Source organism: Myxine glutinosa, unplaced genomic scaffold (assembly GCF_964187855.1).
Source record: "Myxine glutinosa unplaced genomic scaffold, kmMyxGlut1.1 SCAFFOLD_2292, whole genome shotgun sequence".
Lineage (NCBI taxonomy): Eukaryota > Metazoa > Chordata > Myxini > Myxiniformes > Myxinidae > Myxine > Myxine glutinosa.
Window position 1 is genome coordinate 12,501 of NW_027618387.1, and position 62,187 is coordinate 74,687.

At 47.8% G+C, this 62,187-nt stretch overlaps 1 protein-coding gene across 1 annotated transcript; it reads left to right on the top strand.

Moving 5' to 3' along the window:
• The first annotated feature begins 20,498 nt into the window (after positions 1 to 20,498).
• On the top strand, positions 20,499 to 48,327 carry LOC137434035 (copine-3). Its single transcript, XM_078769370.1, has 8 exons — positions 20,499 to 20,598; positions 29,780 to 29,878; positions 30,341 to 30,415; positions 35,809 to 35,880; positions 42,142 to 42,225; positions 43,494 to 43,583; positions 47,257 to 47,352; positions 48,086 to 48,327. The coding sequence occupies exons 2-8, from the start codon at positions 29,858 to 29,860 to the stop codon at positions 48,200 to 48,202; spliced, it is 555 nt and encodes a 184-aa protein (XP_078625496.1). The 5' UTR covers positions 20,499 to 20,598; positions 29,780 to 29,857; the 3' UTR covers positions 48,203 to 48,327.
• Positions 48,328 to 62,187: the final 13,860 nt, after the last annotated feature.

Here is a 62,187-nt window from a genome sequence, read left to right on the forward strand (position 1 = left end):
AGATGCTTTACCTCGTGGTCAATGGAGGCAATTGCAGCAAACCTGGCAAACCTGGCACTTTGAAGATGCTTGACCTCGTGGTCAATGGAGGCAATTGCAGCAAACCTGGCAAACCTGGCACTTTGAAGATGCCATGGGGCGTCGGAGGGACCTGTCTTATTTAATTGATGCAACGTAATGAACTAGTGGATCACAGAACCTTATACTGACATTCATTAAGGACATAACTAGAGGGGAACTTAGGATTGGCTACGTGTGTGCAATGGCTTAACTAAGGACGACCTTTGATCTTTCTTTACACTACGGAGGGTGATATTTACACAACAAAACAACCACAATTCTCAAATCCGTTACACTGCACCCTCCTTCCTTCAGGCACGTCCTGGGCTTATAAAAATTTAGCTTAGTGTGGCACGTAGGTGTAATTCCCTCTACAATTAACCTGACCCTGAGTGCGACAGTTTTAAAACATAAATAAAGATGTCCCGCTAATTGCGTTGCACCCTGCCTAACAGTTTCACACCCACAGCTAACCGAATTGAGGAATTATTTTCAAAACTAAACATTTACGGTGGGGGAGCATTATTTACATTGGCATTATTTGACTATTTACAAAACGCAACCCAGGACCTGTGATTTTTCTTTTGGGGAGACAAAAAAAAATAGAAATTCCTGTTGGGAGGGAGGACACAGCATGCATTGCATCGACGCACCAGCACCAAAGCACCCAAAGCACCAATCACCAAAAGCACCATTCGGTGCAACAGTCACCAGTTCATAATAAGCACACACAAAAAAACAACTGGTGGTGGTCTTCCTCTTCTCTGCTGGACCGATGTTCTTCCTGATGTTTTCTTGCTTCATGCGGCCTACTTGGAAATAAAAAGCAGAAAACGTGTCCATTTTTATTTAGGGCCACAGGGGCCAACTAAGGGTGGTCCACCTGTTTGGCATAGGTGCCACCTTACCGAGGTCCGCAAGCAAGACCCTGGGCCATCGTGGCCGGCTCCAGCAGAAGTGCCAGGCCCCACAACGTGGGGTCCATAAAGTGGTGCTTGGCCGCAAGACGGCGGTCCATAAGTGGTGCATCAATACAATGCATGCTGGTTGTGGGAGTCCTGGTACACCATGGCGGACTCCCGCACGCTCCCCTCAGTGCCCAGCGAGCACAGTCCTCGGTTGGCAGACAGGGAGACAGAAGACAGGTGAGTGAGGGGTAAGGTCACAAGGGTACACATCAATACAAGGCAATGCAGGACGAGGTGCGTACGGAGAGCGAAGTGAGAAAGCTCGTCCCTACCGTACGTCACCCCCCCTGTTACCTACTCTACCCTTGCCCTTACCCCATATGTACAAAAATCTACACATTTACAAATTCGTCACTACTGTCACGTCTTCCCCATATTTCCCCTAATGCCAAATTCGTCCCCACAATCCCTCTAACCAAAATTTGCCATCATTCAAATTCATCATCAATCCTCATAAGGAGGGAGAGATGGAACACAAAGCACAATGTCACACCCACGTCATGATGCATCTCACATTCCAAACATTTGCGCCAAAATAATAAAAACAAACCATGGCATGGTGTGGAGCACCGTCTTTACCTCAGGTGAGTGGATGCAGATGGTGCGAGGAGATTCTTAATCCTAACTATCTTCTAAATGACATTAACTCACTTTACACTACCCAGGGTCTTTCCCTGCCAATCCATTGGCCAACTTACTCTATGCGGTTTTAAGAACCAAATTCCCATTGACCAAACTGTGGTGCTTCATCAATTTGCGGTCTCACTCCCCCGGTTCAACTCCCTGTGCCCTTGCACAATTTCCGGGCTGAGTCGTGTAGCTCTCCCAGCAGGTCTACCCACCTGCACACCTCCACCACTGCAGTTGCCTCCGAGCTTACCTGCTCCTTGACCTAACCTATCTAACTGAGGAAGGCCCTCCTTGGCGCTTACCCCACTCGGTGCCCTCTCTGGCACTGGGCTACCCGGGTCCGTCCTCCGGATCCTCGGGCCCCATCCACAAATCTAATGGCTCCCAGAGCCCACCTGCGGCCTCACCTGGCCGACATCCTCACAGTGGTGGAGTGCCCATCCAACTACACACACTAACAGGCCACGCCCAGCCATTTCCACGTCACTAATGCACCCATCCAAACTCCATTCTTCCACCACGCACCACAGATGCCAATATCCAGCCACAATTTACCTGTACCCTCTACCTAACACTTACACTACCCTCCCCGGGTATTCGTGATGGGGGTCCATCCTCCTTTCCCCCATCCACACCTTCGCACCATCCACTCCACTCCACAGTTTCCACCATACTCACTCCACCCCATCCATTCCATACTCCATATATTCCACACAACCATTCTCCATACACCTGTAGTTGCACACCTGTGCAATAACTCCTACTGGTGCTTCCTGCACCCTCCTTCCTCCAGGACAATTTGGTCAACACAACACACAATTACTATTACTCACTCATACACTGCTCCATACTCCTGTTCAGTTGCACACCTGTGCAATCACAATTGTTCCTCACTCACTGCTCCATACACTTTCGATTCTCAAAACCATTGCCTCAGGCACCCAGATTTTCCCACGCTCACACACACATCTCCCGAGCATTGCCCCGCAATTCCTCATTTGCTCGATATCAATACTCACACATACACGGCATCATCTGATCTACCTGGTGCCCTGATAAAACTCGCGCTTCCCCGTCGCCCCTTACATTATTGCGCTCCCTCGTCATTATCATCCAATCTAACCTTTTGCGAGGTCACGTCTTTTCGAAGCTGTTCCATGCGCTCACGCTTTCGAAGCTAAGTGATATTTCTCAATTGTGTTTTTGTCGAGACTGTATCTATCTTTCGGTGTCTGTACCTAGAGCGTATCTTTTTGGAAAATTTTCGGTGATAATTTTTCGTACATGTATCACAATCGTCGGTTAATGCGTATCGAGTATTCTGCGGCCTAGTACTCGTAGGCTTCGGTTCGGCTACCGTACCATCTCCGACCTTGTGGTTTTGTTTTTCTCTCAGCGATTCGTCGAATGCGCTGAAATTATTTTCGTTCACTGTTTCGTCCCAGTCGTTCACCACATACCTCCTTGTTTAATATCTCTACTCACAAACAAAAAAAAAAAACCCAAAAAATATTTCCTTCCCAGGTCTTATTCGTTTATTTGTTGTTCTTTTTGTTCGTTCGTTCTTCGTTCGCGATCAAGCGATCACGTGATTAGAAATGTACAATCTCTCCCCTGAACAACTATTTTCTCTCATATATTATAACACCCTTTTCTTCTTTTCCTACAAAAGGATGCTTTCGTCTTGCTCACCAAATCTATTCATTCCAAAAAATATATATAATACCATCTCTTACAGTTCCTCCTTTCTACATTCCCTAAACTATCCAGAACTCCACCCCTCCTCCAGTGTCCTCAAACGTATTTTTGACTCGAAGGTCTCAAACTCATTTTGCAAAAAATGTTCGTTTCCCATGAATCGTACACTTTTCAAAATCCAATCTCACCCCTCCCCTCCAAATCCTCCCCCATCACCCATCCCTTTCAAATCTCCCCCCTTGCCCCTTCCCTCCCCTCCCTCCTAAACGCCCCCCACACCCCTCCCCTCCGAGACTCTCCCTCGCTCCTCCCCTCCTAGACTCCCCTCTCACCCCTCCTCCTCAAAGCATCCTCCCTGCTTCTTCCCCCTTCCAACTTTCACCTTCATCTCCCCCAACCTTCTGCCTCGCTCTTCCCCTCCTCAAATAACACCTCACTGTGCCTCACCCAATCTCCATCAAACCTTTTGTCCGCCCCATTCTTCCCTTTCTCCAAGCTATTCTGAAATCTCTGTAATCTCTGACACACCTTCAACAGCTCTCCCTACCTCTTCCTCCTCTTCCACATCTTACCCTACCCCTCCCCCCCCTGTTCTGGACCCGATGCTCCCCCTTCCTCTTCATTAACGGTATGGACTTCAAACATCCGGGGCCTTCGCTCAAACCTGACTGACCTCTCCATACAGGTTGCTTCTGACAAACCAGATGTGATCTGCTTAACAGAAACTTTCCTCCTTCATGATGTCTCTGATGCCTTGGTATCTCTCCCAGGTTACTCCCTCCTCCGGTATGATAGACCTGAGCCTCGTCCTGGAGGTGGGGTTGCTATCTTTATAAAAAACTCTCTTCCTCACTCGCCCTCCACTGCCCTCTCTCCACCTCACCCCCAGGAATACCTTTGGCTACGGCTTCCCCTTCGCTCCCACCTTTTGTTCATATGTGTGTTGTACCGTCCACCAAACAGCGATGACTCCATCTACATCTCACTGTCTGATAATATGGACCAACTTCTATCTACCCATCCCAACTCTCTCTTCCTCATATGTGGTGATTTCAATTGTCACCATGCCAGTTGGCTGGGTGTGGGTACCTCTCTCACCAGCCATGGCTCTTCAGCAAAGGACTTCTGCGACTCACTCGGACTGACACAATCTGTCAATTTCCCGACCCGGATCTCAGTCAACGGAGCATCTTCTCTTCTGGATTTGGTTATGACAAACTTCCCTAAAAATGTCTGCTGCTCTTCTTCTGCTCCAATCGGCTCATCTGATCATGTGCTTGTCAAAGTGGACATCTCTCTGACCATTCTCAGAGAGCCTCCTCAGCGGCGACGAGTCTGGCATTTCACTCAGGCCAACTGGCACGGTCTTCAAGCAGCCATCAATCATCTGGACTGGTCTCCCATCTCTACCGCCTCTGACATCAACTCATCCTGGGAATTCTTTCAAAGTAAATTGCTCTCTCTCATGCACAGATTTATCCCATCTCGTCTTCAGTTGTCATACCCTTCCTCCCGTCCATGGTACACGGAATCTTGTGGTGAGGCTGTTGCCCTGAAACAACTTGCTTTCGTCTCCTGGAAAGCAAATCCAACGGAAGGAAATCTCATTTCCTTTCACAAAGCCCGAAACAAGTGTGTGTCCACCCTCAGGAGAGCCAGGAAACAATATCTCACCGTTCTCAAGACCGAACTCTCTTATCTGTCTCCCTCTTCCAAATCCTGGTGGCGTCTGGTCAAATCTGTTTCTGGTGTTTGTTCCCCCTCCATCCCCTCCCTCACCTCAAACGGCTTAACGGCTGACTCCGCACGTGAAAAAGCTGAATGCCTCAACTCTGTGTTTGCCTCTAAATCTTGTGTCCCAAACCCATCCCTCTCTGTACCCACCGTACCCAGTCGTACCCAGCTGCTCCTGGACTCTGTGTCCTTTCCTCCTGACAAGGTGGAAAAGTTTCTGTCAACCCTCGACTCTGATTCTGCAACTGGTCCTGACGGCATCAGCCCACGGGTCCTAAAATCATGTTCTTCTGCTCTTTCACTCCCTCTTTCTGTTCTCTTCACCCTCTCTTTTGCTCAAGGTCATCTGCCATCTGCTTGGAAATCAGCCAACATCACCGCTTTGCACAAAAAAGGTGCAAAAACAGATCCCAGCAACTACAGACCAATCAGCCTTCTCCCAATTATCAGCAAAGTCATGGAATCCATCATTGCTTCAGATATGAAATCTTTCCTCTTCTCCAATGGCTTGATCTCTGATCATCAATTTGGTTTCAGACCTGGTCACTCTACTCTGGACATGCTGCTTCTGCTTTCTCAACAATGGATGGAGGTCCTCAACGCCAAACAGGAAATTAGAGCTGTCTCCCTTGACATTTCACGTGCCTTCGATACGGTCTGGCACCCTGCTCTGCTCACCAAACTCTCCTCCTTTGGTATCCATGGAAATCTCCACGCATGGCTGGCGGACTTCCTCTCTGGTCGTAGTCAACGTGTGGCCCTGAATGGGTTTCTCTCATCTCCTCTTCCTGTTCAGGCTGGAGTTCCCCAAGGAAGTGTTCTGGGCCCTGTGCTTTTTCTGGTCTTCATCAATGATCTCTCTGACTCTCTTGAAAATCCTCTCCATCTCTTTGCTGACGACTCTACGCTCTGTCGCTCCATTCCTCATCCCTCAGTTCGGCAGTCTGCAGCCTCCTCACTCTCTGCAGACCTGGACAAAATCACAGACTGGGCAAACAAATGGAACTTGTCTTTCAATCCTGATAAATCTCACACTCTTACGATGTCTCTCCGAAAAGACCGACTGGAAAACCCTCCCATCCACTTTCTGAATAATCCTCTCCAACAAGTTCTGTCACTCAAGCTTTTGGGTCTCACTATTTGCCATGATCTTTCCTGGGAAAACCACATTTCAAATCTGGCCTCCAAAGCCAGTCGCCGACTGGGCATCCTCCGTCGTGCGAAGTCCTTCCTTGGCACACCTGAGCTCCTCACCACATACAAGGCTTTCATCCGCAGCTCTATGGAATACTGCTCTCCCCTCTGGTCTGGTGCTCCTGCCTCACACCTAGCCCGTCTTCACGCTGTTGAAACCAAAGCGTTCAGAATCATTGGAATCTCCCGCGATGAAGCTAACTCCAAGGGCCTTTCACTCACTCACCGCAGGCAGGTTGGTGGTCTTTCCGTCTTCTACCGACTCCTCTCTGGCCTTGCCCCCCCCAGCCCTCTCTGGGCTCTGTCCCCCAAATATTCCTACAGGTCGCACAAGATCTGCCTGCAACCTTCTTATGGTTAAACTGCCAAAATCAAGACTTTCTGCTCACCTTCACTCCTTCATTCCTCTTTTCTCCCGCCTCTAGAACAAACTCCCTCACTCTCTTCAATCCCACTGCACCCTCCAGGTCTTTAATACAGCTGTTCACCACCATCTCCTATCCTCCCCCATCCAAAACCTTGATATTTTCTACCCCCGCTAATTTCGGTCCCCTTGTGTTTTATACCTCTCCCCCCCCGCCCTCCCCCTCCCACGCCTCCTGCCCCCAAGCCCTCTCCCTCCCACACTTCTCCCTGCTCTCAAATGTTGTGGTTGTGTGCTTCCCCTTCTCTCCCCATCTTGTCTTCCGCTCCCTCTTTTTGTGTGTTTTGTTTGTCTGGTTGATTTGTTTGTGAAATAAATGTTAGCTCTTTCACGAGCCTCGATTCAGTCTCCAAAAAAAAAAAAAAAAACCCTTTCTATGTCCCCGACTACCTGTCCAATGTTGCTACCTAACCTTACCGTTACCTATGGTCCTTCTTCTCTAGATCCCTATACATTATCCAAACCCTCCCTCGGCGAGCTTACACTGCCAACCCCATAAAACTATTGCTCCTTTGCCCCCACTGTGAGAGATGGCAGAGTTGCCAACCCACCACAACGGGTATCTTCCACTACCAATTTGGCCCATCCAATTTCAGCCAATCAAAAAATTGCCAATCATTCTACCAATCATCAAATGTTTTCCAATCACAAATTTTGCTGTTCAAATTCACTACGGCTATCTCCCTCACCCGTCTACTCACTTGAGCCTCTCGGTGCGCCAATTCATGCTCAGAACCTGGCTTCGCCAAGTCGAGCCATGAATGCGGGTGGTTCGTTGCCGGCGGTTGGATTCGTCCGGCATTCGGTGCAGGGAAGGGGGCTTACCCGGGCCGAGATTCCACGCACCATCTCGGCACGGAGCCGTCCGATGGCCCGATCTCGCCCTGCCGGAACGCCTCAACCACAAAGGGTTGCCGTGACGACCCTTCCTCGGAGTCCTTGAACCGGGCCGCCCGCTCCGCTTAGTGGAGCACGGACGCGGTCGTTCAGAGCGAGGCCCGGCCTGGATCGTGTACGGCGGTTCTTTCCAAACCGCCGTGGTTACGATCCCCGCTGGTTCCTGCGGCGCACAACGCCCGGCAAGAACCGAGGGCTCGCTTCGGCTACAAGTCGATCTAACCGCTAACCCGGTTACCGTCGATGCTTCACTTGCAGGCTCACACGTATACGCGACCCCTTTCATCCTCACCGAGCTCGGTGCTCCAACGCCGCCCGTACACCCCGCGTACTTTGTCACAGCACTCGTTCTTGTTTCGCTCACAGACTTCGTTACACACCCGACCACCGCACCCCTTAGCACACACGTCATTCGCACACCTCACCAACACACCTCTTCGCGCCCCCTCCTCGGTCACATCCCCGGTGACAACCACGGGTGTGCACTCACTTGCACACCCAATCACGTGCTTTACTACCAGCTCCAGTGTGCATTCCCACACGCGCTCGACCATCTCAGGTGTGCATCCTTCCATTCCAGGTGTACATCCTCTCTCACCTGCTACAACCAACTCGTGCTCCATGTCACTCTCACTACTTTCACCACCACACTCGGTCGCGCATTCACCCCCAGTCTCGACCGCACACTCTTTTATCATGCACCCCTCCGTTACACACCTTTTTCATGCATCCTCTTGCGCACACTCTCCCGTCACACCCTCCGTAACACTCACCACAGGTGTGCACTCTTTCGTTACATCCCCTGTAACACTCCCCATCCCGCGCTTCCATGTGCCCCCCCCCGCACACGCGCTACGACCAACTCACTCTCGACAGCACACTCACTCCTCGGCGTGCACTTTTTCCTCACACACCCCATCGTCGGACATCCTCGCACACCTCCTCCTTCACACTCTGTACCTGTCGCACACTTCACCAGTGGCCTCTCACGAACACCCGAGTCCAAACCAACCCCCAAGCCGACTGAATCTCCCCTCACACCATATACATTTCCGAGTATATCGCCACTCACCTTGGCACCTCGTCTCCGCACCTCCTCCGCCACCTGCAAACTCTATATTTGGTTAGCAAGCACACCATCACGATTTGAGCACCGACCTTGTACATATTTCATCACCTCCTCCTTTATCTCCCTCTTAGTTTCCCTCCATCTCTTCTTAATTTCACTCACCCCCTCTTCCACTTCCTCTAACTTTTGCTTCACCTCTTTTATTTCCCGGTGCGTCTCCTCAATTTCGTCCTCTAAGGCCACCTTGACCGTTTCTATATGCGTCCTCACCTCCCGGTCCTTCGTCTCCATTGCCTCTGTCACCTCGTCCAAACGCTTTGTCAACCCCTCACGTACCATCCGACATTCCCTCTTTGTCGCTATAAGTCCCTCTTTTATCTCCTTCTGCGTCGCCTTTAACCCCCCGATTACCGCAGTGTTCCTTTCCACTTGTTCCACTAGTTCCTTTTGTCCCACCGTCAGCTGTTCTACTTCCCTCGTTAGGTCCTCTATGCCCCCTTGTAACTTTGCCGTCCCCCTTCTCACCTCTTTCTCCATACGCTTCTCACCTCGCTTTACCTCCTCACGTACCCCCAATACCTCCTCGCTTACACCTCGTCTTATCTCCTCCCCCATCTCCTCCATCTCTTTAGTAGATGCCGCCCTTATCTGTTCCAATTCATTACTTTGAGCATCCAATTTAGTTTCCAACCCGATTTTCACCTCCTCTATCTGGTTCCCCATTTGTTTGATTTCCCGGGCGGATTGCTCCCCTATTTCCCGCAATTTGCCGTCCATTGTGTTTTCTAACCCCCCTAACCCATTCTTCATCCCTTCCATCTGGTTCTCCTGGGTAGCCATTCTATTTTCCAACCCCATTAACCCATTCTTTACCTCTTTTATCCCGTTGTCTAACCCCTCAAATTTATTGTCCAACCCCTTAAATTTATTTCCCATCATTTGTTCCATTTCCCTGCTGGATTTTTCAGCCATTTTTTTCATATACCCCATCATCTGCGCTGCGAAGAGGTCCAATTTACCCAGCGCTGCAGACTCGGCTGCCGCAGCGCCGCCATTTTGTGCCTCCGCAACCACGTGCGCGAGGGTGCCATCTTGTGCACCTGACCCCCCCCCCCCCCCCACAACCACGTTACCATTGCTCTCCTCCTCCATTTCCCCCATACACATTTCCCCGAGGTCCTGGGTCGACTCGCGGTATATATATATATATATACCCAAGAAGGGCGCAGTATATATATATATATATATATATATATATATATATATATATATATATATATATATATATATATATATATATATATATATATATAATATATACACATACATAATATATATATATATATATATATATATATATATACGTATATACATACAGTCATGTGAAAAAGTAAGTACACCCCATGTAGAGTTTTGACTTTTTCAACATATTTCAACATACAGCTATTTGATCTTTATTTCAACAATATTGATAGATAAAGGTGATATAATATAACAAATATCATGAAACATTTACATTTTGTAGTCCATTGTATAATTTAAATAAACATAAATGCAAATTTCGCATGTGGAAAAAGTAAGTTCACCCCTCCATTTATCACTAGTTAAAATACCTAAAATTAGAATCAGGTGCACCAGCTCGGGTGCAAATGATTAGAACATCTTAGAGAGGATCTTGGAGGAACCTGTCTTATTTAAACCTCAAACATTTAGTTTGGTTTGCTCTTTGTTGTTGAAGTGTGTGGCATCACCATGCCTAGATCAAAAGAGCTCTCTGAGGCCTTCAGAAAGAAGGTTATAGATGCCTACGAATCTGGGAAGGGATTTAAAAAGATCTCCAAACAATTTGAAATCAATCATTCGACTGTGCGGAAGATCATCTACAAGTGGAGAACATTCCAAACGACTGCCAACTTGTTCAGGCCAGGCCGCCCCAGCAAGTTCAGCCCGAGAGCAGAGCGCAAGATGCTGAAAGAAGTCTCGAAGAACCCCAGAATGTCATCACGGGACCTACAGGTAGCTCTTGCCACTGCTGATGTCAAAGTGCACGAGTCTACCATTAGAAAGAGGCTGCACAATTTGATCTACACGGGAGGTGTGCCAAGAGGAAACCTTTGCTGTCCAGAAAGAACATTAGGGCAAGACGAAAGTTTGCGAATGAACACCTATGCAAAGACCAGCACTTCTGGAACAATGTGCTCTGGACAGATGAGTCAAAGGCAGAGCTAGTTGGCCACAGTACCAGAAGACATGTTTGGCGAAAACCAAAGACAGCATTTGACCACAAGAACCTGATACCAACTGTAAAGCATGGTGGTGGAAATATTATGGTTTGGGGCAGGTTTGCTGCATCAGGGTCTGGGCAGCTCACCATCATAGAATCCACTGTGAATTGTTCATTGTTCCAGAGGTTGCTTGAGGATAATGTGAGGCCATCTGTCGGGAAGTTGAATATGCACCGAAGGTGCACCTTGCAACATGACAATGACCCTAAACATACCAGTAAATCCACCAAGAAATGGCTGAAAAGAAAGAAATGGAGGGTTCTGGAATGGCCAAGTCAAAGCCCGGATCTAAATCCCATCGAGATGTTGTGGGGGGATTTGAAACGAGCTGTGCATGCAAGAAACCCCTCAAACATTGCACAGCTGAAAGAATTCTGCATGGAGGAGTGGGCAAAAATTTCTCCCAGTCGATGTCAGAGACTGGTAGACAGTTATATGATACGCCTACTTGAGGTTATTTCTGCCAAAGGGGGCAATACCACTGAATCGAGCCAAGGGTGTACTTACTTTTTCCACTTGCGAAATTTGCTTTTATGTTTATTTAAATTATACAATGGACTACAAAATGTAAATGTTTCATGATATTTGTTATATTATATCACCTTTATCTATCAATATTGTTGAAATGAAGATCAAAAGGCTGTATGTTGAAATATGTTGAAAAAGTGAAAACTTTACATGCGGTGTACTTACTTTTTCACGTGACTGTATATATATATATATTGTTGTGGTTTTGGAATAAAGGATAATCCCCCTCGTAGGTAGACGCACCACAACATGTAGCCTCGCGATAGTTCAGTTATTTATTCGTGAATGTAAGCGTAGTCCTTTCCTGTGTTAGTTTTGGGTTGAGCAGGCCCGTGAGTAGGGCGGTCTTTTGGCGCTAGCATGCCACGTGGCAGGCCTGAACAAATCTAGCGAGGCCGAAGGCAGGAGCTGCAGGAGGGATTGGCCGGTAAGCAATGAGCTGCCAATCAGGGCTCGAGGGGAGTGGCTAACCACGACGATGAGAGGTGGGGTTTGGAACATTTGAGTAAGGCCGGGCGGAGCCATAAACCCCTCCACCAGAGATGAGTTCAAGTTCTCAGTTCAGTTGAGTCGGAGCCCCGGAGAGTTCAGTTGAGAGTTCGGAGTTCGCCTGAGTCAAAGTTGAGTTGAGCTTGAGAACACACAAGAACGCGCCGCAGAACGAGTGCATTGAATTGCCGGTTATCGTGATTGTACACGATCTTGCCCCGTGCCCCATGCCCTGTGCTCTGGGCTGTATTAATCGCGCGCTCGAGAAGACGACCCGTGCCGGGCCACAGACGCGCGATCTCTTCCTGCCTGCCTTCTCCTGCATACGTGCCGTGACGGCCAGAAAGCCACGCCAGGCGAGCTGCCCCGGAGCGACCGACGGCAAAGCGCGTTTGGCGCCCGAACTTCTTCTCTTCTTCTCCCCGTGTGCGTGAGTGGGCCCTGTGTCTGGGTTTAAATTAAGATTGATTAAGCTTCTGCTCTGTGTCCCCTTTCCTTCTGTGAATCATTGTACATAAATAATAAATCGTGTTATTCCTCTTATTTGACCGTTCCCGTCCCTTCCATCAATTGGCCTCGCATGGTACGACTAGAACCGATCGAATCAGGTTCCATAAAAGTAACGGCACGAGTCACTGATACGCATTCCGCTCGGGCGTACTCGATTAAGCGTGGCTTGTGCGAGGTTCGGTCCCCGCTTTCGTGGCAGTGTGGTTTAAAGGTACGTGCGACGTTGACCCGATACCCTTTTTCACGCTTGCTCCGGAAGTGGCGATTTGGCCTCGTGGACACGAAGACCCAGGGGGGAAAAAAGGGGTTTAATCCCCCCTTTGTAATGGGAACGGGCTTCGGGAGATCCGCAACAAGATATATATACAATATTGTTATAGATCGCGGTTAGGATGTTATAGACCGAGCGGTGGTTTAAAACCGCGACCTAACAAAACTCACCCGATTCACCCAGACTTTGGCCGTATCGCACCCTAGCTGCTCAATGAGGGAAAAGACGAAAACGACGCAATGCAAAGAGGAAAACGAAGGCAAAGAAAGGTTTGGAAATACGACTGAATTTATTGACTATTTACACACAAGCAAAAAGAAAGCAGTCACGTTTATTTACAAGCACATAAGACGCAGGTGACACAGGGAAAATACTAGCTTATACAGACTTAATTAACCCAGGACAGAACAAACAAAAGACGACTCACACGGGGAATTGCAGGAGGTGGATGGCTGGAGGTGAACGCTTGGTGGAGCCAACGCGGAGCTTGGTGGAGCCAACGCGGAGCTTGGTGGAGCCAACGCGGAGCTTGGTGGAGCTGAACGCTTGGTGGAGCCAACGCGGAGCTTGGTGGAGCCAACGCGGAGCTTGGGGGATTGGTGTGACGGGTTCTCTCTCCTTCCTTAGTCCCACCCAGTCCAACAACTTCCTCTCTTGCTTCAGGACTCTTTCTCTCTCTTTCTTGGTCCCTCACTCTTTACCACCGACTCCTCACCGCAACCAACGCAACCACTTGACCACCACCTCTACTGACTGACTCTTCACCACTCTGCACTTGACGACCGACTCCCAACCAACTCAGACCAACTCAAAGTCCAACTCCAGGCCTTTCTGTCTTCTGCTCAGTGCTCTCCTCTGTAAAAACGCATCTCTCTTTTGGACACGCCCTGCCTTGGGTTATATAGGCCCCCGCCCCTCAACCTTTGCGACCCTCCCCGATCGCTCTTCCTCCGCCCTCTCTAGCCGAACCCCTGGCTCATGGTTGGTCGAGTGGGGCGGGCTCACTCCTCCCCTCTATGACGAGGTGGAGACACGCCTTCCTTCCCCGACTCGAGCCTCGTGGTCAATGGCGGTTATTGGAGGGAAAAACCGACCAAAATGCGGAAGGCACTTCGAATTGCAATTGACGGAAAGGGGGGAATGGAAGGGAATCTATCTCTTTCACTGGTGCAATGGAGTATTTCAATTAATGGAAGACACAGCCTTACGCTAATACACATAATAAGGATATAACTGTCAAAAGAAAGGATATATCGTGTCCTGCATGTATGTTTTATGGACTAACTATGGAAACGCCCTTTGACCTTTATACAACCACAAACGGAGGGAGGAGGGGTGATATTTTACAACCTTTTACAACAACATTTTACCACAACAACAAAATAAAAAAACATTCTCATATCCACAACACTGCACCCTCCTCCCCTTAGGCACGTCCCGGGCCTATTACTTTTACCTTAGTGTGGCACGGAGGTGTAGTTCCCTCTACTTTTAACCTGACCCTGAGTGCGACAGTTTTAAAACATAAATAAATGTGTCCCGCTGCTCCATTGCACCCTGCCTAACAGACTTACGCCCACAGTTAACCGAATTGCGGAATGGTCTTCAAACTATACACTGACGGTGGGAAGCATTATTTACACTGACGCTAATTTTATTTACAAAACTAACCCAGGACCTGTAATTGTTCTTTCTGGGGGGGAGACAGTCTGCTCTGCATCGACGCACCATGAACGCACCCAAAAACGCACCAATACACACCCAAGCACCAATCGGTGCAGTCACCATTGTTCAATGAATGTTCAATAAAAATAAAATCAACAACCCCTAACCCTGCAGGTGTCTCTTGCTCTTCGGCTCCCCCTGCTGGTGATTATTATTTGTCTTCCAGATGTTGTCATTTTCATTTTGCTTTGCTTACTGGCGGCCTATTTTCAATAAAGTGTGCCCAATGTGTCCCTTTTTTATTTTCTTTTATTTATGGCCCACAGGGCCGACTATGTGTGGTTCACCTGTGGGGCATCGGTGCCCTGTGGCCAAGGTCCGCCAGCAAGATTTCGGGCCCTCTTGGCCGGTTCCAGCAGAGGGGCCATGCCCCAACCCATGGGGTCCATAAGTGGTGCTCGGCCACAGGCATGTGGTCCATAATGTGGTGCATCGATGCAGACAGCTGGTTCTGGGAATTTCGGGCGCACAATGGCCGACCCACGCACGCTCCCCTCGGCGCCCAACGGCGCACAGGTCATGTGGGAGACAAAAGGGGAAAGACAATTGAGCGAGGGGTAAGGTCACAAGGGTACACATCAATAAGGCAATGCAAGGCGAAATGCGTACGGAGGGCGAAGTGAGAAAGCTCGTCCCTACCGTACGTCACCCCCCTGTTACCTAGCCCACCCTTGCCCTTACCCCATATGTACAAAACCTACACATTACCAATTCGTCACTACTGTCACGTCTTCCCCATATTTCCCCTATACCAAATTCGTCACCACAATCCCTCTACTTCAAAAATTTGCCATCATCAATTCATCATCAATCCTCATAAGGAGGAAGAGATGGAATTACGCACAATGTCACACCCACGTCATGATGCGTCTCACATTCCAAACATTTGCACAGTAAAAATAATTAAACATGGCATGGTGTGGAGTACCTGTCACCTCAGGTGAGTGGATGCAGATGGTGCGAGGAGATCCTTCATCCTAACTATCCTCTAAATGATTTTAACACACTTTACACTACCCGGGGTCTTTCTCTGGCCAACCCATTGGCCCTCTTACACTATGGGTTCTAAAAACCAATTCCCATTGGCCAAACTGTGGTGCTTTTCAATTTGGGGTCTCACTCCCCCGATTCATCTCCCGATGCCCTCGCACAATTTCTGGGCTGTGGCGTGTACCTCTCCCAGCGGGTCTACCCACCTGCACACCTCCACCACTGCAGTTGCCACCCGAGCTTACCTAGCTCCTCACCCTAACCTATCTAACTGGGGCAGGCCCCTCCTGGCTCTGTCACCCCATGGTGCCCTCTGGCACTGGGCTACCCGGGTCCGTCCTCCGGATCCTCGGGCCCCATCCACAACAACTACTACCGGCTCCCAGAGCCCACCTGCGGCCTCACCTGGCCGACATCCTTACAGTGGTGGAGTGCCCAAACCAACTACACACACTAACAGGCTACACGCCCAGCCATTTCCACAACACCAACGCACCCATCCACATACCATTCTGTCACCCGCACCACAGATGCCAATATCCAACTACAATTTACCTATACCCTCTACCTAACACTTACACTACCCGCCCCGGGTACTCGTGAAAGGGGTCCACTCTTCCCCCATCCACACCTTCGCACCATCCACTCCACTCCACAATTTCCACCATACTCACTCCACGACCATCCATTCCAATACTCCATACCATTTATTCCATACACCTGTCTTTCATTCACCTGTCGTTGCACACCTGTGCAATCCTACCTGGTGCCACCTGCACCCTCCTCCTCTCCCTGGACCAGTTGGTCAACACAACACACAATCACCACTACTCCCTCATACACTGCTCCACACACCTGTCCAGTTGCACACCTGTGCAATCACACCTGTTCAATTCTCACACACACGGCATCATCTCAGCTAACTACTCCCTTCTAAAACTTGCGCTTCCCAGTCGTCCCTTTAAACTATTGCGCTCCCACGTCATTATCATCCACACTAATCTACCTGCGTCCCCACTACAGGTATCAGTCACTAACTAAACTTAACGTTACCTAATGTCATCTTCTAGGGCCCTATCCATATAACCTAACCCACCCGGGCTAGTTTTCACTGCCATACACCCCATAAACTATAGCTCCTTTGCCCCCACCTGGGAAGGGTGGCAGGGATGCCAGCCTTACCCACCGGGCCCATCGCTCACTACCAATTTTGCACATCAAATTTCAACAAATCAAAAATTTGCCAATCACTACTCATCATCTGCCAATCATTACTGCCAATCCTTTGCCAATCATCAAATTTTGTTTTTCTCTAATTTTGGGTCCAAAACACTATCACTATCACGATCACCATCATCACAGTCCGCTATATCCTAGCCTCGGTGCGTCATGACATCATTAAACTCGGCTTCGTAAAGCCGAGCAATGAATTTGGGTGGTTTGGTTGCCTGCAGGTTGAATCCGTCCGGCTTTCGGTTCAAGGGAGGTGGTTTGGTTGGACCGAGATTCCACGCACCATCTCGGCGCGGCACCTTGCGGTCCCGGGCCCGATGGCTCCATCTCCCCTGGTCGGAACCCCGTCCCCACGAGGGGGCACCGTTCCGCTTCCTCCCACTCGCCCTCGAACCGGACCGGTCGCCTCGCCCGACAAAGCCCGGACTCGACCGTGCGGGGCGGGGCCAAGCCCGAATCGGCAACGACGCTTCGAAGAGAAACGACGCAGCTTCGATCGACGCCGGGCCTCGCACCCAACCAAGCACCCCTCGCACCGAGTGCTCGCATCGGCTATCCGTCGCTCTAACCACTAAACCGGTTACCATCGATGCTTCACTTGCATGCTTACAAGCATACGCTACCCCTTTCACCCTCACAAAACCTGGCGTTCCAACGCCGTCCGTACATTCCACCAACGCTCTCTCTGTTACACACCACACCTCTTGCGCACACTCTCCCGTTACACCCTCTGTAACACTCACCACAGGTGTACACTCTCTCGTTACTTCCTCCGTAACACTCACCACAGACATACACTTTCTCGTTACATCCTCTGTAACACTCACCACAGGTGTACACTCTCTCGTTACTTCCTCCGTAACACTCACCACAGGTGTACACTCTCTCGTTACTTCCTCCGTAACACTCACCACAGACGTACACTTTCTCGTTACATCCTCTGTAACACTCACCACAGGTGTACACTCTCTCGTTACTTCCTCCGTAACACTCACCACAGGTGTACACTCTCTCGTTACTTCCTCCGTAACACTCACCACAGGTGTACACTCTCTCGTTACTTCCTCCGTAACACTCACCACAGGTGTACACTCTCGTTACTTCCTCCGTAACACTCACCACAGACGTACACTTTCTCGTTACATCCTCTGTAACACTCACCACAGGTGTACACTCTCTCGTTACTTCCTCCGTAACACTCACCACAGGTGTACACTCTCTCGTTACTTCCTCCGTAACACTCACCACACCGCGCTTCCATGTACCCCCTCGCACACGCGCTTCGACCGGCTCACTCCTGACGGCACACTCACTCCTCGGCGTGCACTTTTTCCTCACACACCCCATGGTCGGACATTCTCGCACACCTCTTTTTTCGCACACCTGACCTGTCACACACTTCACCAACGGCCTTTCACGAACACCCGGATCCAAACCAATCCCCAAGCCGACTGAATCTTTCCTCACATCATATACATTGCCACTCACCTCCGTACCTTGTCTCCGCACCTCCTTTGCCACCTGCAAACTTTTTATTTGGTTAGTGAGCATCTCATCATGATTTGAACACAGACTTTGTACATTATCCATTTCTCCCTGCAATTCCCTGGCTACCTCCGTCATCTCTTCAATTTCAATGCCCACTTCCGCTTTTTCTGTACTCACCTCGACGACCGTTGGCTTTAATAAAATTCCCTCTACCTCATCGGTCGCCGGCTTTTCCAAGCCCCGGGTCGCGATTTCTACCCCCGTCATTGTACCCGTGCTTTCCTCCGCTTCGCTCAACCAGCGCTTTTCGACTCGCGTTACCTCCTCGTGCACCCCTGGGACCTTCTCGCCCACCATGCGATCCATGGTCTCCCCACATTTTTGCATGCGGTCACCCATTCTGTTGGTTATTGCTTCCATTTTATTACTCAATTTCTCCCCGTTTATTCTCAGCATCTCGGCGAATTGCGCCATGAAGGCTTGCATTTGGACCACCGTTGGTAGTACAAAGGGTGCGGCCGCAGCTGCCCCCTCAACCACGTGCGCGAGGCCGCCATTTTGTGCACCTGATACACCCTCAACCACACCTTCTTTACTCTCCTCCACCATTTTTTTTCCGAAGTCCTGGGTCGATTCTAACCCCTCTATCTCTCCCACCGGCATCCCGTCGCCTTGGACAGCCATGGCGCGATTTCAAAATTCGGGCTTTTCCTTTAAAACAAAACAAATTTCGGTATTTTATAATTTTGAGCGCGTGAAGCGCGCTCCGGGTCGATCTCACTCCCCGACACCAATTGTTATTCTAATAGTACAATTGGTGTTCCAAAATTTGGGCTAAATAAATTTAGTCCCAGGTTCGAATCCAACTCCTGACAACCAATTGTTATAGATCGCGGTTAGGATGTTATAGACCGAGCGGTGGTTTAAAACCGCGACCTAACAAAACTCACCCGATTCACCCAGACTTTGGCCGTATCGCACCCTAGCTGCTCAATGAGGGAAAAGACGAAAACGACGCAATGCAAAGAGGAAAACGAAGGCAAAGAAAGGTTTGGAAATACGACTGAATTTATTGACTATTTACACACAAGCAAAAAGAAAGCAGTCACGTTTATTTACAAGCACATAAGACGCAGGTGACACAGGGAAAATACTAGCTTATACAGACTTAATTAACCCAGGACAGAACAAACAAAAGACGACTCACACGGGGAATTGCAGGAGGTGGATGGCTGGAGGTGAACGCTTGGTGGAGCCAACGCGGAGCTTGGTGGAGCCAACGCGGAGCTTGGTGGAGCCAACGCGGAGCTTGGTGGAGCCAACACGGAGCTTGGTGGAGCTGAACGCTTGGTGGAGCCAACGCGGAGCTTGGTGGAGCCAACGCGGAGCTTGGGGGATTGGTGTGACGGGTTCTCTCTCCTTCCTTAGTCCCACCCAGTCCAACAACTTCCTCTCTTGCTTCAGGACTCTTTCTCTCTCTTTCTTGGTCCCTCACTCTTTACCACCGACTCCTCACCGCAACCAACGCAACCACTTGACCACCACCTCTACTGACTGACTCTTCACCACTCTGCACTTGACGACCGACTCCCAACCAACTCAGACCAACTCAAAGTCCAACTCCAGGCCTTTCTGTCTTCTGCTCAGTGCTCTCCTCTGTAAAAACGCATCTCTCTTTTGGACACGCCCTGCCTTGGGTTATATAGGCCCCCGCCCCTCAACCTTTGCGACCCTCCCCGATCGCTCTTCCTCCGCCCTCTCTAGCCGAACCCCTGGCTCATGGTTGGTCGAGTGGGGCGGGCTCACTCCTCCCCTCTATGACGAGGTGGAGACACGCCTTCCTTCCCCGACTCGAGCCTCGTGGTCAATGGCGGTTATTGGAGGGAAAAACCGACCAAAATGCGGAAGGCACTTCGAATTGCAATTGACGGAAAGGGGGGAATGGAAGGGAATCTATCTCTTTCACTGGTGCAATGGAGTATTTCAATTAATGGAAGACACAGCCTTACGCTAATACACATAATAAGGATATAACTGTCAAAAGAAAGGATATATCGTGTCCTGCATGTATGTTTTATGGACTAACTACGGAAACGCCCTTTGACCTTTATACAACCACAAACGGAGGGAGGAGGGGTGATATTTTACAACCTTTTACAACAACATTTTACCACAACAACAAAATAAAAAAACATTCTCATATCCACAACAATATATATACAATATATATACATATATATATATATTTTTAGGTGATTTTATTTTGCTTTTTATTTGATTATTGAATTCATATTTTGCACGTGATATGCATTTCTTGTTTTCAGGCTGACCGCACCGAGCGAGTCAAAAATTGCCAAAGTCCAAGCTTCGCCAAACACTTCAATATAGATTACTTCTTTGAGCAGGTGATGACGAGTCCGTTAACATCTTTTTGAAACTTGTCTTTTGTTCACTTGCAAATTATGTAGAACATGTGCAGCATACATTCACTGAAGGGGTTTTATTACTTTGCTTATGATTCATGGAAGGCTTATAATACCGTGTTAAGTTCTCAAAATTATGAAAAACAGCGCAGGATTCAGACATACACTGTAAACAATTCTCTGAAAGCAATATTGCATTTTTTCCAGTTTTTTATCATTTATTTCATAAATGTCCAGGGAACATATAACATACCAGAAACATATAATGATGATTGAATGCTTATCTAATTGATGTCCAATTGTAACGAAGAGGTAAAGGGAGTTGGGAGAAGAAGAGCACGTGTTAAAGTGCATGGTGTGGATGATAGTACACAACCATAAAGAGGTGATGATGAAAACTGTAAGTGAAAATTATTTAAGAAGAGGAAGCAGTGTCTGGCTGTTTGAAACTTATTGTCACGTTTTTGTGTTTAAACTATTCATATCTTGCTAGAGGCTAAATAACAGATGGGCATCTCCACATTAACACTGGTTTCATAATTGAGATAATTTGTAAAATGACGTCATCTATTACCTCCGCTACCGAAGATGGATGGATTTTATGTATTCACTCCTGTTTGTCTGTGAGCAGAATATTTTCAAAACGTTATCAACGGATTAAGACGAATTTTGGTGGACAGTTTGAGTGTGTTACAAGGATGAATTGATTAGATTTTGGTGAAGATCCGGATCCGGATACAATAATTTTAAAGTGATTTTTCACCATTGAGAGATCAGGCCAAAAACAGTATTAAAAAAAAAAAAAAAAAAAAAAAAAAAATATCCAGATGCAGATCCGATTTATCATTGTGATCAAAACAGAAACTGTTCAGCCGAGGCAGAGGTATGCACTCTACTGAGAGACATTCTAGTTTTGTGTGTTATGATAATTCCATTAAGACTATAAATATGACCCTTGGGTCATGCAGGGTAAGTTTTACGTAAAGAAAACCCTTAAATATCATGGGGATTCTGTTCCTGGAAAATAGTGCGATAGTTAAAACCGCAATAGTTAAAACCAAGTATGGAAAAAAGGATGTTAGGTTTTTGGACTTTGAGAAAATATGGGCGGCAGCTAAAAATAAGAACATCACAATTAAAACTAGAAAGCATCTGAAAATGCAAAGCCCGTCCACGTTGGCTTAGTATTCAGACTTCTTCCTTATGCTAAACAAAACAGCTTAAAAATATAAAAAATTGACAATTTAGGCGAACTTGACCTGATTACCTCAAAACCAATATGCTTCAGTGACCCAATATGCAAACCCTGTCAAATTTCAAGTCAATTGGATGAAAATGTATGATTTTATGTAACCTTGACCTTTGACCCTTTGATCTAAAAAAAACAATCAGCTTCTAGTTCTTGATTGGTGAAGCAATTCAGCGACCCAGTATGCAAATTCTTAAAATGTCAGGTCAATTGCATGAATGCTGATGATTTTGTGTGATGCTGACCTTTGTCCTTTTGACAAAATTATTAATTTGACTTCCCCATATTCTCATAATAAAGTTTTGTTGTACATTTGATGACAAAACTCAAATGGCAAATTGAAATTTCAGGTCATTTGGATGAAAATTGATGATTTCAGGTGACGCTCACCTTTGACCTTTTGGCAAGATTATTAATTTGCCTTCATATTCTCATAATAAAACTTTTTTGAAAATTTGATGACAATCGCTCAAATGGTGAAAAAAGTTATGGCCTGCACAGACAAAGATACACACAAACACTTACGGTGTTTCCATGTATAAAGCATATGTAGGCCACACGTAAACACAGTCCGGAAGCAAAAGTGTTCTGAAGAAGACATAGCAGGTCATGTGAAAATGATGTAATCCCATCGCGTTTTTGGGGGGCGGGGGCAATCGAGAGTACAAAGACACCAAAAAACACTAAAATCTTAGTTTCAAGATATTTATTCAAGAAACAAACAATGGTTAAGTGTTAAGTGAAGCCATATTTGTTCATTAAACCAAATATGAATTTCTGGTTCTGTGGACCTTTAAGGGTTTACTGTATAGCCAACAAGTTGGATTTTATTAAGTCATCTGTTGTGAATTTAATTCAGACTTTTCCCCAACACCTTTACTAACCATTGGTCTTGGGTTGCACTGGGAATAGAGGTAGGGGTCGGGCAGAGGGGAGGAGAGAGGGAGACGGAGATGGAGAGGGGAGAGAGAGTACACACACACACATACACACACACACACACACACACACACACACACACACACACACACACACACACCTTGCAAAGAACAACAACTGGAAGAATGACAAAAGAGCAGGAGAATACAAAAAAGAATTGGACAGAGTGAGGATAGACAAAGATGGCTCATTGGAATGGCTAAGAAGAGGTCAGCTCAACTGGGATGGTGGACTAATCTATCTATAATTCCAGTAATCTCTGTGTGTATGTGTGTGTGTATGTGTGTGTGTCTGTGTGTTTGTCTGTGACCGCTGTTTCTCGACAACCACGGGTCCGATATACTTGAAACTTGCCAGGTATATTGCTGGGGACCCGAGGATGTGCCTTTTCAAGGTTTGAAATTAATCGGACAAGTGGTTCCCAAGGTATGGTCACCGTACTCGCAAGCCGTTCGCTTTGGCTTTGCGAATGGACCAAACCATTTCATGTAAATAGAGGGGGGGGGGGGGGTTCTACCGTACTCGCAAGCCGTTCGCTTTGGCTTTGCGAATGGACCAAACCATTTCATGTAAATAGAGGGGGTGGTTCTGTGGTCGTTACTGCCACGTGGTTTCAAAGTTTTTTTTTGTTGTTGTTGTTTGCACGCATGTTTTTTTGCACCCACGTACGGGCACGCCCTAGTCATAATAAATGCCCAAGATCAAGGACACTACACCAATGGATTTAAAAAGATGGTGGGACTGAGCCAGATGGACAAGTGTAGATTCTGCAAGACAGAAACAGAAAGTATTGGTCACCTGCTCTGGGGATGCAAAAAACTATTATCAGAACAACTTTACACACAACAGCACAATAAAGTATATAAAGTGATTCATTGACATATCTGCAAAACATTCAATATCCCAGTCCCAGAAAACTCAGGGAAACACGGACCAAGGGCAATCATTGAAAATGAGGACGTTGTAGCGGTTACCGCTGGATGCACACAATCGCCTTGCACCGGCCAGAACACGGCCAGACGCGCCTCTCCCGGGCATGCCCGGACTCACTGTTCCCGGGCACGCCCGAACCTCCCGGGCACGCCCGGTCTCGTCTTTCCCAGGCATTACCGCGCTCGCCTTTCCAGGGCTCGCCCAGAGCGTCCGGGCATGCCCGCTATCGCCTTTCCAGGGCTCGCCCAGAGCGTCCGGGCATGCCCGCTATCGCCTTTCCAGGGCTCGCCCAGAGCGTCCGGGCATGCCCGCTATCGCCTTTCCAGGGCTCGCCCAGAGCGTCCGGGCATGCCCGCTCTCGCCTTTCCAGTGCTCGTCCAGAGCGCCCGGGCACGCCCAGCCTCGACTTGCCAGGCCGCAGCCAAACACGCCCGGGCAGGTCCAGACTCGCCTTTCCAAGGCTCGCCCTTGACACCCGGGCATGCCCGGTATAGCTTTTGCCGGGCAAACTTCCCGACATAAATGTGTATATATATTGCTGCCCGATAAACGGGCTTTTGTCAGAATACCTGAGCTGTTTTGTTTCAATAAAGCAACTCGGACGAATTCCGTCTTTGGTCGTGTCACTTCTTTCGACTCGCGTTGGAGCGCCGCTCCTTCACTGGTGACCTACCGACATGGACACGGCAGTGACTCTTAAACTGCCTTCCTTCTGGGAGGCTCACGCGGCTGTTTGGTTCGCCCAGGCGGACTCCCAGTTCGCCCTGCGAGGCATCACCGCGGACGACACCCGCTTCCACCAAGTCGTGGCAGCGCTCGGTGCCGCCACCGCGGCCCGCGCCCTGAGCCTCCTCGAGCACCCGCCGGCTGCCGACAAGTATGACGCGCTGAAGACGCTCCTCCTCGACGCTTTTGCCCTCTCACCGGCGGCACGCGCACGGCGCCTGCTCGACCTGCCCGAGCTCGGCGACACGCGCCCGTCCGAGCGCATGGACTATATGCTCTCGTTGCTCGGTGAGCACTCTCCGGATTTTCTGTTCCGCGAGTTGTTCCTTCGCCAGCTGTCTCACCCGGTACGCCTCGCCCTGGCTGGCACGTCGATCACCGATCCCCGCGCCCTCGCCAGGGAGGCCGATAAGATCTCCTCGGCGGGCCAACACATCGGCGTGGCTACCTGGAGCCTGCCGCCGTCCGAGGCGACGCCCGAGCGCCCTGCGCGGTTGGAGGCCGAACTGCCGGTGAAACTGGCGGCCGCCACGCCGCACCGACCGCTTCCGACACGACGGCCGGGGCCTCCACCTGACCAGGCATGGTGTTATTACCACGCCAGGTTCGGACACAAGGCTCGGACGTGCCGACCCCCGTGTACTTTCGGCAAGTCGGGAAACGGCCGGGCCGGCGTTCATTCCTAGCCATGAGCGCCGGCCACTCGGGCAACTTGCTTTTTATTCGGGACAAAGCGTCCGGGCGGCGTTTCCTTTGTGACACCGGCGCCCAACTGAGCGTCATACCCGCCTCCGAGCAGGAAAGGCGGGACGCCGTTTGCGGCCCCTCTTTGGTCGCTGCTAATGGCTCGGCCATACGCACTTTCGGCCTGCGCAACGTCACCCTCTGCTTCGGCAGCCAGCGCTTTCAGTGGACCTTTGTGACCGCCTGCGTCCCCATGGCTTTGCTGGGCGCCGACTTCCTCTGCGCGCACGGGCTGCTGGTCGACGTCAAACGTCGTCGCCTTGTCAACGCCGAGACCTTCAGCTCCCTGGCGTGCACGATGAGCAGCTCCGCGCCGACCGAACTGGCGTGCGCCCTCCCGACGGCGAACGAGTTCGCTCGCCTGCTCGCGGAATTCCCGGCCCTCACACGGCCGACGTTTTCGGCCGTCGCAGTGCGGCATGGGATCGAGCACCACATACCCACTATGGGCCCGCCGGTCTACGCCAGGGCCCGCCGCCTCGACCCGGCCAAGCTCGCCGTGGCAAAGGCCGAGTTCGACGCGTTGGAGCACCTCGGCATCGTGCGGCGCTCCAATAGCGCGTGGGCCTCACCACTGCACATCGTGCCAAAGCCGGGGGGCGGATGGTGCCCGTGTGGCGACTACCGTCGCCTCAACGACGCTACCACCCCCGACAGGTACCCAGGACTTTTCCGCCCGTTTGGCGGGACGGGTCATATTTTCCAAAATTGACCTGATACGGGGATACCACCAGGTACCTGTCCGGGCGGCCGACGTCCCGAAGACGGCCGTCATCACGCCGTTCGGCCTGTTCGAATTTTTGAGGATGCCGTTTGGCCTCAAGAACGCGGCCCAGGCGTTCCTGCGCTTAATGGACGGCGTGCTGCGCGACCTGCCATTTCTTTTCATCTATCTGGACGACATCCTCGTCGCCAGCACGTCCCGCGCCGAGCACCTCCTCCACCTCCGAACACTGTTCGGTCGCCTCAGCGAGCACGGCTTAATTGTCAACCCGGCCAAATGCCACTTCGGCACGACGACCGTTGACTTTTTGGGCCACCGCATCACCAAGACCGAGGCCGTGCCGCTGCCGACCAAGGTCGAGGCCATCACCACGTTCCCGCGTCCCCGTTCCATCAAGGCCCTACAAGAGTTCCTCGGCATGGTGAATTTTTATCACCGATTCGTGCCCCGCGCTGCTCAGCTCATGCGGCCCCTTTACGAGGCCCTCCGGGGCAAGCCGGCCAAGCATGACATCGTTTGGTCCGCGGCCATGGACGCGGCCTTCGCGAGCGCAAAACGGGCCCTCGCCGACGCAACGCTGCTGCCTCACCCGGTGCTCAACGCGCCCATCGCCCTCACTACGGACGCCTCCAACTACGCGGTGGGCGCCGTCCATGAACAATGGGTGGACGGGGTTTGGCAGCCACTCGCTTTTTTCAGCCGGCAGCTCCGGCCGAACGAGTTAAAATACAGCACGTTCGACCGCGAGCTGCTCGGTCTATTCCTGGCCGTTCGCCATTTCCGACACCTCCTGGAGGGCCGCCCGTTCACGGCTTTCGTCGACCACAAGCCGTTGGTCTACGCAATGGCCAAAGTCACGGAGCCGTGGTCGGCCCGCCAGCAGCGCCACCTCTCCGCCGTGTCGGAATTCACCACGGACATCCGGCACGTCGCCGGCAAAGACAAAGCTGTGGCCGACTGTCTTTCTCGGGCCAGCGCGAACGCGGTCCACCTCGGCGTGGACTTCGCGCTCATGGCGGCCGACCAGACCACCGACACCTCGGTGCAGGCCCTCCGGGCGGCGGACACGGGCCTCCGCCTTGCCGACATCCCCTTCGCGGGCACCGTCCTGCTCTGCGACGTCTCCCAGGGCCAGCCTCGCCCCATCGTGCCCGTTTCCTGGCAGCGCCGCATCTTCGCCTCCATCCACGGCCTTTCTCACCCGGGCCGGAAAGCTTCTCAGAAGCTGGTGTCGGCACGTTTCGTCTGGCACAGCCTTCGATGGAACGTCCGCGACTGGACCAACGCCTGCACGGCCTGCCAGCGGGCCAAGGTCCACCGCCACACCCAGGCCCCGCTGGCACCTTTCACCGTGCCTGCACGGCATTTCGACCACGTCCACGTGGACCTGGTGGGTCCCCTGCCCCCATTGCGGGGGTTCACCCACCTGCTCACCATGGTGGACAGGACCACCAGGTGGCTGGAGGCCGTGCCCCTCACCTCCACCACCACCGCCGACGTGGCGCAGGCGTTCATCGCCACCTGGGTCGCGCGCTTCGGCGCACCGGCAGACATCTCGTCCGACCGCGGCCCACAGTTCATGTCCGAACTTTGGGGCGCGGTCGCCCGCTCATTGGGGGTCACGCTGCACCGCACCACGGCCTACCACCCCCAAGCCAACGGGTTGTGCGAGCGGTTTCACCACTCCATGAAGGCCGCACTCATGGCCGGCCTTCAGGACGACGGTTGGACCGACCGGCTGCCGTGGGTCCTTTTGGGCCTCCGCACGGCCCCCAAGGAGGACCTCCGGGCGTCCGCCGCCGAGCTCGTCTACGGCCAGCCGCTCCGCGTCCCGGGCGAGTTCGTGCCCGACGCTACCAGTCCCTGGTCCGCCGCACACCAGCGCTCGGACCTCCAGGAGGCCGCCCGCCGATTTGCCCCCGTGCCAACGTCCCGCCACGGTGGCCCCCAGTCCTACGTCCCCCCGGCGCTTCGCACAGCGGAGTACGTCTTTGTGCGTCATGACGCGCACCGGGGGCCACTCCGGCCGCCGTACGACGGGCCCTTCCTGGTCCTGCGACGGGGCGACAAGTCCTTTGTCGTCGACGTTGGCGGCCGGTCGGACCGGATCTCTGTGGACCGCCTCAAACCGGCGCACATGGACGTCGACCGACCACCACGGTTGGCCCTTCCTCCGCGGCGAGGCCGCCTCCCGTCCACAGTTCCCCCTGCTCGACCACCCACCACCACGTCGGACCCCTCCCCACGACCCTCCAGGGGTCGCTTCGGCCGGGTCATCCGGACCCCCCTTAAATTGACCCTGCCGGTGCAGGTCGATTCTGGAGGGGCGTGTGTAGCGGTTACCGCTGGATGCACACAATCGCCTTGCACCGGCCAGAACACGGCCAGACGCGCCTCTCCCGGGCATGCCCGGACTCACTGTTCCCGGGCGCGCCCGGACCTCCCGGACACGCCCGGTCTCGTCTTTCCCGGGCATTACCACTCTCGCCTTTCCAGGGCTCGCCCAGAGCGTCCGGGCATGCCCGCTATCGCCTTTCCAGGGCTCGCCCAGAGCGTCCGGGCATGCCCGCTCTCGCCTTTCCAGTGCTCGTCCAGAGCGCCCGGGCATGCCCAGCCTCGACTTGCCAGGCCGCAGCCAAACACGCCCGGGCAGGTCCAGACTCGCCTTTCCAAGGCTCGCCCTTGACACCCGGGCATGCCCGGTATAGCTTTTGCCGGGCAAACTTCCCGACATAAATGTGTATATATATTGCTGCCCGATAAACGGGCTTTTGTCAGAATACCTGAGCTGTTTTGTTTCAATAAAGCAACTCGGACGAATTCCGTCTTTGGTCGCGTCACTTCTTTCGACTCGCGTTGGAGCGTCGCTCCTTCAACGTCATGCTCACGTACAACCTGATGATTCCATCGAGCATGAACATAGAAAACAAAGCATTGCGTTCTGACATTGTACTCAGGAACAAAAAGGAAAAAACAGCATTGCTGATTGAGATATCAGTACCCAGCGATTTTGGCTTAAACAAGGCAGAACTCAAGAAAATGACCAAATACCAGGACCTCAAAAATGAAGTGAAAAAATATAGGAAGCTGAAGATCACCGAAACTGTACCAGTGATTATTGGAGCAACGAGAATGATGACGAAGAACCTTATGGGGATCTTAAAAGACACCCCCGGGAAAATGAATACAAACAAACTACAGTTGGAAGCTGTCCGGGTCTCGGTGACTATCCCCAAAAGACACCACGGAACAAAACTTAAAACTTTGACAACAAGAAAACTTCACAAACTGGTCCATGAATCATGATCCCTTACTGAAATGGGGGTGGATGCTTCATTCCACCTTCTGACACCCACATATAGAGATAACGATCAACGGCACACACATCACACACACACACACACGGAAGAGAGAGTGGGTGATTGTCTCACGAAGGAGGAGAGGGTTGGGGTGGTGGCAGCGGAGGAAAAGGGGGGAGCGAGAGGATTGGAAGGAGAGTGCACAATTACTTCACTTCAGCGCTGTCTCACTCCCTTCTGTAGCCACCATGACACTTTATGCACTTTGAGCACCCGCCTGTACCCATTGCAGCAACTTGAGTGCAGTGAATGCCTTCAGTGCTCCCCCTCCAGTCTCCATGAAATGTCGTCACTACAGCGTTTCTACAGGCAGCCTTGACTGCAAACGGGGAAAACCTTTTATTTGTTTTTCTGCTCTCCCAACTACCCTATATTGAGTTTTTATCGACAGCTAGTTCAATTTCAATTTTATTTACCAAATAATTGTATTTATGCTGCATTCAAAAGAGAAAACGTTGATGAATTTTAAATTGCTTGTGCAATCTGCAGGTCCAGAAAGTGCGTCTTGCACTTTACGACATTGATAACAAGACTGTGAATCTCAAAGATGACGACTTCCTGGGGGCAATGGAGTGCACACTAGGCCAGGTACCTTAAACTTCTTGCCGTCTTTGTGTGACTGCTATTTCATGATGGCCAAAATGTTTTTCCTCTGGAAACATGAATTTGATTAAGAATATATGACAGTAGCTACTTGCTTGTGCAATATTGTTATGATATACTCTCATCCATGGCAACCGCATTGCATTTCACTGCTTAACAACATCAGACTATTGTCTCTGTGGCATGCACTGTTCTTTTAGAGTTTCTGATTACCCCCAATGTTTTTCAGCAACTTCAAGTGAATGATTGTTATACTGTGTTCATACAGACTAACTTCTGTTGCCATATATTCAGCTCTCGAAACTTCGGATTTAGTCTGAATAACTTGTCTTTGTAAAAACTGCGTTAGTGATGTAATTATTGGATTTTGATTATTTGACACAAGGCATTGGAATTGCCATGTGCCCAATGTTGATATGATTTGCTTTGTGTTTGAATGATGCCCAGATTGTTTCCAGCAAAAAACTAATGCGTCCTCTTCTCCTGAAGAACGGCAAGCCAGCTGGGAAGGGAGTCATCACGGTATGGGATTTCTTCCTCAAAATCGGCACAATATAGATCCTTTGGTTGTTTGTTTGGTGTCATGTCCCAATCATCTCTCAGATACTATCATAGATATGTGAGACAAAGTGAAAGACTCCGACTGGATCAGCGTCCAGCATTTCTTCGATCAAAGTTGCAAAAGTGTATCTCTTTACGGGATCCTCCCATGTCCTCTCCCTGTCAAGGCTGGAGTACCCCAAGGCTGTGTCTTGTACTTTCCCACTACTCCTTGTCATCGGTATTAACGAGACTGGGTACGGTGGTCCAGTAAGGCTTACAGGATTTCGACTGTGGAGGTCTTCGTATATGTGGATGTGTGTGTGGGTCAAATTAAGTTCATTAGTACTCACAGGTAGTTCTTGTTTGTCTTTGGACATCAGGGGAAAGAATGTTGTAGAGAATGGGCAACCAGGCCTGGGAGTAGACTTCAGAGCTTTTCGTTGATCCGGCATTTTAACCGAGTTAGAGCAGCACCTTTTGTGTGTTGGTGAGATCCTTGATCCGCTGTCATTCAAGGGAACCGTGGCTCTTTATTTAATTAATTTTACACAGATGTATCAACACACTCATTTATTTATGTCCACCTGAGCTGGTATCCTTCAAGAAAGAATAACATTCGCATTGAAAAGTATTTTTTTATTTGTTTGATTGGGACAGTATGTGACCAGACGAGCACCACATACGTATTCTTCAATTTGATGGATAGGAAGGTGTCTTTGACCGTGTGCACTGAATGATTAAGGGATATGCACCACGACAGGTGAATAAACCTGAAGGTGATGATGCGTATCGTTGGCTTCATATTGGATTTATTGCAGAAAATTTGAACAATCTTAGTTACATTGAGTAAAATAGGAATGGACATATATTGTATACTAGCATTTACTGTAGATACAAATAGTTTTGCATTCTCCCTGTTTTTGGTGTCTGAGTTCTGTGTAGCAGTACTTTTAATTGTTGCTGTTATTATTGACTTATGATTGACCTTTTGTGGTTTTATGGATGATAAAAAAAAAACGAGATAAATAGAGCTGATGTGCCAGACGTCTGCCAATCGGCAGACTCCTACCAATGGGCAGAATCTTATTTGTCGCATTTCAAAATTGGTTTATCAAGATGAATGTAAATCGGAAAAGTGCCAAGTGACGTCACATGACATCAGCTGCTTTTCTTTTCTGTATGGTGACTCACGAGTCACCAACTCACAAGTCACGTGACTCACAAGTCACGTACCCTGGATAAAAATAGGTACGCCGTATCCCTGCGTGTCGTAAGAGGAGACTAAGAGGGTTGGTGTCAGGAAGGGCATCCGGCCATAAAAACATTGCCTCAAAAAGAGAACCATGACAATTACAACTACATGTGGGCAGGGTACAGCCCGAAGTGGAGATCAGTTTCTGAGGTTTGGGACATGGAATGTAGGGACAATGACAGGGAGATCAGGAGAAGTGGTGGAAGTATTGGTCAGAAGAAGAGTGGACAATGTACATATGTTGTGTGCAAGAGACGAGATGGAAGGGAAGTGGTGTGAGAATGGTGAAGGGTAGGCAGGGACAGAAATACAAGTTTGTGTGGCAAGGGTGCCCGGAGGGCGTGAATGGTGTTGGTGTCCTGTTTTCTGAGGAGTTTGTAGACAGTGTGGTGAGTGTGACTAGAGTGAGTGATAGGTTGATGATGGTGAAAATTATGATTGGAAAGCTCTTGGTGAACGTCATCTCGGGATATGCTCCGCAGGTTGGTCGAAGCGATGAAGAGAAGGACAAGTTCTGGTGTGCGATAGAGAAGCTGATGGAAAATGTGAAAGATGAGGAAGTTGTTGTGGTAGGAGGAGACCTAAATGGACATGTGGGAAGGAGTATGGATGGTTTTGACGGAGTTCATGGGGGTTACGGATATGGTGTGAGAAATGGAGAAGGTGAAAGGATTTTGGAGTTTGCTGATGGAGCTGATTTGTTGATTTGTAATACTCAGTTCCAGAAAGAGGATAATAAGCTTGTTACATACACGTCAGGTGGGTCAACGACAACCGTTGACTACCTGATGGTGCGTAGGCGAGATAGGGGGCACCTCCGGGACACAAAGGTGATCCCGGGGGAGGAGGCTGTTTCACAGCACCACTTGGTTGTCTGCGACGTAAGGATGAAAGGTGCGAGGAGAGCTCGGCGGGTGAAGTACCAACCGAGAATGAAGGTGTGGAGGTTGAAAGAGGTGACGGTAAGGGAGGCATTAAAAGAGAGGCTGAGTAGGGTCGAGGATGATGTGGTTGAGCTTGAAAGTGGTTGGATGTCAATGAAAGCTAGTCTGTTGGGAGCCGTTGGTGAGGTATGTGGATGGACAAAAGGACCACCGAGGCACTCGGAAACATGGTGGTGGGATGATGAAGTTGGAAAGAGGATTGACGAGAAGACGAAGAAGTTCAAGGAGTGGCAGAAGGCGAAGGGTACGGGAGCAGAAACAGCAGAGCATGAAAGTTATAAGGCAGCCAGGAAGGCTGCAAAGAAAGAGGTAGCAAAGGCGCAGGAGGCATGTAGGAAAATGTTTGGAGAACGCTTGGATTCGGAAGAGGGTCAGAAAGCAGTATTCAGGATTGCAAAGCAGATAGCGAAAGAGAGGTGTGATGTGATGGGGGTGAGTTGCTTGAAGGATGAAGTGGGACAAATCGTTGTCAACCCAGATGGAATTAAAGGAAGATGGAAAAGATATATGGAAATGCTGTTGAATACAGAGAATGAATGGGATGGCTACATAGAGAGTAACCCAGTTTTAGGACCGGCAGAGAAGATAACTGAGAAGGAAGTTGAGGAAGCGATAAAAGCAATGAAGGGTAGAGAAGCGGGAGGGCCGACGGGAGTTGTGGGAGATATGTTGAAGGCAGCAGGAAGTTGGGGTGTGAAGAGAATGACAGAGATCTATAATCTGGTGGTGAAAGAAGGCCGCATTCCAGTGGATTGGGAACTGAGTACCCTCGTCCCTCTATACAAGGGGAAAGGTGACCCTCTGGAGTGTGGCTCGTACTGAGCGATAAAGTTATTGGAACATGGAATGAAGGTACTGGAAAGGGTGTTGGAGAGGAGGATAAGGAAGAAAGTGAAGATCGACGAAATGCAGTTTGGATTCATGCCAGGAAGAGGAATGACAGACGCGCTTTTCATTGTGAGGCAGTTGCAGGAGAAGTACATGGAGAAGAGGAAGAAGTTGTTTCTTGGGTTTGTTGATCTGGAGAAAGCATTCGATCGGGTTCCACGCAAAGTATTGACATGGGCATTGAGGAAGTTAGGAGTGGAGGAATGGTTGATCAGAGTAGTGATGGCAATGTACAAAAGAGCGCGCACAGCTGTAAGGACGAAGGACGGGAACAGTGGTGAGTTTGAGGTGAAGGTGGGAGTGCATCAGGGGTCGGTACTAAGTCCACTACTATTTGTAGCTGTGATGGAGGTGCTGGCTCAGAACGTAAAGGAGGGTTTACCATGGTAGTTGTTGTATGCAGATGATCTGGTGTTGATTGTGGAAAGTATGGATGGACTGAAGGAAAAGATGACCACGTGGAAGGAATGTATGGAGACAAAAGGTCTGAAGGTGAATATCGGAAAGACGAAGATGATGGCAAGTGGTAAAGCATGTGGTGAGGTGGAAAGAACTGGGAAGTGGCCCTGTGCTGTGTGTAGGAAGGGTGTCGGAGTGAACTCCATTCAGTGTACAATGTGCGCTGAGTGGGTTCATCAAAAATGTAGTGGCCTGAGAGGGTCATTAACCAGTGTGGCAGCTACATTCAAATGTAAGGTGTGCACAGATGGAGCTGCAGATGGAGGAAATGTTGAGTTGGATCTTGGAGACGGCGTGAAGCTGGAAGGTGTGAAAACATTTTGCTACCTCGGAGACATGCTGAATGGAGAAGGTGGATCAGACTCGGCAACGGTTGCTCGAGTGAGATGTGCATGGAAGAAGTTTCGGGAATTGAGTGGCGTGCTGATTATGAGGGGAGTGTCGTTGAAGCTGAAGGGAAAGGTGTATGCTGCATGTGTGAGAAGTGTTATGATTTATGGGAGCGAGACATGGGTAATGAACATAGAGCAGCAACGAAGGTTGGAAAGGGTGGAAATGCGAATGGTTCGACGGATGTGCGGAGTATCGTTGAGAGAGAGGAAGACAAATGATGAATTGCGAAAGATGATGGGAATAGAGCCTGTGATTGATGCGGTGAAGAGGAACAGGTTGAGATGGTTTGGTCATGTGTTGAGGAAGGATGAAAGTGACTGGTTGAGAAGAGTGATGGAAATGAATGTAGAAGGAAGTAGAAGACGGGGAAGACCGAGAAAGACTTGGCTAAAGATGGTGGAAGAAGAAATGCGGGCAAGGGGGTTAACAAGGAGAGATGCAGAAAATAGGGCAAAATGGAGAAGATTGTCATGGGGACCGCAAGGCTAACCAGCGCTCTAGCAGGGAAAATGGCCTTTAAAATGCATGTTGTGTTGTGTTGTTGTATGGTGACTATAAAACTCTGCATCACTTTCGCACCATAGAAAATAAGGCTACTGTTAACAGAGGAACCTTCTGTTTACTTCACTGCTGACATCACAAATAACTATATGTCACATAGAAGGATATGAAGGACTTGGGCACAATTTCATTAATTCATGCCATTCACGCAATCAATATTTTGAGGTTCTGAACAGGAAGCCATGAATCTGATGGCTTTTATTCTTACTCCAAAGCTGTATGTTGACGCGCACAATTTTGTGACTGGATATGATTTTGTTTCTCAAATCTGCATTCATTACGATGGCTGGAGCTTGAGCTTCCCTGAATGAGATACTTTTTCAAAGTGCGTTTCTATATCGACGCCTCTAATAGTTTGTCGATCATAAACTGACTTCTGTAGACAGACAGACTGACAAAGTGAACCAATTGCTTAACTCCAGTTTTCACTTCACATGCGTGGGGTACAAATCACACTGAGCTGTCCAACCTTTGTTGGAATCTCGACCCAGCTATAAACGGTCACCCTGGCGTTTCGCATGTTAGGTGATGCATCAATGTTTGTGCCGTCGATTGGAAGGACGTAAGTTTGAAGACCTGCCAGGCAGTGCTGAGTGCATGAATGGTGGCTGTATCGCCGGCACACTGAACAAATGTCAAACTCCTGCCACATGAACGTCAGGCCTGGCCAGCCAGTTCATGAAAGACTTGGGTCGAAAACTTTCCCCGGCCGACCCCACAGGAATGTGGAAATAATTGAGGCCATTAAAGAATATATGAAGAAGATCGATTGCAAATCTCTGTACAGTATTGTACACGGCTTCCTGAAGCTTAGCTACATTTGTTATTTTTTATCTCGTCCCCCCCCCCTCCTCTGTCCCTCTTCAATCTGCCAGGCTTTTGCAGAGGAGATAAAAGACAATAGAGTGGTGATATTGGAGGCAGAAGCGTCAAACCTCGACAAAAAGGTTTATAAATGCCGTGCCATCGCGTTGGATGTATTCACATAACATGCAATCACTTTCACTTTCACCCATAATTTTCTCTCCCCCTCTTGTTTGACTCTCGGCTGAAACTTTTTTTTTCTATCTATATTCTAATATGCATGTAAGCGAGCAGGCAAAACTGCACCATTCACATGTTTAATGAGGATACTAGTCACGTGTGCTGTACATAATTTTGGAAGCTTTTGAAGGGAAATGTATTACCTTCGCCACCGAATGTGGATGGAGGTTGTGTTTCCACCCATCTAAGTTTGTCTGTGAGCAAGATATCTCATAAAGTTGTGGACGAATTTGGATGAAACTTGGTGGACAGGTTGGGTTTGTGACAAGGAAGAATTGATTCGATTTTGGTGAAGATCTGAATATGGATTCGTTTACGAGAATTATTTAGTTTTTAAAAGTGATTCTTCACCATTGAAAGATCGGGCCAAAAGTGATACACAGTCGTGGCCAAAAATATTGGCACCCTTGCACTTTTTTCAAATAACTCGCACTTTTCTCTGAAAATATTGTCGCGTGACTACCCTTGGTGAGCACCTTAGGGTAGCACGGATGACCAAACGAGCTGTTACTCCGAGGCGTTCAGTTCAAATGGCGGAGAATACACGTGGGTAAACAAGAGGGAGGGGGAGAAACCAGAGTGCTTACCATCACGGATCCCACCGGCAGTCCTCAAACCTACAATAAATCAACTCAAACCGAGCCGAGTTTGAAATGTGCAAGAAAATGCCGGCTTTATTAAGAAATGCCGGCAACAAAATAAAACACGGTCAAATAATAATAAATTCCCAAATTGGAGCGCTCCTTAACAGACCCGAACACAAAGGATAAAATAACTGCAAATAAATGTGTCTGGTTATTCAATTGCACTTAGCTCGACTCGACCGGTGCGTCTCGTCAGGACTCTTCCAGGCCCCGGGCGCGCAGTCTGGACGTGGCTCAGTTCTTGGCGGGAAAGTGCGCTTGTTCGTTGGCGCGAGTAGGCCTCAGTCTGCCCTCGTTTCACTAGGCCGTGCCCGTTGGTGCGAAGTGGGCCTCCTGCGTGAAGCGAACAGCAGACATGCAGCCCGCTCTTCTCCACCATGCTCATCCACCCGTCCTTCGCACGGAAAACCGCAGTTCCTGGTTGCGGTTGTGCCTCTGCAAGATCTCGGGACACGGCCGGTCCAATTGCTTCCTTGAGCCCGAGAGTACAATGCCACCGTTTGTACGAGGTTCAGGGCGAGAATACGCAAGAGGGAATCGTGACCGTTCGCTATTGTCTTTGGTAGGACAAGGCACACGAGAGCGATAAAGGTCGGTCAGAGCGAGGAGCCAAGGAGAAGGGAAGAGAGAATGTCCGCTAGTGCGTCAAGCCAAGAAGAAGCGAGAGAAAATGTCCGCCAGCTCGTTTCTTTATCGTCCAGGCTCTGACGTCATCTGGGGTGCTTAGCCAATCAGCGAGTCGCTTCTTACCCGTCCTCCTGTCAATCAACTCCCACCCAATCATGGCTCCTCGGGGCGTGGCCTCGGCCTGCCCGTCCTGTGCGCTTCCCAAGTTGGGGTTGTCAGCGGTAGGGCTTGATGCATGACTTCCGGTTAGTTTTTTAATTAGTGAGTTTAAATGTGGGCGATTGCGTGGCTTGGCTATGTGTCTATGGTGTGGTGCCAAAAAGGACATAGGAAATAAATTAGAGGTACCGACATACAAGGGATAATTACTCATAATCCCTGAGCTAATTAACATACCCCACTCCTCGTAATGGGGAGGAAGATACACTTAATCCGAACACACGGTCTACCAGATCCCTACTTATAGTAAATCAAGGTGGTTCTTCTTCTTCGCGACAGTCAGAGCACACTAAGCTATACACTCTACCTGGCCTAAAGTATCCCTACCCCCACAAACGTAACAATATGTTGAAATTGACAAAAGTATTTGGTCTACACAATTCTTTATTTCACTGTTAATATTACAGAACCTTTGTTGTTGATTCAGAACTTAATATATCCTTTTCAATCAGGAAATAAAAATAAATGGTAATGACAATTTATTGACACCCTCGACCTAATATTTGGTAGCATAGCCTTTGGACAAAATAACTGCAGTCAAGCACTTCCTACAGCCATGCATGAGCTCCCTACACCTCTCTACTGGCAGTTTGGCCCACACTTCTTGTGCAAACTGCTCCAGTTCTCCCAGATTTGAACGGTGCCTTCTCCCAACTTCTGTTTACAGATCTCCCCACAGGTGTTCAATGGGATTTAGATCTGGACTCATTGCTGGCCACTTCAGAACAGTCCAGCGTTTTGTCTTGAACCATTCCTGGGTGCTTTTTGAAGTGTGTTTGGGGTCATTGTCCTGCTGCAAGACCCATGACCTTCGACGGAGACCCACCTTTCTGACACTGGGGTCAACATTGCGCTCCAAAATGCCTGGTAATCTCCTGATTTCATGATGCCATGCACACATTCAAGGCACCCAGTGCCAGAGGCAGCACAGCAACCCCAAAACATCACTGAACCTCCTCCATGTTTGACTGTAGGGAAGGTGTTCTTTTCTTTGAAGGCTTCATTTTGTTTTCTGTAAACATAAAGATGAATGTGCTTTACCAAAAAGCTCTAATTTGGTCTTATCTGTCCACAGGACATTCTCCCAAAAGGATTTTGGCTTGTTCAGGTGTGTTTTGGAAAATTCCAGTCAGGCTCTCTTATGTCTCTCTCTCTCTCTCTCAGCAGTGGGGTCCTCCTGGGTCTCCTACCACAGAACCCCCTTTCATTGAGTTGGCGACGGATGGTGCGAGTTGATACTGTCGTACTTTGTGTCTGAAGGTCAGCTTGAATGTTTGGCAGTTGATCGAGGTGCTTTCTCCACTATTCAAACAATCCTTCGCTGCAATCTTCGGTCAAGTTTTCTCTTGTGGCCACATCCAGGGAGGTTGGATACAGTGCCATGGGCCTTAAACTTCCTGATAACATTGCATATGGTGGACACAGGAACATCAAGGTCTCTGGAGATGGACTTGTCACCTTCAGATTGTCCATGCTTGGCTACAATCTTGTCTGACCTCCTCAGACAATTCTGTTTTTCTTTCTTTTCTCCATGCTCATTGCGGTACACACAGTGACACAAAACAGCAGAATGACTCCTTTTCTCTATTTAAACAGGATGAATGAGTGATTTTATATTGCAGGCACCTGCAACTCACCACAGGTGAATTCAATTCCAAACTAGAACGCCACTCAGTAGAGCGCATACTCCCGTCGTGGGTCAAGTTGGAATAGTACGATTTCACAAAAGTTTGAGGGAGTAGTTCAGTGACAACACAAGACAGACACTGCACAGATATATATATATATACACATATGATCAAAAACACCTCGGCTACAAAACACGAAATTAAAAACACTTCACAGCCACGAAACACGAAATTAAAAACACCTCACAGCCACGTGATTTAAAAGCACCTCACCACCACGTCATTTTACACCTAACCACCACATAATTCAAAATACCTCACCACCACATGATTCAAAACCACCACCACGTTATTAAAAACACTTCACAACCACGGAAACAAAAGTTTCAGGGAGTAGTTCAGTGACAACAGACACTGCCCAGATATGTAGATATATAGATAAATAAACCTGAAAATCACAGAGCCAGAATTATTTTTTGGTCTGCGAAGCCCATGTGAGGTTTCTTCTTCTTCAGCCTCTCACAACCCTCGGTGAATATGCGATCTTTTTAAAAAAAGTTGGAATTTTGCCAAATCTGTTTTATTCGTTTGTTAATATACCTCAGCCATTGACAAATCTGGAATTATAATTTTATTTGAGGTTCAAATTAACCCGGGACATTGTGTCAAACGATGCCCGCAAGTCTGTACATGTGATAAATAAATTAATCGTCCACAGTCGAAGACTCTTCTTCTTCGCGGAATAACAACTTCCAGCTTCCAGACCATACATCCAATCATCTTCAAATTTTGCACACCTGTTACTCTTCATGACTTCTAATACAGTATGAAGTTTCACGTCGATCAATGAAGTGGTTCAAGAGATATAAATGTTTTTATTATTTGCGTTTAATTAACGATATCTGCAAAACCACGTGACCTATCGCAAATTCCAAAAGGGAATTTTAGTAGACTGATATGCTGAACAGATTTGTGAAGTTTCCCCTCGATTGGATCACAAATGAGGGAGGAGCTAAGTTTTAAATGTTTGTGCTTAAAAACATCATAACTCTGAAACCATGTGATGCATGACGTCATGCTCGCTGACTTTTTTGTTCGTCATGGGTATGCGATTCTGCCTGCAAAGTTTGGCCTCAATCTGTTCAGGCGTTTTGGAGAAAATTGGATTTTAGTGTTTTTCACTCCAAACAATATGGCGGCCGAACCACGTGCCCTGTGACGTCATAATTACCATTAATATATTCTGCAGACCGAGTCCCTCCTGGAAATTTTCTCAAAATCGGTCAAATTATTGCAGAGAAAATGTTTTTTAAAGGAAAACAGAAAAAAAAATTCCCCAAAAAACTTCCTGGATCCGGAATTATTTCCTGAGCTTCACCAAAAAATAATCAATTCTTCCTTATCCCAAGTGCAATCATCGCACCAACTTTCATCCAAATCCGTTCAGAACATTTCCAGATATCTTGTTCACAAACACACGAACACACACACACACACACACGGACACGATCGAATGCATTACTCCCTGGCGGGAGTAAATATAGGAGGGTCACCTGCTTGAAATCTAATTATTTCTAACAACTTCTTAAAGGTGCCAATAATATTATCCGGGCGATTTTAGGATTTCTGTGTGGAATAAATTATGATTCAGTAATTTTTTCAGCTTTTTTGTTTTGTTCCACTGCAAACCATAGAAATACATACATGTATGTGGATACCAAAATATTTTTAAATTTCAACAATTTTCTGGAAGAAATGGTGCATTATTTGAAACAAGCGTTACGCCTAGGTCCCCCGTCGGTGAAGTGATGCGAGTTGACAAAGTGGAAGACGCAAGGCGGCCATCTTGGATTTTGACGTGGCGACCCAATTTTCAATAGCGTTCTCCCTTATGCCGAGATACACCCACACACCAGATTAGAAGTTGGTACTTCGTTTATTTTTCAAGATATTCTGCTCACAAGGTTCAGACATATATATATATGGTGGTGGCCATCTTCGATTTTGACGTGGCGACCCAATTTTCAACAGCGTTCTTCCCTATGCCGAGATACAGATACACTCACACACCAGATTAGAAGTTGGTACTTCGTTTATTTTTCAAGATATTTTGCTCACAAGGTTCAGACATATATATGGTGGCGGCCATCTTGGATTTTGACGTGGCGACTCAATTTTCAAAAGCGTTCTTCCTTATGCCTAGATACACCAAAACACCAGATTAGAAGTTGGTACTTCGCTTATTTTTCAAGATATTCTGCTCACAAGGTTCAGACATACATGGCGGTGGCCATCTTGGATTTTGACGTGGCTACCCAATTTTCAATAGCGTTCTTCCTTATGCATAGATACACCCACCACACCAGATTAGACGTTAGTAGTTCGTTTATTTTTCAAGATATTTCGCTCACAAGGTTGACATATATATGGTGGCGGCCATCTTGGATTTTGACGTGGCGACTCAATTTTCAAAAGCGTTCTTCCTTATGCCTCGATACACCCACACACCAGATTAGAAGTTGGTACTTCGCTTATTTTTCAAGATATTCAGCTCACAAGGTTCAGACATACATGGCGTCAGATATACATGGCGGCGGCCATCTTGGATTTTGACGTGGGTTGCACCCACACACCAAATTCGAATGCCGTCCTTCGCTTACGCACGCACGCTCGCACGGACGGATGGACAGACGGACACACGGACGGAGGGGAAAACCATAGTCCCCCTTTCGCTCCGCGGTGCGACGGGGGACAAAAAGTGCAAGGGTGCCAATATTTTTGGCCACGACTGTATATAAAAAGTTGTGGACGAGTTATGACTAAACATGGGGTATGAGTTGATTACGTGACAAGAACAAGGTGATTCGATTTTCGTTCAGGTCCGAATCCTGATCCAGCCTATCAGTGGGATACAAAACATAAACTGTTAAGCCTGGTGGAGGTTTGTGCTCTACCGAGTGACATCCTCGTTTCCTCTTTCTTTGTTCTTTCATTTATTTAAATCATTATTTCATCCTTTGATTTTCCTTTTCCTCCCTATCCGCAGGATTTTATGAGCAAGTCAGACCCCTTCTTGGAGTTTTATCGAAAGGGAAATGATGACAAATGGCAAATGGTGCATCGTACCGAGGTAGGCAAAAGATTGCGCAAACGTAACGGTGATAAATCCAGGAACACTGGGGACTTGCCAAGCACCATAGTTAGATGCATAATCCCTCAGTACAGGTGAATCTCGGTCAGGTGAGTCGAGCCTTGCATTAGCCCCTTTTTAAAAACATGCTGTCTCGTGGATTTAGGTTTGGCTTTCCTCGACGCATTTGTACAGCCTTGGGCACTCGGGACATATCTGAATAAATTATGTCATTTTTACAGTTGGAAGAACAGATGTCCAACAGCATGTTATTTTGTGTTTTTTTTTCTGGAGGCATGGAAAACCGTTTTGATTTGTTCCTCACACACACTTGGATATTCCATTATTATTCATTCCGTTATTTTGCTGTTATCAATTCAATTTGATGCAGTAATTTAAAATCGTTTTTGGAATTGTCGAGAAGAGATGAAGGTTGAGCCATTTGTAAGTGGGCGCCACCAGCAATAACTGCAAAAGTTTCTCTTGCACAACCATGACAAGGAGGATTTCATTGACTTCCGTACAACTGCTGTTAACATACATGGAACAGTCGAAAACGGAGCGATTGTAGACTAGGGTGGTCCAAAAATGCAAAAAAATCACTTTTTTATCTGGATTTTGATGCTCTATTGGATTATTGTTAGAAATGGTCGAAATCATTCACCCAAAAAATATTTTGCATCTGAGTCATCTATAAACTCATACACACTCAACATATAAATTTGTCATTTTGGTCAATTTTAATGACTTACAAAGACTTTAGAAATATTTTTTTCCTAAATAATGTCATTGATGGTACATACCCCTGTGAAGTCCTCATGGTCGAAACATGAGTCAGACATGTATGAACATGTTTCAAGCATTGTCAAACATGTTTCGACCATGATGATTTCACACTCGCAAGCGCATGCAAAAAGTCATGAACCACAAAATGGCTTAGTACAATAGTGCATGTACTTTTTCCACCTAGGTTGCTATTGGATTGTTCTCATTTAGCCAAATTTGGTGAAAAACGCCATATTTCAATTGAAGTGTGTATGAGTTTCTAGATGGAATTGAGCGAAAATATTTGGTGGGTGAATGTTTTAGACCATTTCTAACAATAATCCAGTAGAGCATCAAAATCGGAGAGATCGATGTTTTTTGGACCACCCTATTGTAGACAAGACTGAAAAGTTTGCGGTTGCAATGAATAATTGAGCTCAAACGTTTTTCTAGCACAATGGGAGTAAAAACTGTGTTTGTGTATTGTCTTTCTTTCCTGCAAGGTGGTGAAGAACAATTTGAACCCAAAATGGAAACCCATTCGCATCTCCATGCAGAGTCTCTGTGGAGGGAACCTTGAGAACACCATTAAGGTGAGATGTCAAAGCAGACGCCATCTTTCTGTCACCCCGCAAACATGTTGTAACAGATGATTATTGTTGATCAGGGTTTTTGTTGTATACATACTTGAGGCTTGTGAAAGAGCTAGTACGAGTACACTGCATGGATCACGATGCAACAGGAGAAAAGTAACAGCAGAAAGAGGGGGGAAACACCAACAGCAGAGTTGAAGGCCAAGATAGAGGGAGACTTGGACAACAATGGGTGTGGGATGGGGGGTAGGAATGGATGCAGTGGGAGGACAGGATGGATACAGAAGGCAACTCTCAGGGGGATCAAACTGGAAATTTGGAAGAAGGAGGACTTGGCAATGGTGAGGGGTGGAGGGGGTGTTAACGAGGGTACAAAACATCATGGTTTTGGATTGGAGGCAATCTGAGATGGTGGTGGACAGCTGTGTTGAAGACCTGAAGCTGAGAATGAAATTGAAGAGGTAGTGGAACCTGGCTCCACAGGTGGGAAAAAGAGGAACAAATGCATGGAAGTGAGCAGTGATCCTGGATTTAAGGTGGTTTCACCTGAAGGAAGTTGATGGTGTTAGGGATTGGGTTAGGGTTGTTGCAGATGTTAGGGCCATGTGTGCCCTGCAGGAACCTGGGGGGATGGGAGGGAGGGGATAAGGAGGGGTACAAAGCATGGAAATATTAGAGGGTGCAAGACCAGGAAGGATGTGGTAAAAGACGGAGAGACAACCGACCTGTCTAATGGCGAGGTGATGGGCCCATATAATCAGCTACATCATGTATCATGTGAGATTCCAATGATCTGGAATGCCTTGGTCTCCATTGCGTCAATCTGAGCAAGATGTGAGGCAGGGGAGCCAGCCCAGAGGGGAGAGCAGTACTCCATCAAGCTGTGGATGAAAGCCTTGTAGGTGGATAGGAGTTCAGGTGTGCCAAGGAAGGACTTTGTACGACAGAGAATGCCCAATATCATGATTCACGAATGATCATGGCTGATACAGTGAGACCCAGGAGTTTGAATGACTGAACTTCCTCAAGAGGATTGTGAAGAAAGTAAATAGGAGAGTTTGCCATGTGGTCCTTTGGGAGAGTGAGATTTGTCAGGGTTGAAAAACATATTCCAAGTGTTTGACCAACTTGTGATTTATTTTTTTTCCAAGGTCTGAAAAGAGGGTTTTTTTTCCAAGGTCTGCAGCCTGCCTGTCTGAAGGATGGATAAGGTATTTCATGGCAAAGGGTGGAATCATCAAGAAAGAGATAAAGGGGATTTCCAGAGAGTCAGAGACATCATTGATGAAGATCAGGAATAGGACTGGGCCCAGAACACTGCCTTTGGACACTCCAGCCTTGACACGGAGAGGAGATGAAAGGATTCCATTGAGAGCCACATGTTTGCTACGAGAGTAGAGGAAGTCAGTAATCCATGTGTGGAGTTGGCCTTGTATGCCATAGGGAGAGAGTTTGGAGAGTAAGGTAGGATGCCAGACTGTATCAAGAGCCCAGGATATATCCAGATAAACGACCCTGATCTCATGTCATTGAGGCCTGCATCCATTGTTGGGTGAACCTCATAAACAATTGGCTATATTGAGGATTTCCGAGATATTTCTGCTCATCCAGGCAGAAATATTTCGGAAGTCCTCAATATAGCTAATTGTTTCCACCTTTTGCCAGCATTTGTCACCTTATCTCTCACCATCTTGGAGCAGCTTGCCACAAATTTACCCTGCCCAAAAATCTAGACAGTTCTTTATCCTGGAAAAAAAGTTTTACTTTTTAAAAAATGAAGAAAATCCATTACACACAGCACTCCCTGAGTAAACGCGCCCACCTTCGTTTTGCAGCAGGACGTGCCTCCTCTCACCTCGTCTCCTATCGCTGACTTGTAGGAGCAGAAGGGTTGGAGCGATGGCAATTATTTTTTTTATTGATGTTTGTACATATTTTATGATTTTGTTAATACTGTACTTACTGAAGTTGTTATAATAAAAATATATATTATTTTTATTTATGAAATAATATTATGTTTATCATCTGTATTATTAGTAGCACAACTACCGATACCCCAATGAAGCCCTCATATACCACTCATATGTTAGAAATAACGCTGTCAGGAACACATCTCCTTATAAACTAGAACAGCACTCAATATAGAGCGCAAACCTCCGCCAGGCTGAACAGTTTACGTGTTGTATCCCACTGATAGGCCGAATCTGGATTCTAACCTGACGCAAAATCGATTCGCTTGTTCTTGTCACCTAACCAACTCGTCCACCTAGTTTTATCAAAATGCATCCACAAATTTTTGAAATATCATGCTATGTTTCCCTTTTGGCCTATCACTCAATGGTGAAAAATCTCCAAAAATAAGAAAAAATCCGGATCCGGATCCATATTCAAAATCGAATCGATAAATTCTCTTCACACACACAACCAGTCCACCAAGTTTTGGCCGAATCCGTCCATAACTGTTTTAGATATCCTGTTCACAGATGGACAAACCGACAGGGGTGAAAACCTTTGGTGGTGGAGGTAATAATGGTATCATGACCCTGTTTAGCACATTTTCCAACAACGCTCTTTTCCAGGAATGCATCCTGAGCACTAAGCGAGGTATTACTGGAGATCACATTTTAAAAGTAAATAAATTTCCCTGCAATATCTTAAATAATTAACATTTGGCAAACATTTTGCCCTCACACCTCTGGTGCTCCAGCTTATTTCATCGATGGTAAAAAGATGCCCACTTTGGTGAATACCTCGCTGCACATGATCAAATCTGCTCCTCCTGACGGGAAACCCTATCGCAGAATGCCACTGAATCACAAAGGCCTTACCGGACCATGTCGTGATCATATCGCGATGCACGAATGCCAGACTCATTGGAACACAAACTTCTCATCGGTTGAAAAACTATAACATGCTCACTTATTTATCATCACAGCACATCGGCAGCTGAAATGGCATTGATTTGCCCTTGTCATACCAAGCAGCAAGCTTCAAACTGATGCAGAACGTTAGCCATCCTCTTCCTAGTGTATACCCAGCTTAAGGCTCATTGACAAGCTTACACTTGTCTTCCATGAAAAAGATTGGATGCTTTTATTGTTCTTTATGAAAAGCACACTGGGAGATGATGATAAAAACAATCAGTAAAGTTTAAGTTATTTAAACCAAGCATCAAGGCATTATGAGGCAATTGCACGTATTGCGACACCAAGCAAACCATACCCCACCCCCTACTCACCTGAAAAACCACCATTATTAAATTGTTAACTCTTCAGGCCTAGGGGGAGCTCCCCTGACGATAAGGTTTCTCTTGGTCTAAAAGACTTGTTCTTGCCCTCATAAGCAATTGAGGAAGAAATGAAAATGTAACACAAGTAAATACGAGAACAACATTCGGTTTGATTGGAGTATCAATCAAACTAATTGAGTATTCGGTGAGAATTTAGAAAGAAGTTATTGCCAGGTTACGACACCACTGCCCAACAGGTGTCGTGCATCGATCTAGATGAAGACACAAGTGTGGACCTCATCGGGGAGGCCCTGATCACAGGATTGCAGCTCTTAGAATCAACAGAGCACCCGGTGAGGTTCTGAGCCCACAGTCTTCATGCTTTGGGCCCACCTTGCTTCTCTTCTTTCCTTCCTTTCTGTCCTTCCTTCCATCTGGCCACAGGTTGTTTGTAGTGACTATGACGACGATGGATCACATGACCTGATAGGGGAGTTTCAGGCAACGATGATCGCAGTGATGGAGGCTGAGCGAGGCGCGGTGAGATTTTTAACTCCATCTTATTATTTGGTGCTTTGCTGCTGAGAAAATTGGAGACGTACCAAAATCTCACATTATGGATTCAGAATCTCTGTGGAAACAAAATTATCGCCAAATGAATTGGCCACTGGGAAGTCAAAAAGGAATGTGATTTGATTTTTGGTTTGTGATTTTTTTTTCCCGTGATTTAGTTTGGCCCATTCTCTGTCAAAGCGAGATCATTTGGGGGCCTCGAAAATGGCGTAGCTTACAGTGATTTGCAGTTGTTCTGATGCAAGAAAGTGGGATTCGATTTGAGACTTAAGCATGTTTTGCAATTCATGCTCCAAAATTCAGGTTTGGGACCCAATGACTTTACTAATGTGTAACCGTCATCAACACATTATGATTGCAATGCCAGATCTGTGTTGATGGTTTCTGTGGGCTCTTCTTCTTCTTGCTTTTCCATTACATGCAGGCTTGCTGCTTGGCTTGCTTAGCTCTTTCCAGGCATGGCACTAACTGGTTTACATGGGAAGGCCGCACTGCCACGGGTTTCAAGATTGACTTGGGTCTCTCTCTCTCTCTCTCTCTGAGGATGCTTAACATTTGTACTGTATCGGTAATAGGATTGTATCATCAACGTAAGTTCGTTCATCCGTCGATGATTTTGTGGTTTGCATTATTTAACCTGGATTTACATTTTATTTTAACAATTGTTTGTCCCGACCCACGAAACCTTTTATGTATATAGGTGCAGCTTGATTGCATCAACCCTGAAAAGAAGAAGAAGAAAAAGAGTTATAAGAACTCTGGGAAGATCTGCTTCCAGTCTGCCAAGGCAAGTCATGGCAGTGTTCTGCAGACATGACCATTGATGCCCAGTGGTTGATTACGTTTTATTTGATGTTTATGCACACTTTAGATTTTCTTTGGATGTGCTTTGGCGTTTTTATTTTGTGGTTTGGGATTAAAAAAGAGGTTGCATCTTGAGAACATTGAGGGACATCTATGTATGTAAAGAAAAATGTCAGGGGGGAGGAGGGAGGATGAGAGTTGTAAATTTTAAACTTCTTCTGGATCAGGGTTTTGGGACCTCCCTGCATCATCCCCACCTGCCAGAAGATTAAAATCTCTTTGTTTCCCATCTTTTTAACATGTTTGATGTGGGTCGGAGTGGAGTGGGTGGGCACTCTTTCCTGTCATGTAGTTTATATTTCATCACTTCCTTTTCCAAATTCCCATTGGAAACTCTTTTACAAATATATATATATATAGATATATAGATATATGTATATATATATATATATATATATATATATATATATATATATATATATATATATATATATATATATATATATATATATATATATATATATATATATATATATATATATATATATATATATGTGCTATATATATATATATATGTGCTATATATATATATATATGTGCTATATATATATATATATATATATGTGCTATATATATATATATATATATATGTGCTATATATATATATATATGTGCTATATATATATATATATGTGCTATATATATATATATATATGTGCTATATATATATATATATATATATATATGTGCTATATATATATATATATATATATATATATATATGTGCTATATATATATATATATATATATATATATGTGCTATATATATATATATATATATGTGCTATATATATATATATATATATATATATATGTGCTATATATATATATATATATATGTGCTATATATATATATATATATGTGCCATATATATATATATATATGTGCTATATATATATATATATATATATATATATATATATATATATGTGCTATATATATATATATGTGCTATATATATATATATATATATATATATGTGCTATATATATATATATATATATATATATGTGCTATATATATATATATATATATATATATGTGCTATATATATATATATATATGTGCTATATATATATATATATATATATATATATATATATATATATATGTGCTATATATATATATATATATATATGTGCTATATATATATATATATATATATATATATATATATATATATGTGCTATATATATATATATATATATATATATATATATATATGTGCTATATATATATATATATATATATGTGCTATATATATATATATATATATATGTGCTATATATATATATATATATATATGTGCTATATATATATATATATATATATGTGCTATATATATATATATATATATATGTGCTATATATATATATATATATATATGTGCTATATATATATATATATGTGCTATATATATATATATATATATATATGTGCTATATATATATATATATGTGCTATATATATATATATATATATATGTGCTATATATATATATATATATATATGTGCTATATATATAGATATATATATATGTGCTATATATATATATATATGTGCTATATATATATATATATATATGTGCTATATATATATATATATATATATATATGTGCTATATATATATATATATATATATATGTGCTATATATATATATATATATATATATATATATATATATATATATGTGCTATATATATATATATATATATATATATATGTGCTATATATATATATATATATATATATATATGTGCTATATATATATATATATATATATATGTGCTATATATATATATATATATATATATGTGCTATATATATATATATGTGCTATATGTGCTATATATATATATATGTGCTATATATATATATATGTGCTATATGTGCTATATATATATATATATATATGTGCTATATATATATATATGTGCTATATATATATATATGTATATGTGCTATATATATATATATATACGTATATATATGTGCTATATATATATATATATATATATATATATATATATATACATATATATATATATATATATATATATATATATATATATATATATATATATATATGTGCTATATATATATATATATGTATATGTGCTATATATATATATATATATATATATATATATATATATATATATATATATATATATATATGTGCTATATATATATGTGCTATATATATATGTGCTATATATATATATATGTGCTATATATATATATATATATATATATATATATATGTGCTATATATATATATATATATATATGTGATATATATATATATATATATATATATATATATATATATATATATATATATATATATGTGCTATATATATATATATATATATATTGTTGTGGATATGAGAATGTTTTTTTTATTTTATTGTTGTGGTAAAATGTTGTTGTAAAAGGTTGTTGTAAAATATCACCCCTCCTCCCTCCGTTTGTGGTTGTATAAAGGTCAAAAGGGCGTTCCCGTAGTTAGTCCATAAAACATACATGCAGGACACGATATATCTTTTTTTTGACAGTTATATCCTTATTATGTGTATTAGTGTAAGGCTGTGTCTTCCATTAATTGAAATACTCCATTGCACCAGTGAAAGAGAATAGATTCCCTTTCCTTCCCATCCCCAAAACCTCCATTTCCATATTACATCCCCTCTCGTCACTGCTGAGCCCTCGATTCCCAATCACCTCCCCTCCAATAACCGCCATTGACCATGTGCTTTGAGTCGGAGAAGAAAGGCGTGTCTCCACCTCGTCAGAGGGGAGGAGGGGCGTGCCCGCCCGTCGTCATCCAAGGCGGAGCCCGAGGGTCGCGCGACCAACCAGGGCCGAGGTGAGCACCCCGATGGGCGTGTCCAAAACGCCGGGGGCGTAATCGCTGGAGGCGCTATAAAAGGCGCAAAACGGAAGTGGTCACGAGGAGTTGGTCAGAGATGCTCTCTGAGTTGGTCTGAGTCGGTTGCCAGAGGAGGGTCAGTGGTTGCGTTGGTTGCGGTGGTAAGAAGTCGGTGGTGAGAAGTGGTGGCGTCGAGGGGTCAGTGGTTGCGTTGGTTGCGTTGGGTTGTCAATGGTGAGGAGACACCAGGGCCAGGAGAGAGAAGAGCCAAGGGCCATTACCAGCGGTTGCGCCAGAGACGGCAGACGTGCCCTGAGCTGAGCCAGACAAGCAGCGTTAACTCCACCAAGCAGCTTAAACCCATTACCCCGCGGGGACCAGATAGCGGTGGCATCGGTGGCCGTCGAGGTCCAGCCGACGTCCCGTGCGGGATCAAGCCCGAACCATCTGCCCCAGCTGAACCTTCCCATTCCTCCTTCCAACATTCAATCCATTCCATCCTTCTTGTATACGTGAGTTTGTTCTGTCCTGGGTTAATTAAGCTGTATAAGTTAATAATTGCACTGTGTCTCTAATCCTTCTGTATATTATTTTATTATCTTTCCTTCTCCTTGGTTACTTTGAGCATGTAAATAGTAGGAATAAATTTAGTGGGATTTCCAACCTTTTTGTCTTCTGCTTCTTCTTCTTCACATCCGTGTCGCCTTTGTCTTTTCCCTATTGACTAGTTGTGGTGCGATCCGGCCAAAGTTCTGGGTGAATCGGGTGAGTCAGGGATCCTGTAACGGTCGCGGCAATACCAAACCGCTCGGTAACTAACATCTTAAACCGCGATCTGTAACAATTGGTGTCTGGGAGTGGGATTCGAGGCCCGACCAAATTTTTTTTTTTAAACGAATAGAGGAAAAAAGAAAAAGAAAAAAGAATTTGGTCAAAATTTGGAGCGGCCGAAATTTGTTTTGTTTTACAAAACCTGAATTTTGAAATCGCGCCATGGCTGGTCAAGGCGACGGGATGCCGGTGGGAGAGATAGAGGGGTTAGGAGTAACCCAGGATCAAATGGAGGGGAGCAATGAGGAGGCGGTTGAGGGAGTATCAGACGCACAAAATGGCGGCCTCGCGCACATGATTATTGTGGCGCCAAATTTAGCCGCGCCCGTGACCGTAGCAGCGCCGCCGATGGATTGGGGCCTATTTATTGAACAAATAAAGGCGCTCATGGTCCAGACAAGTGAAGACCTGAGGAATGACTTGGGGGGCCAAATGGGGGTAATGGGGAACCGGATGGATGCTCAGGGTGAGCGATTGGAGGGCCAAATGGGGGTAATGAGGGACGAAGCGAGGGGTACCGGTGAGGGATTAGACAAGAAATTTGAGGGGTTAGACAATGGGATAAAAGAGGTGAAAAATGGGTTAATGGGGTTAGAAAATAGGATGGAAGGCAAATTGCGGGAGATAGGGGAACAATCTGCCAGGGAAATCAAACAAATGGGAGAGCAGATAGAGGAGGTAAAAATCGGGGTAGAAACCAAACTGGATGCTCAGAGGGATGAATTGGGACAGATGAGGGCGGCATCTACAAAAGAAGGGGAGGAGATGAGGGAGGAGGTTTCGGGGCTACGCGAGGAGGTAAAGCGAGGTGAGAAGCGTATGGAGAAAGAAGTGAGGAATAATACGGCTAGGTTACAGGGGGGCATAGAGGATCTGACGAAGGGAGTAGAACAGCTGACAGTCGGACAAAGGGAACTAGCGGACCAAGTGGAAAAGAACACTGCAATAATCGGGGGGTTAAAAGCGACACAAAAGGACATAAAAAACGAATTAATAGCAACACAAAAGGAATGTCAGATGGTACATGAGGGGTTGACGAAGAAGTTGGAGGAGGTGACAGAAGTGATGGAGACGAAGGACCGAGAGGTGAGGACGCACATCGAAACGGTTAAGGTGGCGTTAGAGGAAGAGATAGAGGGGGCGCACCGGGAGATGAAGGAGGTAAAGGAAAAATTAGAGGAGGTGGAAGAGGGGGTGAGTGAAATTAAGAAGAGACGGAGGGAAACTAAGAGGGAGATAAAGGAGGAAGTCATGGAATATGTACAAGGTCTGTGTTCAAATCATGATGAGGTGCTCACTAACCAAATAAAAAGTTTGCAGGTGGCAGAGGAGGTGCGACGACGAAGTACGGAGGTGAGTGGCAATGTATATGATGTGAGGGGAGATTCAGTCGGCTTGAGGGGTGGTGTAGACCCGGGTGTTCGTGAGGGACCAATGGTAAGATGTATGACTGGTCCGGAGTGGATGGACAGGGGAGGTGTGCAAGGAGGTGTGGCTATGGGGAGTGAGGGGGGTGCTGGTGAGCAAGGATGTGGGGGTATGGCGTGGGTAGCGGGTTGCGGAGGGGCGACCCAGGCAGCGACACCAGGAGGGGTAGTGTTTGGAGGGACGGGGGACGCGCGGAAGCCCCCCGGGAATAGCGTACTGTGGGAGCCCGAACGGGTTGGTCCCGCGTTGATCCCGCAAGGAGTGACGCGCGGGGTCCGACCTTCGGGCGCCCACAAGGTCCCACTCGCGCCGTATGACGGCAAGAGTGATTTGAGGGCGTACCTGGCGCAGTTTGAGTACGTGTGTAAAGGCAACGGTTGGAATCCGGACGAAGGTGGAGTACACCTGGTGGGGGCACTGCGCGGTGCGGCGGCGGAGGTGCTGACGGCTTTACCACCGGGTGCTCTCACCCTGCCAGCTCTCCGTGCGGCATTAATTAATCGGTTCGGCATTGAACAGCAAAGCGAGCTTGTTGAAGCCCAACTTGCGCAGCGAAAACGCAAGCCCCAGGAGACCATCGGGGAACTTGCTCACGATATTCGCCGCGCGGTCGGGATTGCACACGCGGACATGGCAGCGAGTTCCCAGGAAAGCCTGGCACTGGATCACTTTATTCAGGCCCTTCCGGATCTGGAGCTCCGGCAACAGCTCGCCATGTGGCGCCCGCAAACCATGAGTCAGGCGGCCGACGCTGCAGCCCGTTGGGAAGCAGCGAGGCCCCTGGCCCGGGGAGGCGAGCGCCACGCAGTGGCGGTGCGTCAGATGGGGCCCGTGATGGGGGGCGGCCCCCCAAGGGGGCCCGCCCCCGACGGGGGCCCTGACCTGGAGAGCATGGTCCAGAGGTTAGTGGATCGGCGCCTGGCGGGACCTGGACCATGGCAGGCGGCCCCAGCGGTGGCACCCGGTAGTCCCCGACAGAGTACCCCAATTCGGACATACAGGGGGGGGAATTTGGAATACCGGAGGCAAGCACCTTACCAGGTGAGGTGCTATAATTGTGCTCGGATGGGTCACCGTGCCTGGGAGTGTCGAGCTCCGCGCCGGGACGTTTCCCGCCAACCGATGCCCTCAACTCCGCCCCGTATAGATCGGCCTAGCCGACCTCAGACACCCCCCCGCCAGGGCCCGGGAAACTAGAACGTGCCGGGCATGCAGGGCGGTGTTCGGCAGTAGGGGATGGGGAGAAGCCCTCGTTGACGCGACAGGTCATTCATTGTGGCCGAATTGGGACGGGTAGTTTGACAATTCGGTGCAAAATTGCCGGCGTGGGGGTGGACGCCGTGGTGGACACGGGAGCCAGCGCCACGATCATCAGCCCCGTGGTCCTTAATTCGAGTGCAGACGGCTGGGGTAAAATCCAGCGTCTGGAAAATCATAGTTTGCAGTTGGCTACCGGGGCAACGGCTCCGATCATAGGGCGTGGTTTTGTGACCCTCAAGTTGGGATCGGTAAAGCAAGAGATAGAGGTTTGGGTGGCGGAGGTGTGCGACCCATGCTTAATAGGGTTGGATTTGTTGACTGCCAGCGGTTGTAAAATCGACTTGAGTCGGGGAATCCTGCGATGGGGAGTGGAAGAGCTACCATTGGAGGGGGTGAGCACGGCCGAGAGGGTGGAGCTGGAGGCTCCTGAGGCCGTGACCATCCCTCCGGGGGCCGAGGCCATAGTGCCGGCCCGATGGTCAGCTCGCCCGACATGGCAGGAATCCTGCGGCCTGGTCGAACCGGTGTCAGCGCTATCCATACCTGGTTTAATCGTGGGCCGTACCCTTGTAAAAACGGACGGGCCGGTAGTGGCCGTCCGAGTAATTAATATTAGCACAGAACCACGCACTATAGTGAGGGGCACGAAGGTAGCTGGCTGCACCCCAGTTAGAGAAGTCGCGTCAGTGAGGGGCGAGAACGTCCAGCCGAGCCGGCCCCAGGGGGAGCCTTCAATAAGTTCTAGGAATTGGCCCGATCCCATTTGCGAGATGGTAAATCGCAGTAGTGTAGAGTTGGGAGGTACCCAGAGGGAGGCCTTACACAAACTGGTTGGGTCCCATTTGGACCTCTTCTCCTTGTCCACCGAGGATATTGGACGTACGGGCCTGGTGAAACATCAGATCCACACCGGTGAGGCCCGGCCTATTCGTCAGGCCGCCCGACGGCTCCCTTGGAGCAAGAGGGCGGAAGCTGACGAGCAGGTTGAAAAAATGCTCGACGCAGGTGTGATCGAGCCCTCGGGAAGTCCTTGGATGTCACCTGTTGTGCTGGTCAAAAAGAAGGATGGGACCACGCGGTTCTGCGTGGACTATCGCCAGCTAAACAACGTGACACTCAAGGACTCATATCCCCTGCCAAGAATTGATGACACCCTCGATGCCGTTGCGGGCTCAAATTGGTTCTCGACTTTGGACCTCAAGAGTGGGTATTGGCAGGTGGAAATGGATAGGGCAGGGAAGGAGAAAACGGCATTTTCCACAGGTAAGGGACTGTATCAGTTTACTGTGATGCCGTTTGGTTTGTGTAACGCCCCCGCCACCTTTGAAAGATTGATGGAGCATGTACTAGGCGGCATGCCATGGCAATCATGCCTGGTGTACCTGGATGACGTCCTAGTACATGCCAAAACGTTCCCCCAGGCAGTAACTAATTTGGACCAGGTGTTCGGGTGCCTCAGACAGGCAGGGTTGAAGCTGAACCCGAGCAAGTGCACTTTGTTTGCAAGAGAGGTGGCCTATCTAGGTCACGTGATCGGCCGCGAGGGGGTAAAAACGGACCCAGACAAAATTAAAGCGGTAGAGGAGTGGCCCGCACCACGTACCATCAAGGAGGTGCGGGGATTTTTGGGACTCTGCTCCTACTACCGGCACTTTGTGGCGAAATTTGCGGAGTTGGCCCGTCCCCTCCACCGGCTTACGGAGAAGGGGATGCGATTTAATTGGACACGGGAGTGCCACGAGGCCTTCCAAAAATTGAAGGGGTGTCTAACATCCGCACCCCTTCTAGCTTACCCCACTAGCGACGGGGCATTTACCCTGGACACGGATGCGAGCCAGGAAGGATTGGGCGCAGTTTTGTCTCAGACACAGGAGGGCGTGGAGAGAGTGATTGGTTACTATAGTCGGGCCTTAAGTAGGCCCGAGCGAAATTATTGCGTCACTCGCAAAGAGTTATTGGCCATGCTGGCTGCCATGAACCATTTCCACCCGTACCTGTACGGGCGGAAATTTTTGGTTAGAACTGACCATTCCTCCTTGCAATGGCTCCTTCGGTTCAAGGAACCGGAGGGCCAAATTGCAAGGTGGTTGGAAAAGTTGCAGCAGTACGATTTTGATGTGGCCCATAGGGCCGGGAAGGCCCATGGTAATGCGGACGCACTCTCTCGGCATCCTTGTCTGGGGGAAAACTGTAAATTTTGTGCGAGGCACGAGGAGAGGGAGCAATTGGGCGATTCTGCCCCGATTCTCGTCGTCCGGGCAACCCGGGTGAGAGGGCCAATTTTGCCACTAACCGCGGACGAGGAATTTGGAGATTTGGCATGGAGCACGGCCCAGCAGGAGGATCCCGTCCTGGGGCCAGTGTTCAATTGGGTCAAATTGGGGCAAAGACCAAAGGGGGAAGAGGTCACCCCCCTCGGGGCGAAAACAAAGGCGTATTGGGCTCAGTGGCAGACCCTGGAATTGAAAGGCAACATCTTGTATCGCAAGTGGGTGGAGGTTCCCTCTGATAGAACTTCCTGGCTGGTGATAGTCCCTGACAAATTCAAGAACGTCATATTGCAACAGGTGCATGGTACCCGCTCCGCCGGCCATTTGGGCAGGACAAAGACAATATCTCGGGTCCGCCGGAGGTTCTATTGGGTGAATATGGGGCGCGACATACAGGACTGGTGTCGGAGATGCGACGCCTGTTCTGCCAAAAAGGGACCAGCACAGAGGATGAGGGCCCCCCTTCAATTACATCAGGTGGGGGCCCCCCTTGAGCGGGTGGCTATGGATATTCTTGGACCGCTGCCCCGCACCCGCCAAGGTAATAAGTATATCCTCGTTGTAATGGACTATTTCACCAAGTGGCCGGAGGCCTATGCCCTCCCCAACCAAGAAGCAGGGGTGGTAGCACAGGCCTTCGTAGAAGGATTTGTATGTCGGCACGGGATTCCACAGGAGCTGCACACCGATCAGGGTCGAAATTTTGAAAGTCAATTACTAAAAGATGTGTGCAGACTCCTGTCAATTCGAAAAACCAGGACCACGCCCTTGCGGCCACAATCTGACGGGATGGTGGAAAGGTTCAATCGAACATTGATCCAACAACTGGCATTGTTCACCACCACCCGTCAGGATGACTGGGACGAACATCTCCCGTACCTGTTGATGGCCTACCGAACTAGCCAGCACGGGGCCACCGCATGCAGTCCAGCGTTGCTTATGTATGGGCGGGAGTTACGGGCTCCCGCCGACTTGCTATGCGGTCCCGTGCCAGACACCACGGACACACCGCCGAGGGAGGGTTACGCACGTCACCTGGAGGAAGGCATGGAGCGGGTCCATGCCTTCGCCCGCCGCCAGCTCCATCTGGCGGGGGCCAAGATGAAGCGCAGGTACGACGACCGGAGCCAGGGGAGTCAATACGCTCCGGGGATGAAGATTTGGTTCTTTAATCCCCGGAGGCGGAAGGGAAGGTGCCCAAAACTCACCTCCCCCTGGCAAGGCCCAGGAGTCGTCCTGTCGCAAATCTGTGACGTGGTCATTAAGATCAAAATGGGGCCACGGACCCCCCCTCGGATCGTCCATGCCGACCGGATAAGACCTTATGCCGGCGAGCAGGCGCCCTCATGGATCGCCTCGGCTCTAGATGCCGAGGCAGGACCCAGTACCTCTTGCGACGGGGGCTCGTAGCGTCAGAGGACTGGGGGGATGGTAGTGAAGAGATGCCCCGATGTGGTGGGATGGCAACTCTGTCATCCCTCACGAGGGGGGCAAAGGAGCTATAGTTAATGGGGTTGATGGCAGTGAAAACTAGCCCGGGTGGGTTAGGATATTGATAGGGATCTAGCGAAGATGACATTAGGTGACGTTAAGTTTAGTTAGTGACTGATACCTGTAGTGGGGACGCAGGTAGATTAGTATGGATGATAATGACGAGGGAGCGCAATAGTTTAAAGGGACGACTGGGAAGCGCAAGTTTCAGAAGGGAGTAGTTAGCTGAGATGATGCCGTGTGTGTGAGGATTGAACAGGTGAGAATTGAACAGGTGTGATTGCACAGGTGTGCAACTGAACAGGTGAATGGAGCAGTGTATGAGGAAGTAGTGGTGATTGCGTGTTGTGTTGACCAAATGGTCCAGGAAGAGGAGGAGGGTGCAGGTGGCACCAGGTAGGATTGCACAGGTGTGCAACGACAGGTGAATGAAAGACAGGTGTATGGAATAAATGGTATGGAGTATTGGAATGGATGGTCGTGGAGTGAGTATGGTGGAAATTGTGGAGTGGAGTGGATGGTGCGAAGGTGTGAATGGGGGAAGAGTGGACCCCCATCACGGATACCCGGGGCGGGTAGTGTAAGTGTTAGGTAGAGGGTACAGGTAAATTGTGGTTGGATATTGGCATCTGTGGTGCGAGGTGAAAGAATGGTATTTGGATGGGTGCATTAGTGTCGTGGAAATGGCTGGGCGTGTAGCCTGTTAGTGTGTGTAGTTGGTTGGGCGCTCCACCACTGTGAGGATGTCGGCCAGGTGAGGCCGCAGGTGGGCTCTGGGAGCCGGTAGTAGTTGTTGTGGATGGGGCCCGAGGATCCGGAGGACGGACCCGGGTAGCCCAGTGCCAGAGGGCACCGAGTGGGGTGACAGAGCCAGGAGGGGCCTGCCCCAGTTAGATAGGTTAGGGTGAGGAGCTAGGTAAGCTCGGGTGGCAACTACAGTGGTGGAGGTGTGCAGGTGGGTAGACCTGCTGGGAGAGTTACACGTCGCAGCCCAGAAATTGTGCGAGGGCACCGGGAGATGAATCGGGGGAGTGAGACCCCAAATTGAGAAGCACCACAGTTTGGGCAATGGGAATTGGTTATTAGAACCCATAGTGTAAGTTGGCCAATGGATTGGCAGGGAAAGACCCCGGGTAGTGTAAAGTGTGTTAAAGTCATTTAGAAAATAGTTAGGATGAAGGATCTCCTCGCACCATCTGCATCCACTCACCTGAGGTGACAGATACTCCACACCATGCCATGTTTTGATTATTTTTTATGATGCAAATGTTTGGATTGTGAGACGCATCATGACGTGGGTGTGACATTGTGCGTAATTCCATCTCTCCCTCCTTATGAGGATTGATGATGAATTGGTGATGGCAAATTTTGAAGTAGAGGGATTGTGGAGACGAATTTGGTATAGGGGAAATATGGGGAAGACGTGACAGTAGTGACGAATTTGTAAATGGGTAGATTTTTGTACATATGGGGTAAGGGCAAGGGTAGGGTAGGTGACAGGGGGGTGACGTACGGTAGGGACGAGCTTTCTCACTTCGCCCTCCGTACGCATTTCTCCTTGCATTGCCTTATTGACGTGTACCCTTGTGACCTTACCCCTCGCTCAATTGTCTTTCTTTTGTCTCCCACATGACCTGTGCGCCGTTGGGCGCCGAGGGGAGCGTGCGTGGGTCGGCCATTGTGCGCCCGAAATTCCCAGAACCAGCTGTCTGATCGATGCACCACATTATGGACCACATGTCTGTGGCCGAGCACCACTTATGGACCCCATGGGTTGGGGCATGGCCCCTCTGCTGGAACCGGCCATGAGGGCCCGAAATGTTGCTGGCGGACCTTGGCCACAGGGCACCGATGCCCCACAGGTGAACCACACATAGTCGGCCCTGTGGGCCATAAATAAAGCAAATAAAAAGGACACATTGGGCACACTTTATTGAAAATAGGCCGCCAGTAAGCAAAGCAAAAGAATGACAACATCTGGAAGACCAAATAATAATAACCAGCAGAGGGAGCCGAAGAGCAAGAGATCACCTGCAGGGTTAGGGGTTGTTGAATTTATTTTTATTTGTTGAACAGTGATGACTGCACCGATTGGTGCTTGAGGGTGCTTTGGTGCGTTTTTGGGTGCGTTCATGGTGCGCCGATGCAGAGCAGACTGTCTCCCCCCCAGAAAGAACAATCACAGGTCCTGGGTTAGTTTTGTAAATAAAAATAGCGTCATTGTAAATAATGCTTCCCACCGTCAGGGTATAGTTTGAAGACCATTCCGCAATTCGGTTAACTGTGGGCGTAAGTCTGTTAGGCAGGGTGCAATGGAGCAGCGGGACACATTTATTTATGTTCTAAAACTGTCGCACTCAGGGTCAGGTTAAAAGTAGAGGGAACTACACCTACGTGCCACACTAAGGTAAAAGTTATAGGCCCGGGACGTGCCTAAGGGGAGGAGGGTGCAGTGTTGTGGATATGAGAATGTTTTTTTAATTTTATTGTTGTGGTAAAATGTTGTTGTAAAAGGTTGTTGTAAAATATCACCCCTCCTCCCTCCGTTTGTGGTTGTATAAAGGTCAAAAGGGCGTTCCCGTAGTTAGTCCATAAAACATACATGCAGGACACGATATATCTTTTTTTTGACAGTTATATCCTTATTATGTGTATTAGTGTAAGGCTGTGTCTTCCATTAATTGAAATACTCCATTGCACCAGTGAAAGAGAATAGATTCCCTTTCCTTCCCATCCCCAAAACCTCCATTTCCATATTACATCCCCTCTCGTCACTGCTGAGCCCTCGATTCCCAATCACCTCCCCTCCAATAACCGCCATTGACCATGTGCTTTGAGTCGGAGAAGAAAGGCGTGTCTCCACCTCGTCAGAGGGGAGGAGGGGCGTGCCCGCCCGTCGTCATCCAAGGCGGAGCCCGAGGGTCGCGCGACCAACCAGGGCCGAGGTGAGCACCCCGATGGGCGTGTCCAAAACGCCGGGGGCGTAATCGCTGGAGGCGCTATAAAAGGCGCAAAACGGAAGTGGTCACGAGGAGTTGGTCAGAGATGCTCTCTGAGTTGGTCTGAGTCGGTTGCCAGAGGAGGGTCAGTGGTTGCGTTGGTTGCGGTGGTAAGAAGTCGGTGGTGAGAAGTGGTGGCGTCGAGGGGTCAGTGGTTGCGTTGGTTGCGTTGGGTTGTCAATGGTGAGGAGACACCAGGGCCAGGAGAGAGAAGAGCCAAGGGCCATTACCAGCGGTTGCGCCAGAGACGGCAGACGTGCCCTGAGCTGAGCCAGACAAGCAGCGTTAACTCCACCAAGCAGCTTAAACCCATTACCCCGCGGGGACCAGATAGCGGTGGCATCGGTGGCCGTCGAGGTCAAGCCGACGTCCCGTGCGGGATCAAGCCCGAACCATCTGCCCCAGCTGAACCTTCCCATTCCTCCTTCCAACATTCATTCCATTCCATCCTTCTTGTATACGTGAGTTTGTTCTGTCCTGGGTTAATTAAGCTGTATAAGTTAATAATTGCACTGTGTCTCTAATCCTTCTGTATATTATTTTATTATCTTTCCTTCTCCTTGGTTACTTTGAGCATGTAAATAGTAGGAATAAATTTAGTGGGATTTCCAACCTTTTTGTCTTCTGCTTCTTCTTCTTCACATCCGTGTCGCCTTTGTCTTTTCCCTATTGACTAGTTGTGGTGCGATCCGGCCAAAGTTCTGGGTGAATCGGGTGAGTCAGGGATCCTGTAACGGTCGCGGCAATACCAAACCGCTCGGTAACTAACATCTTAAACCGCGATC

Coding starts and splice junctions, on each gene's coding strand:
- LOC137434035 (XM_078769370.1), top strand. CDS start 29,858: ATGGAGTGCACACTAGGCCAG. Junction 43,584..47,256: donor ACCTTGAGAACACCATTAAG/GTGAGATGTCAA, acceptor ATCTGGCCACAG/GTTGTTTGTAGTGACTATGA. Junction 47,353..48,085: donor TGGAGGCTGAGCGAGGCGCG/GTGAGATTTTTA, acceptor TTATGTATATAG/GTGCAGCTTGATTGCATCAA.